The following is a 72,089-nucleotide window of genomic DNA, read 5'->3' as shown; positions in this document are numbered from 1 at the left end:
TGACATAGGCACCAACTTCTACAAGGAGACCCCGTTGTTGGCTTCATAATGACCGCAATCAAAGTTGTTTTTTTGGGTTTAGTTTAGTTATGACCCAAAGTACATTGTGCCATTTCATACTTTTATCAAAATGCAAATTATCAAAATTATCAAAAAACGTACGCCCCACTTGGTCATCAATGTATGTGTTTAATGATTTGCACAAAGAGACCCACATAGCACATATAATGTGAATTTAGTAAAATTCCATTGTCGTGATACGCCAACAAATATTATATAAAACTTCATCACTATTACTGGTTAGTCACCGATGATATGACCTAAAATGTGGACTTCAAGAATAGATATTAGAAAAATGAAAATATAGAAAAGGAGGAGATCGATCGGTAAATCTGCATGTTTGATTTGAACTTGGACCACTATAATAACTTAGATGTCTGTCTATGGACAAAATGTTTATTTTGTCATAGTATGTTTATAGTAAATACGCATTGGAAACAAGGACAATACATGTACACGCCTAATCATGTAATTGTTTGATAAAAAACATAGCCGTGAAAATAATATTACGCGAAAAAACTATATATCTTATAGAAATTTTCACCTATCAAGATTTCAAGATTTTTATTGATGCACTCAGACACATGAAGATGCGTAACATGAGGACATTTGTGACAAACAATAGAAATAAGCATGACAAGATGGATACATACAGTGTATAATACAAGTAACTACACATGTAGATATAGATATACATTGTACATTCTGCTTTAAATACAGATCTCTGACATAAATTGGAACGGGAAAAAACAACTTGAGGAAATGACCCTTTATGGACATATATATTCTAATAGATATTATTTGGGGTTTTTTTATATTTAGACACCTATGCACTGACATTAACCCCAAAGAGAACTATTAACCTAAAATTCGAAAATAAAGACAGAAATTTGTACGCCGATAAGGAATGATAAATCCATATTTTGTTGCTATCAGTCGACCTGTGATACAAGAACTCTAGACTGTCCGGCCCGTCTCCGAGGGAAGATAACATCCGCGGAATGAGCTTGTCCTAAAGGGCTCATCCTCTGTTGTCTTTACCAATAGATGGGTGGAAAGGGCGATATTTTGTCAGGTCTACGGAAGTATGATGTTTATACGGACGACGTTCTGTGTACACCTGTACAGGAATGATAAACTAGCCCTAACGTCGAGATAACAAAGACCTTACCAACTTTCTCTCTAATCCTTCTTGTCCACCCCGATACTTCCACTCGGCTTGTAACTTGTCTGTACCGCTCTGACGAGAACCAGTGCTGACCCTTTATTCCAGAGAGTGGATGCCTTTGTGTGACGCGGTGGTGTATTATATCAAAGTTTGGACGTTTATTGTTAATTTGAAACCCATTTGGATTTAATCTACTTTACTTTTCATTGACAACCCAGTTTGGATTTTGTGAGTATTATTTTGTGAATTTTTATTGTCGTAGCATTTGAAACTTTGGTATCAATTGAACACGATCAAACTAAGTATATTGCATTTTTGTGCTATGTATCTCACGTGGAAAACGCTTCAGAATTGGGCTTCAGCTATAAGACATGTTATTCTTGTCACGTGCATTGTTTATGGTGTATGTGGTATTTATGGAAATTGTAGAAAAAAAATCAACCAAAACACAAAAACAAAAAATCATCGATCGCGGAAATAACCAGCACGCGTACAGTTTAAATCGCGAAATCAAATCCCCGCAGAAATGGTCACGTTTACAGTAATATATACCAAATCCACAACATAACTTTATTTCCTAATTAAAAAGAAAAGTATGCTAAACTTATTTTTGTATTATAGTTATTACATATATATCTACATCCGGAACGAGTATTGCTAGACGGCAATTAAAAGATTGGGAACTAGAACAATCTGAAACAAACATTACATTATATATATTTCATAGCTGATATTTTTTTTTATTTACCTTCTGGAACCCCACCCTTTTGGTCGCTAGCGTTAAAGACGAGTCAAAGAAAGATGAAACAGCTGTATAATGTATTTTCATGTTCACTTTCCGGCATTTTAAAAGATGATTTTTAATGTGTAATCTTTCTTAATTTGATTTGTGGAATATTATCTACGGAAACCGCCATACCAAGAGAAAGTATTTCAGTTCCAATTTTCAATCTGATATTCGTTTTACTCATGGTCATATGTAAATGTAACCTTTACTGTTTTACAACAATTGCGAAAAAAGGTAAATTAAGTTATATTAATCACACTTGTTGGCCCGGATAGAAGCGCGCGAGGGGTCTTACTGTGGGAGGAAACCGGATTACCCAGGGAAAACCGACATGGTCAAGCAGGTGACCTCATGCCCTTTTCACGTCCGGCCGGGGACTCGAACCCCGCTCACCTAGGTGAAAGGCAAGTGTGTTACCACTTTGTCACTCGACCACCCCATAGCCACAGAGAACCTTCATTGAGTAAAATTGTGTTTTAGTATTTTGTTAACTATGTTGGCATTTGGATACAATATTCACAAGCAGAATTTTTAAATCTAACGCTTCAAGAATAAAGAATGTATTTACATTCATGACATGTACAATGTATTTGCATGTTAATGCAGCTGCTGTACCATTCACAACTTAAAGAGCCGAAGACGCTTACTCTCCCGAAACATATGGTTGATTCGTCAATTTTGAGTTAGAATTACGATTATATCTTTCTGATGAGTCGGGAGACTCAAAGTTAATAAAGAACTTGAACTTGAACATCTACAATGTACATGTCCACAGTCTCTCTTTGTTTTAAATGCAGCCGTACTCTTATAATTAGAATCAACCAACTTGGGTCTTTCGTCAAATACTGATCCCAGTAGATCTCCACCATTAGTAAATATAAAGAAACAAATTTAAATGAGACTGGTCATACGAATAACTTAAATTACTAATACTGTATAACAAAAATATCTGCTGTGTACTAAAAGCGTGGTTGCTATAGAACAAGGAATATAAATACAATATTGTTATTGTATTGTTGCATGGGTTAACCGTTAGATTTTGAACCCAGGAAATAATTTAAAAGATCTCAACCGCGAAAAAAGCATACACGAATAATTCATGTTATACAGTATTTGATCAAATATATGTGTTCACTACCATTTATATAGAAATTAAATTCTCGCGGTTAACGTGTGTCATGTTTTTTCAGTTACAAACGTATTAATAGTGATCTGTTTTATGAATTGAAGTGCAAATTTAAAGATGAATTGATTGATCTCATTTTGGATGAAGTATTTTATACTGAGGTGGTATCGTTTGGTTTGTTTGTTTGTTTGTTTGTTTGGGGGGGGGGGGGGGGGGGGGGGGGGTCTTGCTATTGCCATGAATACACCTTTCAAAATTTAGCAACTTAATTACAGGTAGTTGAGTTGTAAATTATAGATGTGGCGTCATCTTATAGCGTATGTATTTTGAAAACTCCATGACGTAACGTACTACGGGTAATGAGTGTAAAGACAGACGAAAGACCGACGGTAAGAGGATGAACATATACGTTGTAATACAAATCTAGATTTATAACTGTTTAGTTGTCGACTAAGGACCAAAAATGAGGACATCTAGAGAGGACGTAAGGACTATCAAAATTGATATAAAAAATAGGGTTGTTACAATAGGTCATATCTATATATACAGACGATGTTCATCAAGTGCAGGCATTTAATTTTTTTCTAGTTGTGTTAGATAAGTTACATTAATTTATATCCACATCTTTACAATTCAACCAGGAAGCAACGGATTCGTGAAATTCTTAGGTTTCCAGCTATTGAGACGAGAGGAAAGATAAATTCAGTTAAAAGTACATTTTGGTGCAATCCATTTACATTTGAAATATATATATAAAAAAAAATCTTGTAAGCACGTCAAATCAAAAGCCATACCTATCAAGCTTACTGGATTTGGAAAGGCAAGAGTAGCGACCAATGTGAGGACAAAATATCAGGGAACAAAACACTGTAAGTAAAACCTTGTCAAATACATGTAAATGTAAGTATTTCTTGAAGTTAAAACTGCCGATTGTAACTCGGAATAAGGATTTGAGGAAAAGACTCTAGATCTTACCCTGAAATTCCAATACCTTGCTACACTACACAACACTTCACTATCTCTTAATGATAGAGTAGACGTGAATTTCACGATTCATTACTTTCATTTTTTATTTGATAATATAATTACTGTTTTATTCAGAACGTTTACAATGTCTTATGACTCATATTTAACATTTCTCATGTATATTATGGTACATATTACTCGTTACTATGCTAAATATCAATACAAGGAACTCATTATGTTTGTCTGAACTTCACGTTCAATACTAGTGGCACACAACATATATCCTTGATTGTTTTGTACGGTGAAAAGTCAAACAAGAAATCCCAGAGGGATCCTGGCGCCAGAATTATATGTCCGTGTGCTCGTTTTTTTGTTTTTTTTTTGTTTGCTATGATCGGTGAAAGATACCTATTTGACATAAGATGTGATTTTAATTTGCTGTTTTGTTGTCAGATAGGTATGGATGCCTGCAAAACTAACAAACATTTATATTTAGTATTTTCTTTTGAATTATGGCATTCAAATCAGAATAGTAGTACCTCTATCACTTGCCTTTCACCTGAGCGACCGGGGTTCGATTCCCAAATCGGACGTGAAAAGGTATGAGGTTACCTGCCCGACCACGCGGGTTTTCCCGGGTACTCCGGTTTCCTCCCACAGTAAGACCCCTCCCCTCGCGCGCTTCAATCCGGGCCAACAAGCATGATTAATATAAGTTGATATCATTTGTTTCGCAATTGTTGTAGATTACATTACCTCTACCCCTTAATTCTTAATGGAAAAATACTCATGTTTTAACGCTGTATATAAACAAAGTTCTGCTATAAAACCTTAAAAAGTCATTAGCTGTGCTTTTAAGTACATGTAATTACCTCGGTTCACACTAAAAGGATATGACATAGATGTTTTTCCCTCTTTTTTTCTAGATTTATAGGGCTGGTTTAGAGCAAAGGACGCTTATTTTTCCAGAAAAAAAATGTTCTTGTATGATATTTTCTTCTGCTTAAATAAAATCATGAAAAAGTTTGCCCTAGTTTCCTCGATTTTGATTTGATTGTGCATGTATATATCCCCGGATATTGTTTTCACGCATGGCAAAATTTTCGAACGATACTTTTCAATATTGATGGAAATATCCATTGAAGAATATTCATGGTTGAACAAAGTAGAATGAAGTGTGAGTTACAGGACTGTGAATCCCACCCAGAGCGAGCTCGTTATGACGTCATAAACTAAGCCATTAGAGTGGCGACAGTTCAAAGTCAATACGAGTTCCGGCCAAAACATCAATCTGTTGGTAATGTACAACTGAACTTTACCTGAAGATGATACATGTAATCTACATGAAATAGCGATTTGTCAATGTAATGATTGGATTCTGGCATTTAAAGTAGTTATAAATGACAGAACCATATATACTGTACAAACAATAGACATATAACGACTACAAATTATATAGCAAGGCATTCTAATGACCTTAAAATTAAATCAAATGACTTCTTAAATTGATGGAAAATGGTAACTTTTCATGTGAGAAATACAGGTTTGTGTTGATAATAAATTTGCAAATGAATCGCATCGAGACTACATTTTTATAGTAATAGCAAAATGAACCTTTCGCGAAAAAAAAATTGCAGTATATGCCGTAACTGAATTTTTGTTTTACTTTGATTAATTTAATTAATGTCTTCACTTGCATTCAACAGAGAATATCTAAAGTTGGGTTTGTCATGTAGGGGTGACTGAAGCTCAATGTAAAGTACATATTTTGTAGATGGTTGGTTTGATGCGTCCAAGCACAGGGGCTAGTAACGATATAAATGGGGAAAAAATGAAAAATAAGAAAAAAACGTACGCAAAAATATAACATGTGTTATGTTATATGTATTGCGGGGAAAAAAAATGAAAAATAAGAAAAAAAACGTACGCAATACATATAACATGTGTTATGTTATATGTATTGCGTACGTTTGTTTTCTTATTTTTCATTTTTTCCCCATTTATATCGTTACTAGCCCCTGTGGTCCAAGGGTGCGAGTGGTATACCATGTACAATGTATGTACATCTCGATCTATTTGATAAAATAAAAAAAATCTAAACATACACATATAAGTATGTATACATGTATATATGTGTGTATCGTTCGTTTATAAGAATATCAGCTCAGCTGTTTTTATCACTAACAAACAAAGTAGTTTACACCACTTTGCCAAACACGTGGATTTTTATTACATAAGTGACCAGAATGTTTGTAGACGGTTGGGTGTTGTAACAATACTAAATTGTAAATGGATTTGTGTACTGTCTCTCCCCACTGAGTGTCAACAGCCTATATTTGTTTAAGAATCCTCGGCACACACATAATCGGAACTAGGATGAAAGTTGAAGTCACGTGACCTAAGATCATCCCGTTAGATGATAGAATGTTAGTGTGTATATGAGATGTTAGTAACCTAAAGCCCATGACTTTAAGATAAAAAAAAAAGGCAAAAATTTGGTTTTACGACCAAAAAATAAATTTGTCATATGTGACTCAGCTTTCCTCACCTTCCTTTCAGTTGACAAGACACGGGAAGATCACAAGTTAAATTCGTGATTAATTGATAGCGCTAATGGAATCGTATGTGCTTCTCTACACACAGATGACGTTCTACACATACATTTCTTGAAATTGAAATTTGATAAAGGTTAATTTTTGGCATGGCATGCATATGCATAATGTTGTTAGGAGTTATTTAGTTTCTTAACACTTTCTTTAGATTTAACAACAGGAAATCGCGATAAGTGTATTCCGTGTACGTTTAAAACCTCCTAAGGTAGCAGTACTAGCAGAGCGAGACATATTATTTTATTTTTTTTATGAGATATTTTGACAATGAATTTGAGTTCATATATATACTGCAAAATTGCCTCAGATCATCGATTTTCCCACATCTTTACACATTTGCACGAAGGGAAAATCCTTTTAACTGTGCCATCGTAATAATAACCAACTTATGTATATCTGTATGTGTTTTTATATTTGTATTTTTTTCCATTATTTTTCAGATTCATGGATAAATCTGGATTTGGAACCATTGGGCTCAAGTTCTGGATAGTACTAAATGTTTGTCTCTGTAAGCATGTCTTCTTCATTATGTAATTAGGTTCATTTATGCATATTTTAACGTCATATGACCAGTCCAAATGGGAAATATTGCCCAGCTATAAGGGCTTATGGAGAACATTATTTTCAGGAATCGCCATTATGAAAGATTATATAATACACATGACAGTTTTGAAATATTACCCCTTTTCTGCTTCTGTAGTGGTCAATGGTCAACAGTCTAATGACGAATGTGGCCTTAATCAAACCTCCCTACACAAGACGGGATGGTCGGGCATGGTACGTAGCCAAAATGGAACTAAATATTGCGTATGGAAGATACAGGTTCCAGCCGGAAACTTAGTCAAGATCAATTTCACGCTTCTACTGATAGATGGCTTTATTCCGAGCTCGGACTGTACCCGGCACGGCGTCAAGGTGATTCATATTTCACATCTGATTAGCATATTCTCTGCATATAAGCATTTTTATACCATAAGTTTTCAAATTCAAATATCCCGTTACTTCTAAGTTTAATTTCGAAAAATTATGGGGAAATATTAATGAAGTATCGCAAAATTTCGTATGGATCATTGTTTTATACTGTAAGTAATGTAATTCAAAATAATGATAAAAAAAAAAAAAAAACACCATGAAACCTTTTCTCTTGTAGTCGAGCTATCTTCAATATGCCAGACTAATGAATAGATGATTTGTTACATTCGAATTCATTATAATCATAAATTAATCCTTTCATAATTTGAATATAATCAATATATCTTCTGATTTAATTATGTAGCCGTATTGTTTAAATCAAAATACATGTCAAATACAATAAATATATTGTAGGTGACAGGTGGAAATGTGAGTAGGTTATTTTGCCTAACCTCGACTACGACTGACTGGATAGTACCGTCCAATGAGGTGGAGATATCGATTGTATCTACCGATAAACTACACCGAAGTAACATATTCGCCTTGATTTATGAAGGTAATTGGATGTTTATATCTTTTGTTACACATGTGATACATTATTCCTTTTAGATATTTATATATCCTCAAAAACTGACCTTTATCATCATTCTTTCATCTCATTTATATATCATATCATTTATCCGAAGATTAAATACTGAACTCTATAATTTTTTGTGGAGTAGCAAAGTAGACAAGGTGAAAAGGGGGGGGGGGGGGGGGGGGGGGGGGGGGGGGGTTATAAAAAAACTATGCCGAAGGCGGGTTAAATGGTAGATATACAGTCTTTTATTATGGGATTAAAATTAACTTGGATCAGGAGGTTGTACTCTAAAACAAGCAAGTGGCACTGTTTACTAAGAAATACCATTGATACAGGACTTTTGGCTAAATGTGGTCCAGAATACATAAAAGAATGTGAAAGGAAATGTAAAAATAGTTTTTGGAAAGATGTATTCAAAGCTTGGGGGTATCTCAAAGATCAAGAAAACCTTTTAACTAGTAAGAATACTTCCATACTGAAAACTCCTATTTGGTTTAATGATAATATAAAAGTAAATAGACAAAAGGTATTTTACAGGAACTGGTACAGTAAAGGCGCAATTTTAATTAACGACCTGATTAAATTTCCAGTTCCTCTTACTTTTTATACATTTCAAGAATTTAAAGAAAAATATGACATCAATACCAACTTTCTTATATTCCATGGTATAATAAATTCTGTGAAAAATTACATTGCAAATAAGGAATCAGATAACAAACTCCTATCTTATCCGATAATACCCACTAACCTTGAAATTTTCTATAAAGATACTAAAGGCTCAAAAGATTTCTATAATATACTTTCTTTAAATAACTGTGTTCCGACTGGGAAAAGAAAGTGGAATGACATATTTCAACTTGATGAACAAACTTGGAAAATTATTTATCTGACTCCTTTTATTGTCACTAAAAGTTCAAATACACTGGCTTCAATATAGAATAAACCGGCATATATTAACTACTAATTCATATTTATTCAAAATTGGATTATCTGAACATCCACAATGTTTCTTTTGCAAAACAGAACCAGAAACAATAGTACATTTATTATGGGTGTGTAAGGAAGTACAGACTTTTTTTTGAGGAGTTTGATTTTTTGTAAGATTCTTTATTTTATACCATTTACTTTCAATAAAGAAACTTTCATTTTTGGTATGAGAAACAACAAAAATGTATATTATAAAACTGATAATTTTATTTTACTTCTGATGAAACAGTATATTTACTCAGCAAGATGTTTACAACAAGCACTATCGGTACCTGTTCTAAAATCTATAATCAAAGACAACTACAGAATTCAGAAATATGCATGCACAAGTAAAGGAAATGAAAACCTAGTACAATTTAATGACAACTGGAAAAAATGGAATAAACTATTAGATATTACACCCAATCCTTGACAATGTTATAGAAACATTTATGTTATCATATTTATTTGCTAATTCCAATATTATTCTCCTTCTTAAGTCAATTAATCTTCATGACACTGAATAACTCCATATATTTTCCTGTGTGTTTTTATTATTGTATAAAAAAGTTAAAATGGCACAACTCTCTCCCCTTTGTGTGTGTGTGTTTTGTGTGTGTTAGTGCGTGTGTGTGAGGGTGTGTTTTTGTGAGGCTGTCATCTACATAAACCTTTATACCCTCCTGTGTAGATATATAAATTATGATGATGATGATGATGATGATTGTGACTATGTTAATGATGATGATGATGATGATGATGATGATGATGATGATGATGATGATTGTGATGTTGATGATGATGATGATGATGATGATGATTGTGATGATGGGGATGATTGTGATGATGAGGATGACTATGATGATGACGATGATGACTATTGATGATGATGATGATGATGATGATGATGATGATGATGATTATTTTGATGATGATCATGATTATTTTTAGGATGGCGATAAGTGTTGATGATTGGAATTTGTTTGAAGGCATGTTGAAAGAAGGTGATAGATATGAATGAATGAGTGTGTATGAAGAATGAAAGCTATGTTTAGTGTTGTCTATGTTTTGTGTATATTACATATCTATGAAAATTGGAAAAATAAAACAATTACAAAAAATTATTCTTTCATCTCGTGCCATTGCCTTACATGTACTTATTCGTCATGTCATACAGTAATCACTCTGTCTGTCTGTCTGTCTGTCTGTCTGACCGTCCGTTTACATGTTACTCCTGACCATAACTTTTATATATCAATTGATTGATTCACATTGAACTCAATTTTGAATCTTTTCACTTATGAACGTTTTCTTTTGCCATGATGAAGCAATTTAGTTCATAATTAAACAAGGTCAAAGGTCAAGGTCAAATTTTGTAGCTCTTCTTCGATGGGCATTTTGTTATGACACTTTTAAAATGTTTGCTAGAATTGAACAATGAGTTTACTGGCCAAAGGTCAAGTAAATCAGGTCAAGGTCACTGATTAAAAGGCGAAGGTCTAATTTTGTAGCTTTTAACTAATGAACATTTTGGAAGGAGTCTAATGATCAAAGGTGAAGGTCACATGATTAAAGGTGAAGGTCAATTTGTTTTATGAACATTTTGACATGACATGATGAAGCAGAGATGTCCAGACCCTCACTTGATTTAAGTTTAAGGTTATTTGGGTCCATAGTTCAAGGACAAACTGAATATCTGAATATCACCCTCGATTTTGATGGCAGATGTTTTTAAATACATGTATAACAAATCAAAACAAACAAATGAAGATTGCACCAGTGTTTACATTTCTATTTGCTTAAGCAAATGTGGAAGGAAACAAGGGTCGCATCATAGCTAATGTGAAATGTTTATTTTGCTTTCATTTGATTATTTGTGAGGTCAAAATGTCAAACGCCAACTTTCCCTTTATGGGCAGATGACGTTTTAATGATAATGAGGAATATATTGCCACAATACGGAACCCTCGTTCTATTGCCTGCCATTGTTTAAGTTGTTGTATGTTTACTTTATAACTAATTCATTGTTGTTGATATGTTATTTATACTTTACTTGCAAATCATTATATTTCATGGTAAATTGATATCTATGTCAGTAACACAATGTACCCACAAGATAGTGTATGTATAACGTATTTTTCTCCACCAATCTCTTCAATATATTTCGAGGATAATAGTAATCTCAACAGGTACACTTTATGTGCATTTATTTCAAAATAATCTTCACCAGGTTTTCAAACATCATTTTATACCATGTATGTCTACACTTTAGAATCATATGGAAGCTACTGTATACCGGTAGTTGCTAAATTTCGCTGGCTAATATTTCGCGGTTGTCAGAATCGGGCCTGGTTCGCGGATATAAGATTTCATAAAACCAACTCTTGTGAATATTTTGCAATAAACATTTCCTAGTATTTGTGCGTATATATAAATATTTATCAATATCGGCTGGGTCATTATTTTTTAAGCTGTATTTAATTATAGCAAACGTAGCGAAAACAAATTCCCCACGAGTATTACCAACTATGCACTACCGGTATGCAATGAGGTTTTAGCAAATTAATCATCTCTGACTAGGGAATTATTCATTCTGAATACCTTTTTGATGCTCTTAATGTTTGTTTAAAGCTATTTGCGGAGGAATGCAGGATCTCGAAACATTGTTTGCACCTGAACTGCCACCCGGCACAGAAGACTGTACATGGACTATCAGACACAACCGAGCAGGGCGTAAAACGGCCTTTCACACAGGAAATACAGAAGACTGGACTGTAAGTTTAACATGATGTTTCCAATGACAAAGCACCGCTAATACTTACTCAAACAATTAGATACTGCTGGGATTAATTTGTTATCTAGACAGGATTAGAGGCGCTGTTGTGTAAACTGTTTAAAACCCAATTTAAATAAAGGATGGCTTGTACAAAAATGTAAGGTTCTGAAAAAGATTGGTAAATCTTGTTAACATTGTAGAAATAATCACGTGACTTTAAAATATGGGGGGCAGTTACATAACTATTTAGGATACTGTAAAGCCGTCAGGGTACATACTATTCGGCACTAAATTGGACACATTTACTCTCATGGTATATGATTAAAACAAACTAATGAAGAGACTAAATAATCGCTCATTGAACCGGAAGTTATAAACCAAATATAATGGCGGAGTCGGAGTGTGATAGATATATTCAGGATACCAAATTATTCATTCCCTTTAAAACTAAAAAAATAAGCAGCGAAGAATCAACTTCTTCAGGGTAATAACAGCATAAATATCTGATATTTGGTTAATAACTATGTCTTTCCATGTTCATTTTCTCTATACCTAGACTTTTCGGAGGAACATGCAATTTTTCAAAAAGGTCGATTATTTCTAATTAAGGATAAAATGCTACAATTCTCCGTAATATTTAGTAGTAACAGGAAGGTTCCTATTTTATTTGAGAAGGAAACTTTACCTGTTAAGCAAAAATATTATGTCATGGAACATTTTTTTTATCAAGTATGGCAATATGAACATTTAAAAACATACCTTTGGCATGATTGAAATATTATCACCTTTCTTTTGGTGATATATTGTGATAAATATTAGACAACGGAACAATAAAATTATGACCTTTCCATCAAAATAAAAATAACACAATATTGAATTTTTTCTATATTTTGTCTGTCTTAAACGGAAGTTATCGCCTCTTTGTATTTCATCGCGTTGCTCGGTCGTTATGTATCAGTACTCACAAACAATGAATTTACAGCCTGCACACAACCTAAGATCTGACGTTTGATCGGAAAGTTTTTTGTTTTTTTTTCTTTTTTTTTCTGTTTTTTTTTTTAAGTTAGCATTTTAGAGTGTATCATATCCCATTAAGTCACAATCTCTAATGGGAGTTAGAGTGGTAACAATGAAATCCCTAAAAGTATCAAACACGTCTGAACTAATATCATATAAGGAAATCGAATATTTCCAAAATGAGATCAATTTCACACTTGTTTCAAATGTGACACATGTAAAAGATAAACATGTGCTTAATACAGATAAAATGCTTTCCATATTGAAAATTATGTGTGCTACTTTATGATTTAGATATAATATATCAACCGAAAAGACCTCTTTGAAAAATTGACATTAAAATATTGACATCTAAGTGAAATTTGACATCCGTACAACGGCAATGTCAATTACATGATATAAAAGTGTCAGTTGTTGGTAATTAATTGACGTTTATTGCTGTCACGTTGAAATAAGTTCATAACGATGCATTTCAATTTCAGTATGACATTGAAACCCTGAATGGGACTATTACTGCTGACGTCACTAATCCGTGGATATATCTCGACTCCAACACCATCAACATAACAGTTCACAGGAGAAAAGAATCGGATTACAATAACCATAGTTCGACCAGCAACAATACACAGCCTTTAGGACTAACGGTTCAATCTTTAGGTAATGTTTGTCAATGTTACATGTTACCTGCATATATTCTATTTGTATTTCGATCCCCATTGATACACATTCATTGTCAAGGGGAGTGTTTATGATGCACGATTTGATTTATCTGTGCATTTCTGAGTGCGTACTCACCCAACATTTTCCTCACCGAGTCACTCCATCAAAATATCTCCGTTGATTAATATTTTTCTCACATTCCCCCATTAGACCTTTCGCTCTCTAGGCAATCGTCTTATCCCTTTATTTGGAAATTACCACTTACCTGTGCTAGTGAGGTAACAATATTCTCTACTCCTATTACGCATTATATTTATTTGGGCTTAGAATCAATATTTGTGCATACCAAATTTTTTCGTGTTTTTCTTCATTTTTTACTCCTTTAAATTGCTTTTGACGTTTGTGTTAAACTGCGATTCGGGACATTGAAAATGTTTTGTCACCACAAGGCCTGAAACGTTTGCAACGTTCTTCAATATTTTCAGAAATTGCGATTCTTCTGCGAATACTCTTTTGACATAATATGAAAATAATTAGTTAAAACGTGTATTACTTTGTAAGTTTTAGAATAGTTAATACCTGAGTACATATTAAGTTATAGTGTACCAACAAGTGGTACATATTCACTGGCTATTAAGGTGGTAGGTTGTAGTCACCAAAACATTACTGTTAAAATCAGATATTGGATTTTGTGGAATCAATGTTAAAAGGTTGCTATAGAGTAAAATAATTTCATTTAAGCTTTGTCAATTAAAAGGTTTAATGGTAAACAGATATCTCGAACTTTATTGAATATATTTAAACAGGAGCAGATAACCCGTGTCCGGAAGTTTGTGGCAAATATGGGTACTGTGAGCCAAAGAACATTAGCAGCGAATACTACTGTCATTGTATGAAAGGATACAAGGGTCAGAATTGTACAGAAATAGCATATGGTATGTATATATCAATTCATAATGTATTTGCTAATTATACGGCTTAGATATTATGTATTGTTCTTTATAATGGAAATAAAATCACAACAATGTTATTGAAACACCTCTATAATGGGTATAACGTCTTGATTTTTCATTATTCCTAATCGAAACATAGGACATTTTTTATGATGACAACATACATGTATACATACATGACGTGCTTGTATAGTTTTGCTCTATTTTTTTTTTATAGATGGACCATATTGTGACGAGAGTGTTGACGATGTTCTCGGAGACAATATACTTGTTCATTGGACCATAACGGAAGCCAACCATACAGATACCAAACCATGTCCTCAGGGACGAATAGGTAATCGATACATGTATATAAATACAAATAATAAAATATAAATATACATATGTAAAAAAAAAATCATCAAAGGTATGCTTGGAAAAATATTTTTTTCTTGTTGGTTGTATTCTGTCTTAGTATAAAAACAAATGGACCTATTGTGTTTGTTTGGTTTATGTTGGTTCTACTATTCTACTCATTTCTCTCTGTCCTTGTTATGTATCCTAAAACGTTGATGCAAGAACAAACATTTACTTCAAGTATGTTAGTTTTGTTTCCACAAAGTCTATCACTTTGATTAACACTTTTTTTCCGACAATGTTGATAATTGATTTCCACAAATGGGTTTATAGTGTTGATTACTGAGAAACCGGATACAAAAAAGCTACTACTATGATTAGGCTATACCGCTTATGCTGCAATTCAGTAAATCATCGAAGTTATTTATATGAAAAAAACGCATACCATTGTTAATTCCCACAGGCGTCGTAAGTAGGCCATGCATACCTGATGGTCAGGGAGGGGCAATGTGGGGTCGACCTGATTTAACCGGATGTGTCAGTCAGCACATCAAGGATATAGAAAATATGGTATGTATGAACACAAATATTACACAACGGCCCAGCATTATCATAATCCAGATCAGGTTAAGAATAGTCTGGTTACTATATTTTATAAAGCATACCTAACACGTATATAAAAGAAAGTAAAATGCATTTTTGTGTTACGATATCGTTGTGATAAGAACAACTTATTCATATTTTAAAAGTAATGCTGTTTATATGCACCTGATAAAACAAAATAAGAAAACTATAATCATATTGCTGTTTTCATATGATGAGAATATTAAATCTGTTTCATATGCACATGGACTAATAAACTTAAAATCCCCGTGTCACGTCTAAAATGAAGGTTATACATAGTTCAGGAGTGATCATGGATGAGAGAGTGATCGACGTGAAGATTGAATGTCTAACATGTCAAACATATCACTTACATGTAATAGCCGACCTTCAGCTTTATAATACACCATTATCACAATTATTATATTTTAATGATAACATTGTGTTAATACTTTATTGTGTTGTTACGCTACGATATTACGTAGACTTTGATAAAGCATTCTCTTCGTTACTTTCCATTTAAGCTGTCCAGTGGTATATCAAATCTTTTTCGAATTATTCAGGCAAATCAACTGAAACAGAACAATGCAGTCGATAAAACTGCTATAATTAACATCACGGCCAGCATTGTAAATGCCACATCATCTCAAGGTGATGGTCCGGCGGCGGCTCTGTATCCTGGGGATCTCGTGGTATCCACAGACGTGTTCCGGACAATCGCTGATGTTTCCAAACAATCCAGAGATAATCACAATGACTTAGACGAAATCGCACAGGTGAGGTTAAAATTTAAAAGAAATAAGTAAAAACATTTGTCAAAATTTCATGCATGTTTTTCCTTGTTTAGTCAATATGAAAATATTGGAGTTAGATGTAATTTCCATTGCTAATTGTGTTTTGCTTTTAGCAAGTTATCATAAAAAAGAAGACTTGTCAATCTTGTCGATGTAATATGGAATATATTTCACTGATTCGTTCATTAGATACGTCACGAACATTCAGGGGATACCTATCAAACTATTTCATGTAGTATATATGAGCTTTGATACAAACAGGTGGTCAAGAATACAAATTTAATACCACCGTCTGTTTTGTTATATATATGTACATATATATATATATATATCTTCTGTCTGTTTTGTAACATATACATATATCTTCCGCAGGGCTATGGCGAGGCTGTGAGTGGATTGGTCGACGATAAAATCGCACACGTCTGGAAACTAATTGATTTGGTATAATGTTGTTCTATGCTATTATCACATTTAAAACATAGTTAGCATTATTTTCAACCGTTAATTGAGTTATAGAGAAATGTAGTATCATATAATGTATATCATAAATGTTCGAGTGTATGTTTTTTCGTGGTTTGGAGTTTTCAAATTATTTCGTGGGTACAAATATTTCTTGTTTACTCAATGCAACAATAATATGAATAACACTACATGAAATATTTTTTGTTGTATTTAAATTAGTGGTTCCATAGCAACAATGAAAACATTGAAGGTTCATACACAATGAACGTTTCATTTTATACAGTACTGTAAAATGATTCGAAGTTATCAGTATTATAGATATCTTATCTAATAGCTTAATTGGGTCTTTAGATTTACCATGACCTAGAACCTAGTGGTCGTTTGGGAAATAAAGAGTCATTAGTTACGTCATCATGTAAATCTATGTCAAAGTCGAGTTATGAAAATAAGATAAATTTGTAAGAACAACTAACGAGCATGATGAACCCATGGAACCTCTCACAAGGGACTTGAATGTTCATCTATAAACCAATATGAACTATTTTCTTCTGACTATGATATATTTTGAAGGATTTTGTCGAAGAGAGGATGGCGTCTATTTTGACGTCGATGGCAACTCTTGCTGGAAACATTGCAAACGTCAGGGTGTCGTCGGAACACAAAAGGAACAAACGCGAGATGTCCAATCAGAGTCAAAGTCTATCAATCAATTCCTCCACTGACAATATAGGTAAGGATAAAGGGAAATGACGAAACGAAATTCAATGGAACAACAAACTAATTCTGTCAGAACATTATATTGGTAATGAATATATGTAAATAGTATGTGTTCACTAGTATCCGGTTTTGTAGTTAGTAGACATTTCATGATGTTCGTCTAACATTTATGTTTGATTAATATGAGGACAATTTAATGGGGCATTCCTTCGTCTGAAGCTTAGGTCGTCAAAATTAAACTTACTGGAAAATATGTATTTGTTTTGCAAGTTCACGTAATAAAAGTTATAACCTTTACATTAATACGGCAGTTTTACTCCCAATATTAACCAAATTTCTTCGAGTATTAAGTCCTGAAAATTCTGAATTTGAACTATCACTTTATCTATCACCAATCACTCCAAAGACATACGCCTTTTTCCTGTACATTCGGCGTCAATTTCATCACATGTAGTCAAAAACACTCATGTAATCACCGTTCGGACATATATTTCATCAATAGGAATTGTGCATGTCTCTGATGTCTGAACGAAGGAATGCCCCTTTAACGGAAAACATAGTCCGTGCCCATGTATTATTATATTGTACACCAGGCGACTCCATTTATTCAAGATACATCGAGCTTTTTAAAACTAGTGCTTCATACAATAAAACATAATTTTATGAGAAACTTTAACTTTTTATCATTGTTCATTAATGTAGCCTTTGTTAAACAAACAAATTATTGACTTGTAGATTTCAGTATAACTTTCCATGAGAAGATCGCGATGTGTGACACTTTATCATCCTTCACCATGGGAGGTAACTCTGACAGTTCTATCACTATTCCGTCGACTGTGTTCAGGAACGCAGTAAAAGCATCTCAAGGTAACGAACAATTAAAGACAATATTTTTTACCGAACTTGATAGGATTAACCTGCATTAATTATTTTTCACCGGAAATTCATACTTCCTTGGGGTTTGCATGTATCAAAAGTAGGTCACTCTGACCTGCATTTGTACCTTTTTAAGATCGATATACCACGAGCTTTTCTAGAACGATTTTGATAAATTACATATAATATAATCACGAGTGATAGATCCTATTTATAACACAACTTCTTTATGAAATTTACTTAAATCCCTCAAATTAATACGACAATGCCATTTCGTCTGTTATTTTCTCTACAAAGACAATCATGCTGTCATATATTGTGACAGCATTAATTATCTATGACGTCACAACAGTCTTATAACACATGCATATTCCAATAAGTACATTATAGGCGTATTTCATGAAAAACAAGCCAGTTACATATTTCTTTGATAGTTTGTTCATGAAAAAATATAACTTTTAAACAGTTACTCTTGAAAGGAATTCCATGGATCGAATTCGTTTTTACATCTATATAGATTTGCGTGTGATTTTAAAAATACTTGAATTTTTGTATAAATTTCGTTTTGTAATAATTCACAGACAGATACATACAGGTTTATGCGGCACGATTTTCATCGATTACCGACATATTGACGTCATCACAGCAAGAGCAAGAAAAACAAACGTAAGAGACGTAGATTTTATATAAAATGTAAACTTTATTTGTTTTATGACAAATGCGAAACAAGTTACACCATCTTATATTTATCACTCTTGTTGGCCCGGATTGCCCCCACGTAGGTTCTTACTCTGGGAGGAGGAGTCTCGGGCTTGGTGACTTCTCACATTTTCACGTTCGATCGGGGAATCGATCCCCGGTCGCCTAAGCGGAAGGCAAATATGTAATCACTTGGTCACCCGGCCACCCATATGATTTTATATTAATGTCTACTTTTTAAGTTATTCAAGGAACATTCGTCTTTACTATTTACATCATTGTATAATTTATTATGTTAACTCCGTGCATGTCTTTTCCTCTATAGTGACAGGGAATGTCTTCACTATAGAATCATAGTTCAAATTTGACAGAAAATATTCAATTGGTACATGAGTCATTTTGAAACGAAAATGGTATCCACAGTGTTCGTTACACAATAGTATTACATACAAATAAAACAATTACAATTATACCAGTCGTTGACGTTAAGACTTGTCGACTATACCGAGAAAATCAAGACAACGCATTTGCGTATTAGGTATATATCACTTTGTTTTCAAATTTGAATTTTAGTCGATACAGTCCAAACAGACTTAATGATTCTGATAATTATAATATTGGTTTGTATCTAATTAACACAGACGCCAAGAAAGTAAGAATTTTCAAGGAAAGTTTATCAACTCCGATATAGTTTCTGGAAGTGTTCTGAATATTCCTGAGGATGTTTTTGACAATTTAGACGAGCCAATCAGGCTTGTCATCGAAATCAAGGTATGTCATTTGCATATAATTCCGAATATGTAAAATATGCATGTCTTTTAATTTAGTAGTTTAAAAACATATACGTAATGCAGACATAATTTATACTTATGTAATCATTTTAATCATACTAAATTCGAGGTTTCATCGTTTTACAAAATAAAATCTGCAAATATTATCATTTTAACAGTATTCTGGTAAATGTGAAACAGTCTTGTTAGCAAAAATAATTACATGCAATGTTCAGTTGATTTTATTTTACATGATTTATATGACTTGGTTGTACTATAATGGAGCATTAATGTTTGATTAAATGCCAATTTCATATTTCTCCAGATTCATTATAATGACAATGTATCGCCTTTTCTTCAGAACATTACCTTACTGGCATCCTACAAAGAAAAGTGCGTTTTCATGAATTTGACAGAAGAGTAAGTATTCAACTTTTTAATTTTTCTAGGCACAATAAATGATTTTGCTTAACAAAATCAGATATAATGTTATAATGTTCGAAATAATGATTCTAACACTTGATACGATCTCTCCTTTTGATTTTGAATTTTCAAAGTGCTTATTCACTTTCGAATTCCAATTTTTTTTTTTTTTTATATTTTTCTATTCCGGTTATTTTTTCAGAACTGATGAAAAATCTGTTTTGAGTAACGTTTGCTTTGTTGTGGGTTGTTATCTGAAAATATTTTGCAAGCAAGGCGTTTTTATGTCTTTTGCAGCAGCCATGAAATGCGATGGTCATCAAAAGGGTGTCGAGAGGACGTCACAAGTTCAAATAACACACATATTGTGTGTTTATGTAACCACTTCACTAACTTTGCAGTACTGATGGATGTCTTCGGAGTTGCTGTAAGTGCGTTAAGAGCTAATAAAGTGTTGTGGACCAGGATAAAGAAAATCATTTTATTAGACTACATATGCAGTAGATATTTTCTTAAATTGACTGGCCTTAGATCATTTAAATGCAGAAAAAAACTGGAAGGGTGTCTGCGAGTCTCTATTGCTAACAGATAAATAACATACCATTTGTATCACTCGGCCATCTTTAATAAAGAATTTCTATTTCTCCTCGTGTAATTTTCAGTAACTGCCCATATAACTCTAATATAACATCATATGAAAGTGGATGTATTCTAGGTAAAACATGTTCATCCTTGTTAATTGATATCACCATTACTTGTTATATGTTTTATCATTATAATTATCATTTTATAGGAGAAGATAGATGATGACGACAATGCTGTTCTTACCTATATATCGTACGGGGGAGGAGGCCTGTCTGTCCTTTGTTGTATCATTTCGGTCATAGTTTTCGAATATTACAGGTATGTAATTTGTTTTAAATATTTTCCATCCTCGTTAGCTTTCGAACCACGCCTATGTCTGCATGTCATTTCTTTTGGTTTTCTTTCCAGAATACGTAATGAAAGGATACGGACGCATGAACAACTGGCTATCACCTTCATATTCGTTCAAGTTTTGTTCATTGGTGGCATTGATCGAACGGAAAATCAGGTAATTGTTCCTTACAATAACAATTGTTTTCAATATTCTAAACAACAAAGAGTGAAACTGTCACTGTCTTTGAAAGTAGTCGCTATTACGTTTCGGTATTGTTTTTATACAATAAATGTTTTATGTCGGATTAACGAAATATATATTTGTTCATTTTGTTACAGTATGTGTGCATGTCGATTGCCATCGCACTACATTACTTTCTGACGGCCATGTTTTGCTGGATGTTGCTGGAAGGATTCCATCTATATGTTCTCTTAGTAAAGGTTTTCAAAAGAGGACGAAACTTCGGCAAATACCTCTTAGTTGGTTGGGGTACGTGTTAATAAAGAATTTCTGATCCCTTTAGACACCGTTTCGTTTTTTACATTAACTTGTCTGGCCGTCATTATTTTTTATTACTATTTTTCCATTCTTTTTATATTTACTTATCTGTTTTATCACTGATATGATAAACAAATAAAACATTATTAGAAAAAACGTAACTTGCTTATCGATATGTCATATCATTGATCAGAAATATATAAATATATGCAGATATATATTATTAAGAGAATGGTGATTTCTTTATGTGGCAGCGGGTATCTGCTTTTTGTCGAACAAAGACATTGCATTTTAGCATACAAATCAAGAAACCCTATTGCGATTAAGTGATCACTAGATAATACGTACATGTAGCATGACCTCTTTAAAACTGTACGAACACTTTCAATCCAAATATGTATATGTATGCAGAAGACCATTGAGTGTAAGATGACCGTGAATAGGTCAACTTCGCGGGCCAATGGTTATGATCCGCCCACTTCGTTTAGTGAAGAGGAGTAGGCTTATCATAACATCCGACTATCGAAGATGTAAATAGATAAATATTTGCAATTTCACCGCAAAATTTGACATGCTGTCTCATCAAAGGTCAGAATAAGGTTAATAGGTGTCTTCCGTGTATATCTGGAAGATATTCTTGAAGAAATTAAACGTTTGAGTAAGGTATATGTATGAACTGTATTTTAAGTTTTCAACCAGGTAAAAAGTGTACACAGCATGCAAATTGGTGCTCCTTTCGACAGCGCATCATTGGTGATGCAATAGAGTATTTCTTTGCATAAAATTGTATGTATATATATAATTGAAAAATAAAATAAAAAAAAAAAAAAAAAAAAAAACAACACGACAAATGTTTCGCAAACACATGATATATACATGTATATATAATTGATGGTTATTACATTCCTATTTGTAGGGGTCCCATTAGTTGTTGTTGGCATAACAGCAGGAATATTCCACGACAAGTATGGAAATGATAAAGTGTAAGTATAGAACAATAACTATTCAGAGCATGTCTAGTTTGGTATAGTTTGTAAATTGTATAAGAATTCATTATAAAAACACCTATTGTTATCGTAACACATTAGTGCTATTCGTGTAACTACAAGCAACGAGTAGTTTAAAAACACTTGAAACGTCTGAAACTGATATCGTATAGCACTTAAAATGTATCTATTTGTAGAGTACAAAGGAAATCTTATTCTCTGTGTGTTAGATTGACAATAAACTTAGCAGCGTGGCACGTAGTGTCTTGAAAGACGACTACTATCAGCGTGTGGTATGTCGAAATAGAAACCCCGTCTTTGATAGTTTGTCTCCGGGTTAGGATGATGTTCGGGCAAGATTTATGTATCGTTATTTATGTGAATAGGTAAATGATACATTTTACAACTAAATTGGATTCGTTTGTATTTTTTTATTGAAATGCAAATTGCGTTAATTTTAGAAACATGATACGACTCGGTCACAGTGTTTGTTAATCTTATGTAAATCTTTAAACCGTTCGCTACACTCACTAGTTGTCGAATTTTAAAACACCAAACATGAAATACACATATCTTCTTTCTTTGGTTAAAGAGCATTTACAAACAATTTCTGTGATTGAAGTTTACAGGGAAAATTATAAAATTTGAGTTGCACATGTAAACAATGAATTTACCCTAAAAAAAAATAAAAAATAATAATCATTTTTACAAAAATAAAGGTAAAAATATGTTCCCCTGACCGCGAAATGTTTAGTTAATAATTAACTCAAACAGTTTCGCCGTATTTCTCGATAAATGTAAACATGCAATATTGTACTGTACTGTATGATTGTATCCGCAGATAATTATCTTCGCCAATCACTTGCCTCTCTGGATACTAACATATAATTTTTCAATAAACATATTAAAAGACTCATACGACTAAAATGATTTCAATGAAATTTGATTCGACAGTGTTGTAATAATACATGTAATACATACAAGACAAGCTGCAGATTCTGATGAAATTAACTCTGATTTACCGAACTGATATCTGCTGACTGGAAGACATACGTTTCTCGACCTCTCTTGCAACTTCATCTATTTATTACATTTGTTTGGTTTTCTATTTTTATACAGATTTATTTCGCTACATAATTATCATGAGGTGAGATAATTGCAGAGTGTGCTTCGACGTAAAAAATATTTTCACGACGTGATATAATCTTAATTTGTATATGTATATTGCAGTTGTTGGCTGTCCCACGACATGCTCCTCGTTGTCTTTCTACCTGCTGTTGGCCTCGTCATCGTTGTAAGAGGGTTACCTTTTATGTCAATCAGTCATGAATAAAATGCTAATTTTAGATCTGAAGAAACATGACAAAGTTCTATCTGAAGAAACATGACACAGTTTATGCATTAATTGTGACGAGATACAAGGCGTGTAATAAACGCATTACGCTAATGACCCGGAAATATTAAATTTGCATTAAATTAATTTATTTGTCATTAAATGCAGGTTAAGGATATTGAAATTAGACTACTATCATATATATGTGTATCTGTTTCTATGGATATATTCGTTATATAAATGTTAATGAGAAGAAATAGGACACACGTGTTCATGATTTTTCTTGTACTTTAATGAAAACATATTTTATTGTAAAATACTAGTGGTTGATTTATTGGATGTTTTCCCATAAACATCTATCGCGATAAGAACCTCTTATATAGCTTTTTAAGATGGTCATAATTGCAGTCTATCTAACGTGAGTTTAACATAATAGTATTTACAGTCTGGGGGTGGGGGGGTTGTCGAGTTCATAGAAAATGAAATGCGAAAAATGATATACATGTAGCAAAAACGCACAGTCCAAACGTACATGTATGGCCAGTGACCACTCCTTTAAACTAAGAAAATAGACTGTTAATACATATGCTCTTTTATATAGGTTCATTTTGAAATGCAACAGAGATTAAAAAGCTGTCACTTACAACAAATTTCTTCAAAAATTTGTCTCTTGAGTCTTAAAAAAGGCTATTTGATGATTCACATATTTCGTCTGTCGTCCTTAGGGTTGCCTCAGTAACTCATATGTCCTCTTTGTATGGTCTTTTCGAATTTAAGGTTTGATTGTGATATACATGTGTTTGTGACTTTTTCATGTCATTACATCAATATTTCTATTACAGATAAATACGGTTGTGTTACTAATGGTTCTGAGGATAATGATGAGAACTATGCCAACGAGGGCTAATTCAGAGGATCGTTCGGCAATAAGGTAATCTTAGATAAACACAACTTCATGTATACTTATTTGTATCTATAAAACGAAATTGATTGAGAGATTTGTTGTCCATTTTCGTGCTTTCATGTTTGAAAAACGCCATTCCATTCCATGTCTTTGATAATCTCTTCCTGAAATCATATGTATAGGGGATTATCATATCGAATTTAACTAATTTTATATCAGGGCTGGATTAAAAGCAGCTGTTGTCCTTCTGCCACTACTTGGACTAACGTGGACCATAGGATTTCTCTCTGTAGAAAACAAGGAGGCTTTAGTATTCACTTATTTATTTACTTTGTTCAATTCCCTCCAGGTAAGAAACACTGCATATTTTATATTCATGTCAACTATTCATTACAATCAAAATTGCTTTGTTTAATCATTTACATTGTATTCAAATCTCCTCCAATGTATTGTATAATTTCCACATGTTGCCTTTTAACTATATTGTGGAGTTTTAATTCGGAAAGGAACAACAAACATATCTAAAAATCAAACATAAAAAAATCAACAAACAGTTATAAACCCAATACGATATGAAATACAATTACGAAGTGAAGTTTGAAAATGACAAATGCTTGACACTTTTGAAATATAAAATGTTTAATTTCCTTTTATCCTAGGGTGTGTTTTTCTTCATTTTTCATTGTCTACTCAGCGTTGATGTAAGTACTAAAGCATTATTTAATGCTTTTTATCTGTGCATTTGAATAATGACAATGCCTTACACTTCTAAAAAAATCATAGATCACGTTATGCCTGATAATATGGAATAATGGGTACTCCTACATAAAAGTTGTAATTAAACCAACCCTAGTGATGGTCAAAAGATATATACTTTTCCGTACCGGAACAAGAGGGAAAGAAATACGGCTGGGGTCATTTTTGATAAATTCATTATAAAACCAAAAGTCTTTAACTTTTATAATGAAGAAAGAATATTCTTTGTCGAATGAAGTATTGTTAATATACCATTTTTGTTTTGTTTATATCTTAAAACTGCTGTACACATTATTGATTTTTCAATCAGATAAGCACACTGTTGATTTTGTGCATCTACCAGATTGACTTTACTAGCTTGAAATGAATTATTGATACAAATTAATAGAACTTTTGATATAGGTAATTGTGTATACGGAACTAGAGTAATTATACTATGTCGTTCCGATTGCAGGTCCAGAAGGCCTATAAAAGGCAGAGTAGGAAGAAGAACTCTATCAGCTGGACAAACTTTACTGGAAAGACACGTAAAAGTTCTGACCAAGACACGTTCTATAGTAATAGTAAAGAATCGGTATGTAATTTTAATTGTGAGTTAACGCAAAGAAGAGCAACCCAATAGTATCTTTTACCAGATGTCTTATTTATACATAAATGCATTGTATGTACATTTATATCTTGATACATTATTGCAAACAGTTTCAGAATTTGAGGGCAAGTTTTACATGGAAACAGGAAACAGATGGAACTTCCTGTTATGTGTTACATTAAAAGAAATTTCATGTCGTAGTCTGCTGTCGATATTATTTCAATATATCCATAAGACTAAGACAAAACGAAACAAGGCTCTTAATCTTAATTAACCATTCGAATTATATTTAATATTGGCCTACTTCGGGCGTCAACTATTTACTATAATTAGGCTATTTCGTCTAATGTGATTACATAAGCATATAAACAACAACTAATCACTGCCGAGCTTTTAAATGGTGACGCATGCGCAAACGAAGTCTAGTTGCAGTCAGACCAAAGGAGCAAAGGTCGACTAGACATGCGCATCGTAACTTCTTGATTCTCTAAACATGTGCATTGCATGTAACCAAAGTGAGTTCGCTTCTACAATAGCTAGATCATACTCACTATAGTAGACGCTCCAAGTAGGCCAATGACGTTAATGTATGTACTCTCTGAGGATTACAAAAGTGGATACACTCCTTATTACCATAATACTGTCACGTATTTTCTGTTTTCATGCTTTAAACGAACATGGCAGGTTTTCACAACATATCTGAAGAATATTAAATTATTTTCCATTTCATATACATTGGTTGTTATGTTCAGACCATTTAGTTTTAAACTGATATTTCCCAAAGGTTTATATGAGATACGTGTATCGGTAACAGAAACCATGGCTTTCGGAGATCCAAAATCCACATAACTCTAGTAATGTTTTATTATGTAATGTTTTCTCAGGTCAATACTCTAGTCACAGATGCTTCGTCATTGGACAGAAGGACAAGAACTTTGGCAAATGGAGTAGACAGGATTTATAGGGATGCCAGGCAAAGCGACAGCCACAATTACTCCTCAAATATCTTGTATCATGACCAACTGTATAGGTCAAAAAGCGATGAGACAGCTAAGACGACCTCATTCAGGCATCAACACGAAAGCATAAGTTTCGATGATCAAACAGGCTTGCGATTTTATCGTGGACAATATTCTCTTAAAACACCACCAAGACGTAGCTCTGTCAGGTATCAGGATGAGGGCGAGCATACACCCAATGGACGGCAGTTGGAAGATTCTACCCCTTCCAATATCGAACCCACGTATAGCAAGCCTTTCAAACGAGTAGAGCATCAGCAACCGTTGAACTCGGAGATCAAACCACAGGACAACCACGTGATAAATCACGTGAAATTTCAAGGGAGCGAGATTACTGAGGAAGACGAAGTTTTCAAGCGAGATCCGATAAGAACTACTCCTAAACGAAAGGGTCCAATTGTAAACACCGTGTCCAGTGAAGACTTTTTAAAGGAACTCAAACAAAGAACAGCCAGTTTTAGGGATAACTGAATCAGTGGCATTTAACTGACATAAAGGAACATGCATCTTTAAACGTCAAGGTGATAAAACCAACGACACTTTGAAGCTACGTCGGTATGTCTGGTTATCAGACCGGATGTTGTAGCGTAGAACATTGTATGTCTCACGCACTCTCCTTTACATTAGTGGAATTCAGCTGCCTTCAGATGGGACATACTACACGTACTCGCTCTAATGTTGTGTACTCGTAATCTATTGAGTATTTATATTAGCTGACATTTGCAAATAACTATCATGTCTGATTGAATTAGAAAACTAAAAAAAAAAAACTTTCATTAGTTTAACGTTCCGGAGAATTCATTTTCAAGTCAAATAGAGATGGTGAATTTTATCAAACTGATGTTATTCCTGCTGTGTTGGCAAAAAGAAATACGACTATTGGTAGATTATGTTGCTCATATAACCCTAAACTACAACATGTACCTGCATATGACCATTAACTTAGTATTGATTGGTTATTTACTGCTTGTTTTTCTTTGTTTTGTTTTTTTTAATTTTTTGTATTTCCGTGTAAAATCATGTTTGAGTTGTATGAAACATTTAAATATATAAACTATCATTTGCAATCTCCATGACGATGAAAGAAACAACATTGACCGATACAGTAGGTCAGAAATATTATAGCATTGAAGTATGAATATTCATTGAGATATGTCCATTTCACAAATTATTTATTTCGTATTCAACACTGTTTACAGAAAAAGGTCATAAGTCACGAAAAAATAAAACGGAGCAGACCCCGCAACCCGTTTTACATTGAAACCTGATGCTATTCATCTGACATTAAGGCCAACCTTTGTCATATACACAGTATGTTTCAAAGTGTTCTCATTTTTTTTTTTTTTTTTTACAAAATTCAATTTGCTTAATCTCATATTTTGATCACCATTTCTGATTTCGACAATGACTCGCTGAAACTTATTTTAACTCTCCGCACCGGTAGTAACCCCGTATATAATGATGTTTAATTGCAGAAGTACTGAGGCCTCCACACAACAGCTGCATATTCATCCAAATCGCACTTAACCAGCACTTCTGTATTAGTACTATTTTCGTTGTTGATTTTATTTAGCTTCTCGAAGTTTATCTTAACCTGCTTGTCACGTTTTATTTCGTTTGAAAATAATTCGGTTCAGGATATACACATGTATTTAACGTTCTTTTGCAATCTAACATTGAAAACTGTACAATTTATGCATGTGTCATTAGTATTTCCCCATCCGGATATTCCTTTTGATCTGTTTCGAATTTAGTTGCCTCTTGTTATCATTTTCGACCCTCAGCATTACTGACTACTCCAATAATGACGAAAGAGCTGTCTGATGCAGGTTAATTAGTTTAAACATATTTTATTGTATTAAATATATACAATAGGATTGGGCACAAGTTTTCCAACTTATATCAAGCCCTTTCCATACAATATTATATAACACATACAAAATATACAAGATGACATTAACAATAAAATAATTATTTAGTGTGGAAGTGTGGATAAGGGAGGGTAAGGATGGGGTGTAAGAAGGTGCAAGTATGTGAAAGGAAAGTGACAATCTCCTTCATTTTAATTCTTTTATGAAATAATTTAGACATTTCCACTAGTAATTGAAACAGGTTAATTCATTGTGTCTGTTTTGTATCTAACTCTCTAGTATTGAAGGTGCTAATATCGTATGTGTCTATCATTTGCCTGTATAATCTTTATCATTCTGTATATCACTCCCTAGGATTCATTTTTTTAAAACATTTACACATTTTACTATTATGTAAATATTATGTAAGACAGCGGTTACATTGTGTTATATACCGTGTAAATGCAATCATATCATATGACATTTCAATGTCACTGTTATATATCGTGCCGAAAACTCATTAAATATATGATGAAATTGTACATTTGCATTTCTTATATATATATATACATATGCGATTTAGCATATACTTCGTTGTGATATATTCATTCCAATATGTCAAAGAAATCCTAATTTCAGCTCATTATTTAATTAACAAAAGCAAAATGTGAATACAATTTTCATGGAGATCTTTTGAAAATTATACAAAGGAAATACTTCCGGAATGGAATGACACGCATCATATATACATTTTGTAAGTATTACAAAGTAGGTCGACTTGTGAAAATGCCATGCTCTCTAAATGAAAATAGGGATTACAACAAATATTTCCCAGCCATATTATTGAAGAATGAAGACGTTAAATGTTAGATTACATGGAGATTGAGTAGTTCCAAATAAGGTACTGACAACCATCGTCTTAAAGGCTTACTATTCCGGAGGGTCTGTTTTGTCCTTCTGTTGCAGGCCGCGGTGGCCGAGAGGTTAAGTGTCCCGACACTTTATCACTAGCCCTCCACCTCTGGGTTGCGAGTTCGAAACTTACGTGGGGCAGTTGCCAGGGTACTGACTGTAGGCCGGTGGTTTTTTTTCCGGGTACTCCGGCTTTCCTCCACCTCCAAAACCTGGTACATCCGTAAATGACCCTGGCTGTCAATAGGACATTAAACCAAACCAAACCAAACCAAGCCTTCTGTTGCTGGATTACATACATGAAACCATGCTTACGGCATGACAAACATATTGTAACGCTAAAATTAGATTTGCTTTACTCTATTATTTATATGTTTTTACACTTTCATTTTGCCAAATACAAATTACCTACCTGAAATTTTAAATAGTCCTTTTTTACAACTTCCAAAGTACTCTATATAGATGCAGAAGTAGGAGAGGCGCTATTTTGAATTATGGAAACTTTTCTGTTATTACGTTTTACTTTTTTATCACATGGCGACGGTCGTTAGCAAAGAAATGAAATTTGTGTATAACACAAATGCATTATACATACAACTAAATGGTGGGTCAGTAACCTACAGCTTATATTTAGAATCAAGATAGTTTGTTCTTCAACCTTTAAATGTTGTTTCTAATTTCTGTTCATACCGAGGCACGTGTGTACATAAATATTAAATATTGTCAAAATAAATAAATAAAACATTTTTATTTATTTTGAATGTTATTAAAACTCACAAGGGGAAGAACATGCCTTCATCAAGGACATACCGGCTTAAATACACCCTCTCAACCAACAACTAATGTATGTACTTAATGTCACGAGTTTCCACAATACGTGTGGGAAAGAAAAAAGGGAGAAACATCTGTATAATCTTAAGAATTATAATGAAAGTTTACTTTTTACTACGTATCTAAGCGAATGTGGAGGCTTTAAAGAAGAAGGATAATTAATCCTGGCTGGAACATAAAGGAACTTTAATCTAGCGTGATGGCTGAGAGGTGTCGTATCGAGGGTACAACAATGTCCTTATCGGTTTCCTGTCGTTTTTCCACGTGGTTTCAAGTTATGTCAATAGGGCTTCAAACAAAACAGTATGGTGTCTACTTGGGTATAGATAAAACTGCTTTAGATTTGGTATCAAAGGGATTTTCTGTAACAGAAACATGTCGGACAATATCTATAATTTATAGTGTTTGTCTGACTGTCATACGAGTTTGTGTTTATCTCAAAATCACTACGTAAACATTACATGGCCACATCTAATAGACATGTTATGCACATGTGGTGCTTTCGAATATCATGGTTAACTGCAATATCGCTGCTATTCGTTGTAAGGTGGGTAAAATGTGTATATTTTTACAATTGTATAGCAATACCATATATAGTATTTACTTTATCTTGTTAGGATCATTCTCGGTTGGTTTATTCCATTGTTAAACCGTTTTTATAATGGATATTTTGTCACTGTAAATTAATATATTTGATATCGACAGAAATCACCACTTGATTGGTAATGCAGTTTGATGTATACATGTACAACATTATTTTAACGGTGTGTTATTTTACAGTTCGTAAAATGTTTTTTCAAAACGGATAATATTTTAACAGTTTCTCCGTGTTCAAATGCAATTGATAAGCAAAGAAAACGTAAATGATTTATATAGCTTACTGTATTCAGAATCATTTTAGCGGTGTGTTATTTTACCATTGATAAGTTGCGTAGCATCTCTTTGTGATATAAATAAGTACCCAAACGAACTCCACGAAGAAAAACATTAACATATATACAGGTACATGTAGCATACTGTATGCCACTTTACGTTGGCGGTGTGTTATTTTACCATGGATGAAAAGTTTTTAAGTTGACTGTTCTAGATGTTTATTACACCATTGAAAAGCATGACATTATATATGCAATTTCATTTTAGCGGTGTGCTATTTATAGATTTTCGGTCTACATCTAGTGAAAATGAGTTGATCGCTTTGTTAATAATTCTTCTTCACTGATATTCGCTGTACATGTAAATTCGCATTACTACCAGCAAATAACGAAAATAAATATTTGTGAATGATAAACGTTATGAAATAAACAAAAATCATATCTCCCCCAAAAAAAGAAGAATCTTGGTGGAGTAAAGAATTGTATTTGTTTACCTTTGTGCATCGTCTTAACAGTTTTTCTCCTGATAGAAATCTTCTTACTGAGTTTATTCATAATTTTACATAACTTTATCCTGTATAGATAGCTTGGTAATGTGACATCAACAAAGACAACAATGACTTAATTGTTTACGCTGCACATACATAATTAATGCATTTTTATATCGACTCATATAACACTTCTTCAGAACAATATGACATGTGATATACAATCTCTAATCTGATGTTGAAAATGCCATTAAAATATTCCGTTATTGAATTAATTTAATACTTGTTTTGTAGTCAATATAAAAATAATAGGCGTGTATCCTGTGAGAAATAAAGAATATGTCACACACAGAATGTGTATTGTCTCTTAAAAGACAGTGACAGCACTCATACATTAAGTGAAAGGTGACAGGGACAGGTTTGTTTACAGGTACCTGATTATGTGGAGATCTATGAGAGGTATTTGCTTTTGATACACTGCCTTTATTTATTCCGGCTAGCATTCCTGCGAGGAATATGATACTTAACAAAATCTTTATAAATGGTATTTTGTATTCATACGAAAATGTTTTTTACTATAACAATACCAGACAGTTTTGATTTTCTATACACGTTTTCACTTTAACACTGTTTCGATACATGTACATCAACAGACAGTAAACATTTGGCACGTTTTTTTTCCCGATACTGCCATAACGTACTACCAGGTATTATAGTATTAGGCATTAACATTTTGCTATCCTTTATTTCATATTACAATGTATTTATTTTCATGAACTGAATTGACACTTGTTAATGTACTACTGCACATTCAGTGGGGTTTGCTTTCTCACAACAGGCAAGGTCTTCTAACGAGGATGCCAGCAAATGTAATAACACTCAAAATTAACATTTTAATGACATTTCGCTGAAATTTCACTGGAATTTTACTGAAATTTTAATGACAATGAGATATAAAGTGCCTGATCACAGAAACGATATATCCCTGACACGGCGGTATAGGACACCATACCGTGTATCGTTATACTGACAATGAAATATAAAGTGTGTGGTCACAGAAACGCTAAAATAGTGATACAGTACAGGCCACCATGCCATGTATCGTTATACTGACAATGAAATATAAAAAGTGTGGTCACAGAAACGCTTTAATCGTGACACGGCGGGATAGGACTCCGTACTGTGTATCGTTATACTGACAATGAAATATAAAAAGTGTGGTCACAGAAACGCTAAAATCGTGACACAGTACAGGCCACCATGCCATGTTTCGTTATACTGACAATGAAATATAAAGAGTGTGGTCACAGAAACGCTATAATCGTGAGACAGTTCAGGTCACCGTACTGTGTATCGTTATACTGACAATGAAATATAAAAAAGTGTGATCACAGAAACGCTATAATCGTGACACTTTACAAGACACCATACCGTGTATCGTTATACTGACAATGAAATATAAAAAGTGTGGTCACAGAAACGCTTTAATCGTGACACGGCGGTATAGGACTCCGTACTGTATATCGTTATACTGACAATGAAATATAAAGAGTGTGGTCACAGAAACGCTATAATCGTGACACTTTACAAGACACCATACCGTGTATCGTTATACTGACAATGAAATATAAAAAAGTGGGATCACAGAAACGCCATAATTGTGACACAGTACGGGACACCATACCGTGTCACATTATACTGACAATGAAATATAGAGGAGTACTTCCCAATAGAATGACAGTGGAAATAGAGAATTGGGTAGAAAAGCACAAAAAAAAAAAAAAAAAATCCCGGAAGTATTGCATCCGATTAAGTTATTTTTGTTTTTGTTTGCTTGTTTTGGGGTTTTTTGTTTGTTTGTTTGTTTGTTTGTTTTTTTTTTTGTTTTTTTTTGTTTTTGTGCCCGTCTGGCTAGAGCCATGACCAAGTACTTTTGACTTAAGTAGCATTTACCTTTTTTAACAACTATGACAATTTATTTTATAGTTCAAAGTTCCTAGATCAAGGTCAGATTACAGTTGTTTATGTACAAAACATGTACATGTATCTAAAATTTGCAAACCGTCGTTCTAGTACGTGTTTACGTCTGAAGTGACTAGATTGTCTTCATGAGGTTTTATCAAACTATGACAAAATTTAGTATACATATCGCGGGGACGTTAGTTTTGTTACGTTTTCAATGTCAAATCCAAGGTTATGGTTAGTTATGAATCCGCATACATTTACAAGCATCCCTCGGGAAGGTTTATATTAATTCATGGCAAGTCTCAATCCACTTACTATTTAATAAAAACCATAAAACGATTTTGCTTCGCCGCTTTCAACTAATGTCGAGTACAATTTGACTACAAGTTTATAATTGTTGGATAAAGAATTGCTTCGTGTGAGTTAGTGTTTCAAGACACTAAGATCGACGCCCCTATTATCCCTAAAGCGACTTAATAACGGATTTAATCATGCTTTGCACGATGAATATGTAGAAAGAATATGAATATTCATTTTAATTAATTAAGTGTGATAAGCTCGTGAATAAATTCGTATTTCAGGGTGAATGGCCCAAAGCCTTTCATACTATTTACAGATTTTTTTTACCTAACGACGGGGCTAATATACGTAACTTGAATTCATGTTAGAGAGTGCAATCATTCATATACATTATAATTGTGATTCTGAATAAATAAGTTTTGATTTCGTTTAGCCCCATTTAATTGAAAACCCTATTGGTTCTTTTCATAAATGTCATGCATGTTTTTTTCCGATTTGAGACTGATATAATTTTTTTGATAAAAAATAAATTTTACAGATATTATGGGTATAAAAACTACAAAAAGCACGACCGCACGAACATGACATTGAAGTGTCTAGTGCTCTACATATCATGCTAATTGAATAAGACAGTTTTGTCAAAAAATCATCCTAAATTAGTTACTTAAAGGGTTTGCAATGTACTTGAGTTCCATGCTAGTCTAGTGCAATGCTATAATTAATATTAAGTACTATATTATAAAATCGAACTTCATTTACAAACATCTATACAGAAACTCCTCCTAATGTGTTTTAATCCTGAAAAGTATGTTGGTTTTAATTTGGCTACCACCCATGCTTTTGCTTTGTGTTGTTGAAATCGGACATGATTATTAATGCATATTTGACGTGAATTTACCTGTCGTTAAATGACAGAGGGCGTCACTCCAGGTAAGGGTCCTTTTTACTTGGGTAAACCTCCCCTGACACTGTTCGAGTAACTGACGGCTTATAATTGCCCCTACAATACAGTCTACGGAATAACAAATCGAGATGATCCATTTGCTTGTCAGCGAAAGTAGTGGATCGATGACGATTAGTAAATGGGGCTTACATAGACAAGAGATATAATTAAGCATCTCTCGCGATCACATGCAGGAATAATAAGTAGGTTGAGCCCCTGATAGTAGGTACGATATATACCTATTGTCAGTGCTTGTCGATTCTCAAGAGCTTCGGCGAGTATATACATATATATATAACTCATTGAAAGATGTGGATAGCCACTTGACGTAAAGGGAACAGTTTTCACAAGTGCAATTCATAAATATAAAAATGAACTTTTCGCGATATGTTTTATTTGAAGTGTTTAATACGGAGTTCGTAAACAGAATACGAATAGATATGACTTATCCGGAATCGGAGATGGTTCTTAAAGGTCCATTTATCTGCTGTTAAAGGTAGGTTTTCCTGTTGAATTTAAGTTACAAAATCTACAATAACGCATGATAATTGATACACTGTATCTACTGAGACCAGCTGCATAATCAGTATAAATAATGGAATTTTGTTTCATAGTACATGCTTGAGAGTAAAATGTTTAATAGTATATAGTTCATGTTTAATAGCAAATGTTTAATAGTAAATGTTTAATAGTACAAGTTTCATAGTACATGTTTAATAGTATTTTGTTCATGTTTAATAGTAAATGTTTAATAGTATATGTTTAATAGTAAATGTTTAATTGTAAATGTTTAAGAGTATATGTTTAATAGTAAATGTTTAATTGTAAATGTTTAATAGTATATGTTTAATAGTAAATGTTTAATAGTAAATGTTTAATAGAACGTGTTTAATAATATATGTTTAATAGTAAATGTTTAATAGTACAAGTTTCATAGTACATGTTTAATAGTATTTTGTTCATGTTTAATAGTAAATGTTTAATAGTATATGTTTAATAGTAAATGTTTAATTGTAAATGTTTAAGAGTATATGTTTAATTGTAAATGTTTAATAGTAAATGTTTAATAGAACGTGTTTAATAATATATGTTTAATAGTAAATGTTTAATAGTACAAGTTTCATAGTACATGTTTAATAGTATTTTGTTCATGTTTAATAGTAAATGTTTAATAGTATATGTTTAATAGTAAATGTTTAATTGTAAATGTTTAAGAGTATATGTTTAATTGTAAATGTTTAAGAGTATATGTTTAATAGTAAATGTTAATAGTAAATGTTTAATAGAACGTGTTTATTAGTACATGTTTATTAGCACATGTTTATTAGTACATGTTTAATAGAACATGTTTATTAATATATGTTTAATAGTAAATGTTTAATAGTAAATGTTTAATAGTACATTTTGTATATAGTTCATGTTTATTAGTACGTGTTTTATAATACATGTTTATTAGTACACGTTTAATAGTACATGTTATAATGTGTCTTTCTCTTGCTTTACCAAATACATTAAAATGTATTTCATTTTATTCTGAATAACAAAATATAGAACGTTGTATGACATGAACTTTTCAGTGATACTTTCTTTCTGGTTTCAAGCTTAAGAGTTTTGGGGAAAAACAAACTGTCTTTGGTACCACTCTGGCCCTGACACCAGACTTGGACATTCTAGATGGACTGCTAGATGTCAGAATACCCATGTCTGGTGTCAGGGCAATAAGAAATTTGTGTTATGGGACCCTATGTATTCAACAGAAGTCAAAGGTTTCAGATGTTGAACTTGTTTTAGTAGTTCCTCTTATCAACCACGAAAACCGCGAATATACAAAGAATATTTTATGATAATTAGTCTAGCGTAGTTGTAAGCAGACACATGTTTTACATTGTGGACGTTATCATTTCGTTTGAATCATTTTACAAAGCTAGCTCTTCGTGTGTATAACGTATCCGGCGCAATACTATATAGTATAGGATGACTTCGCCTAACAGAACAGACAGGCTTCGTCATCTGTGTTTTAATTAGGGTTCATGTTGCATGTTTTTATTCGGGCGAAGCCTGGGCACCTCTTATCTTACCGTATTAGCTTGTTATCAAACCTTGTCCTTGTCTTTTAAATTCGAGATGTGTTCTGTCCTTGTATATGTTGATATGATTGTATGTGGACGTTATGGTATTATTTCTTGTGTTTGGACGATTCGATGTTTTATCCTTGTTTGTTGACGCTGTGGCATATTTTCTTTGTTTGTTTTAGTATATTTTGTCACTGTTTGTGGACGTTTTAGTATATTTTATCAGTGTGTAGACGTTTTACTATATTTTGTCACTGTGTGTGGACGTTTAAGTATATTTTGTCATTGCAACATTGATTTGACATTGAGGTATCTTTTAGCTTTGCGTGGTGAAATTGTGGTATATTTTGTCACGTGTGTAGACACTGTGGTATATTTTGTCACTGTGTGTAGACACTATGGTATATTTTGTCACTGTGCTTTGACACTGTGGTATATGTTTACCTTTTGTGCTGACACTGTGGTATATTTTGTCCTTGTGTGTTGACGATGTTGTATATTTTGTTGTTTTGTGTGTTGACATTGTGATATATTTTGTCACTGTGTATGGACGTTTAAGTATATTTTGTCACTGTGTGTGGACGTTAAAGTATATTTTGTCACTTTGTGTGGACGTTTTAATATATTTTGTCACTGTGTGTGGACGTTTAAGTATATTTTGTAATTGTGTGTGGATGTTTTAGTATATGTTGTCACTGTGTGTGGACGTTGTGGTATGTTTTGTCCGTATGTGTTGACGCTGTGGTATATTTTGTCCTTGTGTGTTGACGCTGTGGTATATTTTGACCTTGTGTGTGGACGTTGTGGTATATTTTGACCTTGTGTGTGGCCGTTGTGGCATATTTTGACCTTGTGTGTTGACGCTATGGTATATATTGTCTTTGCATGTTGACATTGTAGCATATTTTGACAGTGTGTGTTGACGTTATATTTTTTTGTCCCGGTGTGTAGACGCTGTGGTATATTTTGTCCTTGTATGATGACGCTGTGGTATACTTTGTCCTTGTATGATGACGCTGTGGTATACTTTGTCCTTGTATGATGACGCTGTGGTATACTTTGTCCTTGTATGATGACGCTGTGGTATATTCCGTCCTGATGTGTTGATGCTGCGGTATATTCTGTCCTGATGTGTTGATGCTGTGCTTTTGATCTTGTGTGTCGACGATGTGGCAAACCTTATCGCAGTTTGTTGACGGTATATTACATACTGTATATTTTATCTTTGCACGCTGAAATTGTGGTATGGTTTGTCTTTTATATTGAAACTAATGCATATTTTGCTTTTGTTTCTTAACACCGAGATACGTGTTCTACATTGTAATTCAATTCACATGTTGAAGTAAAAGTGAAATCAAATACGTTTCAACTACTTAATGAAAAAATAACCATAAGTGATTCCCCCTCAAACAGATGATTTTTGTAAACACTTTTAAAGAGATGTTGTCGAGAAAATAAATACACGATTAAAAAATGAAGTTAATAATGTGTCATAAGAAGCTAATATATTTAAGTACCGTTAATACTAGTGTTGGTGTATTTAGTTTATCATTAAATAGTTTAACTACCTAAAATACTTCAAATTTCTGGTTCCTTGCCAGGTTTTAAAATGTTTATACTGGCAATAGCCTGTCTGGATCGCATTGTAGTCATTTTCAGCATTATACACACAATGGGAGGATAATTAAACAAAAATAACCTGACAGTGAAAGTAAATATCTTCAGTTTAATGGACCGAACTATGAGGTAGTAGTACTCGGCGATATTACTTAATGTTTGTGTGTTTACCGTGTTGTTTTGCCCAGCGGAAGTACAACCACTTTATTAGGTGTATACAATATCAGATTGCTATCATCACCTGTATGTTGAACAAGTTGGCCAAAGTATTATGAGTAAAACGCCGTTTTTAAAACATTTTACAGACACTGTCAGTGTTTTAAATAGTTGTGCATTTTAACTTTTTTGTTATTATTTATATTATTTATTTTCAATTTATGTATTTATTTTTATACATAATTTTGTCAAGGTAACATAAATAATGAAAGAATGACTCGTAAAATGACAGGATATTTCTATATTTTTTACTCGTGAAATATATGTTCTATCAAACGGGAAACCTTTTAATATCCTCTATTTCTTATACCTGTAAGATTCTGGACAGGTAAGGTTTTTGCAGGTCCATGTCAAAACGATTAGTTAATTTTACGTAAAAAAAGCTTTTACATTACTTGAGGTGTCGTATATGTATATTGTTACTAAAATAGTTTTATGATTTTTTTTAATATTAAAATTTTCAAATTATCTGAACAATGCAGTCTGTAATATGCATATACATGTATATATTTTATTAATCAAAGTTGAGTTTATTTAATATTTTTGATATTTACTTACTTTCGGTCAATTTACTTCACTTTAATGAACATTTTTGTATGCTTTATTAATTCATCGATATATATTTTCAAAAATTTCTCCTTTAAGTGATATATGTATTTTATTTAAAAAATCTGTATTTGATTTCGGTTTAATTTGCTACGTTTAATATATTTTGGATTGTTTTAGATATATCACTGTATCAAAAAAGCAGACGCATTGCGTTTTCAATGCGCGTCTTCACAATAAATGTTGCATTGCCTCTCCATAACATCGTATAGAACTCTGAACCCCAACACTTAATTGTATATATTCCTGCTAACTACCCCTTTGTGGTGTGGGCTGGCCCTTATATACAAATACATTGTACACATATATACAGTCATAAACGTAACACTTCATCCGATTAACGTGTTGATTATACGTTTGACTACCTGTCCGTTTAAATATTCATCTCCAAGTATTTTGTATTATGATAAATACTTTAAGTCTTACTCCCACAAACTCACCACTGCCTACATAACTTACAATATGACAATTCTGTATTAGCATTTTCTCGACAGTTGGTGACAGTTAATGCTAGCTAATAATGGAGTCCGGCGCGTTCGCTACACAATACACCGCCGGTATAAGAAAGTGTTTAGTTTTCCTTACGAATTAAGGTATGTGAAATAATTACAGGATTAAGGGGATCATATTTGCTATTCCGTGGAGGTTGTTTGTGAAAATGGACTAAAGTTTTAATAGTAATGCTATTGTTTAATTTGACCGCCCCAAATATACCTAAGCATGCACTGCGCTGACAAACCATACCGATATGGATATTTAAATTTACCTGCCACAGAGATTAGCTAAAGTGCTCCTTCGATAATGCCCATAATGAACATATTTGTGACCGTATTCGACCGTTCATACATGATGTACATTGTAAATTAATTCGGACACCCGATGGACGTTAATGCTGGCTTTACTTGACCAAATTCCCTGGAATTCTTTGTGATATTACTGTATTTTGTGTGCCTATTGTAAAAAACAACCCGGACAGGACGTCATATTCTAACTCTCGACACTAAACTTTTCAAATAAGGTAAGTTTACCCCAAAACATTTGGTGATATTTTAACCAAACACATGTAGCTCTAACACAGTGTTGACATCAATTGATAGGCATTGTTTAGAATAACTGTCGTATTTTTTTCAAGTTATGACAATCCGATGGCGTATAATTATACATGTATATGCAACCAAGATTAATTAGGATATAGTTATTGTAGATATAACATTGAATTACCTACAGCTCAAATCCCAAGACCACTGCCCATATATATATTTCTATATATGTATTGTATGACACAAGTCAGTTCCTACGTAATACATACAAGTATACAATGTATAGCAACTGTGGGTTGGGAATTTGGCGCCAAAATAAGTAATATTAGTGTTACTAAACATACAATAATCAACAGCAATTAAAAACGGTCATCCACAACTGTAAAAAAAAACAAAAAAAACTTGATTATTATTTCATGAATTTTAATCAGTTTTGAATTCTTAAAAGAATGTCACGTGACCTATATTTAACCAAAATATTGTTGACAAATAAATATCTGGCAACAAATAAAAAACAACTAATATTTAGTATTTAGTCGTTTTGTCGATGTATAAATATTTATGTATGTATGTCACATAGAATCAGTTATCAGAATTTAAGGAATACATACATACACTTAATAGCCAACTGATACATTGTTCGTCAGTGTCAATTATGCCTGGGGTGGGGAGGAGGAGGAGGGGGGGGGGGGGGGGGGGGGGGGGGGGGGGGTTGTATTTGAAATAGACGTTAGTTCATGATCAGCACCTTATGTGAATTGAAATTGAAACACGTTCTATATCAAAATCATCCCCTTTGTTTCCCCCTTTGTATATTATTCACACATTACTGTTAAAAACTTCCTCACATGAGGTGCTGGGGGTAAATACATGTATAAACCTTCTATAAGTAGCCATTGTAATTTTTGTCATTAGCGTTTGTTAAACACTACAACTAATATGTAAAGTACTTATCAGCCAATGGTACATCTAATTTACTTAGTAAGGGTCCGTGAATTTGTCAAACATTGTCAGAGACACACAGATGTCACTTAAGCCGAAATGACGGCGCGGAAAGCAAATAAAGATGTCCTTTTCTAATTCTGTGAAGTACTCATGTTACCTGCTTTATGAGATTTGTGTTAAGATGTTTGAAAAAGTTGTCAGGACCCGACCACCCCTTGCTAATTACATTTCTGATACATTAGAATTATGTCTTCTCTTTCAACGACACTCTTCTCCGGCAATATATTGTATTACACCAATAACAGTTGACTAGAAGATTCTGTAGGTGCATTTCCATACAAAAAAGCGTTATATTTTTAAAGTGTTTTTTAAATGTAGCGTTTGTCATGAATCTTCTGCCTTAACGCATGTGGTCCTGTGATATCGTGTGACGTTTTGCATATACAGATGAAATACATTTGGTGAAAGGAAGGTTTATTTATTTCAATCCCTGTTGATTACTTAATCGTGTTGTTGGATTCTTCGTATATAGAGAAAGCAAAAACAAGTGTTATCAGAAGACAACAAAAACTCGCCAAGTGGGTTGAAATTGTGTTTTTTAAGTAGGTCAAAGGTCACGGTCAAGGTCAGTAGGTCCGCAAATGTGGTACCAATGGAAATGTCTCTTCACTTGAAGGACCACACATGTCAAACATCTAAGCTGTATCCTCATTTGCATCGACACAACACTGTTTTATTAAAACGTTAACCTTGCTGTCCATGAAATATGGACTCCGATGCCAGGGGTATAGTAATTAGCAATAGCTTCCTTGGACTTCGTCCCGGCCAGCTAAAAATAGTCGATACCATTATCAATATAATACTGATTGAACTTTTAAATACCCCCCACTCCCCATCCCCTATAAATAAATAAATGAAAAATAAATAAATAAATAACTCCAATCCAAAACTGCATGATACGAATGAGAAAAAAATTAAGCTAATATACATTGTACTACAATTACCGGCAATTAAATTCCAGTCACTACCATCTCGTACCCGACAGCCTACCGAGACATTCCGTGATGATCCCACCCCCTGCATCGATTTTGCGTCCATTGGTTAATTCTCGTAACTGAAAACTGAAACCATAGTTTGTAGGGGTCTCTTCTCCTTATCTTTAGCAGACCTCAATATTTAAAGCAAATGTTGACAAGTTGTTTAAAGTACACATACGGAAGAAGCCACTATTTAAATTGTCAGTCAGTGGCACACATCTTAAAAGCGAACACTTCTCTGGGAAAACATGTATACATTTGTCTGAATTAGCAAAACTAACTTTTATTTTCAGACGTCGTTGAATATTCTTGATTTTTATATTTTTTTTTTTTTAATTTAAGGATACGACTGCGGTAGGCCTGGAAGTGTAGCAGCATACTATTATTCGGTTCAAATGGAGAAGAAGGAAATTTAATTCCGGAAAATCCGATGGTGATATTAACAGGTTGCAATGTTTGGACTACGGGTTCCGATATCAAAGACATCTGTCGGGAATGAATTCGACAGCGTGCAGGCGATTCTTTCAAATAGGTAAGTAGATACCACTAAAGCGTCTGATTTTAATTAAATTCGCTTTAATCTCCTGAATAAAATTATACTTCATTTCCTTCATCCGATTCACTCGACCATATAATGTATGGTTATATTTTGATATATCTAAAATGAAAAATTAGAGATGTCAATATATTACTACCTATTATGTGTTTTCCATATTAATAGTATATATAACAAATAATATGTACATCATCATGTCCAATGCCATGACTTCAATTGAATACGAAAACACAATATGACCTTTAACCTTAGCTATTCTGATACCTTACATTGAATTAATCACGTATCTGTGTATTAAAAACATTTATGGGTAACTGATATTTTTACCATAAATAACTACATAAAAAAATATCAGAATAGTATATTGCATCACAGGGAATCGGTACAACCCAGAGAGCCATATTTACAGTATACTATATCATACATATCATACATACAATTTCATGGACAATGTGGTTGAGCGTTTGTGCCAAATCCAAACCCATGTGCGCTTGATGATAAAAATAAAGCAGGCGTATTTGGAACATTCTATTTTAACAGACGTATTTCGATTTTCCGACCTTGAATTATCACTTTCTTGTTAGCGATATGCATGCATGCCCCAAATGCGCTTTTTATCTATTGGTTTATTTCAAATCTTCAATCGATATTTACAACCTTCTTCCGCATTTTGCCTTCTGTGTTACCTGGCGTTGACGACAGAAATAATACAACACAGGTTTTCAGGTGATACATGTGAAAAGAAAATGTTATGGTTGAAAATATTATGTTTCTTTAAGCGACAAAGAAATTATCTTTCATCATTTTATCGCCCATGATTCTTGTAGTTCCATTGTTACCACCACGTTTCTCTCTTTGATAACGTGACATTACGAAGAATGCCCTTGGCCAAGCAGGAAACGCATCGCTCTTACGAAACGCCTGGTCGCATTTCAATCATTCTACTGTTAGTAGTTTGCCATGTTTTATTTATTCTACGTTTGAATTGATTGTTTGCTTTTTGGTATTTCTTTTGTATTCTCCGATTTCAAAAAACAATAGATAAATAGATACTTAAAACGAAACTATGTGGAGATTAGCCCTGTATCGCAGATTTATGATTCATGAATTAAACATGAATTAGCATTAGAGGCAATAGTTCTGTGATAGCTGAACATCAGTGTAGATGAGTATTGTTTATATATATACCCGAACCTAATATACATGTAACCCAGCCCTTGACATTTACCCGATAAGACGTCAAAAACTTCAAGAAAGTGAATTAAGTATACTGAGAAATAATCAATAGGCGGTTATCATTACTTTAGGGCTTAGAGGTCATACACCGTATACATATAACGTAGGTAATCTATGTACTTAGCGAGATAGCATATCATGTCAAATAATGTCCGGGCCATCTTTTGAAGTTCTATTTACCATAAATACTCAACTCAAGATAATATTGTAAATAAGACCGGCGTTTACGAGAATCCAGCTCCAGATAAGGTTACGACAGACTGTTTCCTACAATCACGATCTGCTTATAAATCATTAGAGTACGTAGTTTTGACATGGATAGGATTGGCATTCCAGAATTCAAATCAGGAATTTACGAAATCACAAACCATAACTTGTACTGATACAGATGACATTTCTATGATTTGATTTTGTTTTAATTTGAAATCATGCGTATAAAATTAATTTCGATAAAATCACTGTAAATCGCGTACAGCAGTAAATTTGGCAACTTTCAAAACGGTTTACCTAAGGATGATGACGGCAGTTACCGCATCCATCCTGGCGTCTTACATATTCATAAACCATCTCAATGTATCACCTCAACATCCGTAATTGTATAGCTATGTTAGAGAGCATCATTTTAACGCTTGCAAATGATATGAAGCGAACAGTTTATCCAAAAATAGCAATGAAGGCAAATCTTTCTTAATCTAGTGACACAATGTCGGTTAAACGTTGATAATTCTCGTCTTTATTGTAGTATTGACTTTTATACTCGCGTTACTGTACATAACTTCCTTTTTTTCAACGACTAAATGTTTTAATTGGTGGGAAGTATATGGAATTAAGGAGACGGATTTACAATTGGCATTTGATCTGGATACATATATAAAATATGCATTTATCTATCGGGGCTGTCACAGAGTTGTATATTAATTGCATGTATGCACATTTGTTGAGGAGGGCGGGACCTCGTTCTATACACACATACATGTATATTTATAGGGCAGCTGGCCCTTTAAATAATGTTGACATATTTTGAATAACTTGTGCCCAGTTTTCTTGCACGTGTATAAAAGCTATACAAGATTACGCAGCTAACTTATGTCATTTTCAATTATTAATTAAAACAATCAAGGGAGAGAATCCTTACTCAAATACGTATTGATAGCATACAGCCTTAAGCGATTCTTATACACCATATATACAATAATACACATGAGAAATACTATGTATATCTAAAATGGGGCACATCTATAAAGAGTTGTCAAGTTCGGTTCAGTTTTGGTTTAAACATATTTTATTCTTTCATTTTTCATAAAGAAAAACAAAACCTATCTTTAAATATATTACATATACAGTGGCAAGGTACTCGAGATAAGCGTTTTATCTACATGACACGCTAAACTACTAGCAGAATATTTAAACAAATTCAATATTTTGACATATGATTCAATGAAATTGTTGAACCCTTAAAGACGCTTTTAATTACCAATATCCTGATATACATATTCAAAGTATGATTGATTTGATTTTGAATTAACAATTAAATGAAATTGGCACATATTCTTTTTAAACAACATATCATACAGCGAGGCAATTTTAAGACTCAAAGCGGTTTACGTGTAGAATACGCGTAAATATAGATTTTAAGTTAACAAGGCTTTGAAAATCATAATTGTGATATTTACAGAAGCTATCAGACAGTGTGCCTGTCAATGCCTGAAGTTTCCTGTGATGACAGTTTTATGTTGTCTTTACTAGAGGATTAGTTTAATGTATGTTGTGTGCTTTGCTACTACAGCGTGTATTTTCCACTCAGAGATTACCGGGGATTACAACACATTTTTCTAAGCGTGTGGTCTCAGTAAACTGCAATGTATTCAAAATGCTGAATGTTGTGACATTTTGTTATATTTCTATTGTTACACCTGTATCAATAATTTTCACCTGATTTCCGCTCAAAATAATGTGTTCCCTGAAACGGAACAAGAAATATGATTATAAATGATACTGGATACATCCTGTACACTGTACACAGAAATACAATTAATTGCCAACATATTGCCTCAGTGAAACAAATGAATTATACATTTTTTGTTTGTTTTTTGTTTTTGTTTTTAGTTTATTTTACGAAAAAATGTAAACATAACTCATATTTAAAAAAAAAATCAATTATTTCTATTTATACCGATTATTACCTTCTGACCTACTTAACATAGTGAAGATTTTGTCATATGGTGAGCATATAAGAAACGAAGGGATCGTGATTGTAGCCACTGATTTACATTGTATATACATGTATAAGTCTGTGATTTATCTATTCTATCCTATTATATTTCTTACCATTTTATTTCTCTTCTTATATTATTATTAATATCTGTTTATTCTACTAGAATTTTTTGTTAATTGTCCATACGTGTTATTCATAATGCCTACATGTTAAATTTATATCTATTAAGATGTAGCAAAGACAGCTGTTCAATTTGTACTCTTATTATAGGTTTACATGCATACACTATATAATTAGGCCCCTACATTCGTCTTCACGGTAATGTACTAACATGAACTTAATAAAAACTATACTGTAATGAACTTGGCTGTGGAGAAGAAAGCAAACAAAGTATTGTTTAATGAGAATTTTTGTTAATTTCCTGATACTTTTTTTTTGAAACTGATAGCGTATATATATATGTTTTTATCTTATAGTTTCCACTAAAAAGAACTTAATTAAAAAAAAACCCTCTCACTGTAACTCAATTCTCTCACTTTTTAACAGCATCCAACCTACAAACTGACCGTAATCGTCATTTTTGACGGAGGTTGTACGAAGAAGAAGATATGATGTTTCTTTTAAATTCCGTAACACGATCCGTTTTCCTTACTACAATCATCCGAAAGCGGAAGTGGTTGAAAGTGAAAGTTAAAAAATGGCGGGGACGAAGCTTTAGGTATCTTGTTATTGTAACAGAAAATTACTTCATTATTGATTTGTTTATACCCCTTTCATAATTTCTCCACTTTAAGTTTATTTGTTTTTACTTTGTAAAGTTGATATGTACTTGTTAAGTAATTTATATGCACTCGTGGAGTGTAACGTAATCAGAAGCCTTGGCTAGCGAAGATGTTGTGCAGTGTATATACAATGTAACTATATATGGTGGCATTCTTGTGATGTTGCATAACTTCATAAGTTACCGATTTGTTTCAGGAGCGTGCCATCATGTCGACACGTGTGGTACATGTACATATCAAGGATTTTAACTCTGAGTGTTAATTGCCTGAATGATAATTACCAGATACAAGTGCCAGTCCACGTTGGGAACATACATCGGAAAAAAACACTTTACACTTCTGGCTAGCATCCTTTGGCTGTGACACCATGTCTGGTTCTAGCCCGAGTTTCCTTTGGCCCTGACGAGGGGCCAGAGGAAACTCTGGCTAGTCTGGTACCAGACTACTCCTATAACATAAGAGGCCGCTGGTCGGCTCTTTTTCTATCGGATATATGATTTTGCCGACTGCGACGCCTGTCAAAAGTATCTCGCCGTGTAAAAGCTTTAACATTGTTGGAGTAGTACCAGACATGGTGTAGGGGCTAAAGGAAACTCGGGCTACAAAAGGGTAGCCAGCTAGTCAAATGCATTTCTGCTACAACAGTATAGAAACTAGCTGACATCACATGTAGATTTTTTTATTTTTATTTTCTCTGGAAATAATTTGTCATATATAAAATAACAGAATAATCTTATCCGTAGGCTTACACTACAGTGTTTAATCTAATGTAAATTATGGAGCCTTTAGATAATTAAACAGATAGTTGAACAGAGGGTCAAGAAGCAAATATGTTTAATGAAAGACAGACAATACAGCTATTGCTATTTGGAAAGTCTCTGTCCATACATTAAGTTACATTGTGGAATGAAGAATTTTGAATTATGTATCAAGTTGAATGTCATACTGCTCAGGGTTCTGTCATATTCATAATATAGTTTATCAGTTTGTTATCAAAACCAAAATGACAGTTGGTTGCATGGTTAAGGCAGAACATCTGATTAATTAGGGTCGAATGAGACAAATTTCATTTGGTGGCAATTAACATGTTTTTAACTTGTAAATATATAGGCATTACCTGTCGACCTACATGAAATACAATTTTAAACCTTTACAAAATATATTATGTTTGTGTATTAAGTAATTTTACATGATTTATAATTTGATCTGTCTGAATTTCAGTGTTTACAAAGATGTATCTTCATTTTGGACATCTCGGGCTGACAACAAAGGTCATGTTGTATACCTAGAGGTCAGTCCAGAAGCTGGACAACAGAAGAAATCCTCTACTGGACATGTTTGTATGTGTGGAGCTGCTCACAATGGATTTTCCACAGATGACACAGGCTACGGAACAGACAATGAAGTGGACACCTTGACTCGACCATCTAAGAAACATGATGACTCTTCATTTTCTACCTCAAATTTATTTTCAGAAAGTGTTCATTATAGAAACAGTGGCAGGAAAGTCAATCAAACACAAAGATAATTCGAAAGTAAACAACTTGACGTTTAGAAATGGCCAGACGTTTGAGCCAGATCCAGTGTGTACATGTGCAATAGAAGATAATAGTGACCTCATTGACTTCTTCAATATGGAAAATATACGAGAGATTAATTTGAAAGTAAATCTGCAGAATTCCAAAGTGACGTCTGTAGATAAGTCCAGGAAGATTGGCCATGTTGGTAGAGCTTTGTGTAAAAGTTTGCTTGGAATAGTTCCAGGATATTTTCAATCTGGTGTTAAGAAAACAAAAGAAAATGGTATGCGGATTTGTGTTCGAGGATTTGTCGGAGATGGACCAGCATCGAAACAATCTAATATTCATATAGGTAAATATAAAAAAGAATGTCAAGCATCTAGTCCATGAAGCCTGGTTTACCTTGACATCTGAAATGAGTAAGGGTAATAATTCCGGTGTTTTACCCTTTGGAGGCTGGGCTAAAAAACAACTGTTGCACAATTAAGCTTTAAAATTAATAAAGTTTTCCGGAAAAAAAAAAAATCCATTTCATATTTGTTTTTGTATTGTATAATTTAATTTTCAGTATCTCTTTAATCTGTACGGGTCAAAGGTTTTGTTATATAATCATTAAAACAAAATGTAAAAGTTGAGTATTGCATACTCACTGGCTTGGGAAATGGCATTTTTGTCTCATTTTGGGGAGAAAATTGGGGAAAAAAATTCAGGAGAAAACTGCAAATTTTGGAAATTTGGCTTAAATATGAAATTGGGAATGGGGCACAATAACGGCCCCAAGAAGCCCCCAGAAAAAGCCTAGATATTGTATACTATAACAAGTACAGTACATTATAATTATCCTATATGTTGTTGTAGGTGATTGTCTGCGTTTAGTGAACGGACGAGAGGTTACCTGGGACAATATTGATGATGTGTTCACCAGCATTATAGACAGCAAACAGGTACATATACCGCCTTAGCAAGCATCTTAAAAATCTTGATATACTGCAATATACTTCTTCTGTAATATCAAGACGAGAACTTCACAAATGATTCATGCAGGTAATTCAAACTAATTTTGACCTGTTTCATGTGATTCAACCATTTAAAGGTGGTTGCTATGGCAAGATTTCCTTTGTACATACTTCATCTATTTAAGTCAAACAGTAGACCCTTGAGAGTGTGTTTTTGACTCCCAAAAAAGAGATCTGATGCTTATGTTTAAAAGGACTTGTCTATTTGACATATGTTTTGACTTTCCAGATTTCTAAGGAACAGTAATTTGACGTCGGAAATTGCTGAAAATCAATGGTCAAATGGATGCCCTGCTATTTATTGTTCTTTACTTTTGGTTTATATGACAATAGAGAGTCAATTTCTTTTACAGACTTTGCATTTGCATACTTTTAAATAGGAATTTTTCTGTAATCTACATATGTTCAGTACAATTAACTATCGTCTACAAAACTAATGGAAAACACACTTTTTGTTTAAGCTATTAACATGCTAACAGCTATGCTCTCTTCATAAATCAGGTACGGATTGTTCTACAAGATGTGTCCCGGGCTGCCACTGTTCCAGTCCTGGTTAAGGAGAAGGTGTCCACAGACGAGGAATCTCTAGTCAGACTTGTTACAGGGCTCTGCTTTGATGACGCAGAGCAGTCTGAACAAGGGGAGATAACCCAATTCTCTATTGTCTACCTCGACACAGAGAAACTGAAATCTGAAGAAAATGTCCGTGATGTTAGTACTTTAATGCTACCATTTTTCTATTGAGAATGTTCTTTGTGAAGTTTCCTGAAATCTTTATTTTTTTCAAATTGATGGTTTTTGAAAAAAAAAATTTGTAGGACAATTGTACAGTGATTTTTTTTTGAGAACAAAATAAAAAACAGAAGAAATATGGCAGCTCCTTTAACCAGGTTTCTCTGAAATAAATTCTAACATCGCTAACACCAAAATTTCCTCTATTTTTCAGTATATTGGAGTATAATATTATTGTGAAGCTAATTTTACATAAATTATAGAAAATACAGTCATAAAAAAAAAATTCAAAAAAAAAAATTTGTGAGTAAAAATGACTGAATACTTTTATTTCCAACAGGAAGATATTGTCTACAGATTCCCAGCAGATAGCAATCACGATCTGCTCCCAAATCTACGAGGATGTTTTGTCACCATTCATCAACTTTTAATGGATATTTCGGAATCAACTGTCAAAAGGTAAAACTTCATGTTGTGCATTGTATATTGATAATTATAGATCCTACATATGTATGATTGAATTTCTGAAGCTGTATTTAAGAAATTCCAGAGTTCAGTTAAAATGATAAAGAAATACTCCAGTGAAATCTATATAAACTACAATTAAAAAAATAAATAAATGCCTAGCTTTAGATTTTAATATTATAATTCGATAGATGAATTGTTTTTTTTTATTGCTTCCATGAATTGCTAATCTAGAATAAGTAAAACACGCACTTAAAATAATTTGTTACCTCTTTTGTGTTCTTTTACACAAGGAATTTGGAAAACATGAAAATTTAGATTTCATTAAAAAAAAAAAAATTGTCACAAAAAAAATTAAAGTCGTGAGTACATTGGTCATAGTTAGTTGTGTAATCTGTATAGGAACATGTGAATCAGCAGATTTGATATTATTCTCATTTTCTGTTCAAAGATTTCTGAATTGATATTTGCATGTACATTGTATACAACACATTTTACAGAGTTTATGTATTTTCAGAACAACATTTCAACATGAAAGGGAGACAATCCATGTCAGTTACCACAAAGAAGAAACTGGGTTGTTGCTTGTTATGTATCCAGCCAAAAAGTATGTCCATAAACATGCCAGATTTCATACTGCAAAGTTTGGAATAGGCAATGCTAATATATGCTAAATTCCAATAATTTGTTTTTGACTCCCTAAAATGAAAGCAGCCAAATATTGTTTAGTCAGTTGGGCCAATGTAACCTCAGGTGCAGCTAGCTCCGAGTTGTGTGGTTCTGGGCTTTGCTTTTCTCAGGATACTGAAAGCACCGGCCATCTTTAACTGTTATGGTTGTTTTCTTAAAGGAAAGACACTATCCATATTTCTCTGCATGGGTAGGATGTGTCAGGCCTCCTGTGTACCTGTATGTTATTAAGTAAGGTAGCCAGAAGTCACAATCTTCTACAAAACTCCACCTGAAAATTACTCCAACAAACAACACACATTGAAATGAGCTTTAATGTGTTTGTCTCGTATTTTTTTCTCTCTAATATATTTCTGGGGAAAATTAAAAGATACATGACTTTAATTCTGAAATTTCTCGACATCAATGATTCAGCCTAGCTTACCCAGTATAATTGATATTGAGATGTGTTGCTGTACAACTAAATGATTATTGAACAAAACTTAAATATAAATATTTATTTTGAATAAATTAAAATGAAAAGAAAATTAACTCAATCTATTCTTTCACTATGTTAATTGTTTATGTAGATTATCTTTCAAATGTAACCATGAATTTTAATTACATGACTGATAGTTTTGATCTTTTTTTGTTTTGTAGAATTATTCCAGCATTACTGCCATCATTGGTAGAGGACATAGTACGGGTACTGCGTGTCCAGTATGGGTCAGTTGCTGAGGCCTTTTCCTCCAATGACCACATCCAGGAACTGGACAGTTTCTTTTCCCTCTTCCACCACTGTCTGGGAGTGTGTACGCTGAAGTCTCCATCAAACCTCACTGCGGGATATGGTGCTACAAAATGTCTCAGCTGTTTCAACAATGTGCAATATCTACCCCTCTACACTACCTTTAAGGTTGGTTTTTGTCTTCAATTTTTACCCCAAACTCAGAAAACTTCTATGACTTGCTGTAAAATACTCCAACAATGTTAGAGGATGACACAACGAAAAACTTACGACAATAATTGCGTTATAAGTTGGCATTGTAACAAATGATTAGTCGAAGACCTTTAGCTGACTGAAAGAATTTAATATTATTTTTCCTCCAGCAGAAGATTCGGCTTTGGGAATTTGAGATGCAAGATTTGAAATTTCAGATTGATTTCAGGTCCTGATGTCAGGCTTAGGAAAATGATCTAAACAAACACATGTTAACAAATTGTGCAAAAACAAAGAAGGAAATCTTGTTGGTCATTCTACTAAATAAAAGTACTTTCATTTTTGACAAGATTTAATGTGAATATTTCCTATAAAGCCATGTGTCCCTTGAAAAAAACATAGCTAGATAGTATGGCAATATATAGTGTTTGGATTTTGAGAATAATCAAACACATTTCAAACACAAACTTAATATATTGACAGAATTCAAAATTAGACAATAGTAAAAGTTAATTGTACAGTTCAATAGAACAGGCTTTAAATTGTTCGTTCGAAATGAGTTATTTCCCCTGAACTACGTGTATTTTGACTTGGAAATGAAGAGAAAGTGCTTTGGCAAAATTTGACCAAAAATGCTTTTTATTTGGAAAATTATCATTTGATGAAATTCTTGCATTTTTCAATTGATTTTGTATTCAAATATATTTTTTTCAGGACAAAATAGAAAAAATAGTCAATAGTTTTGAAGCTGCAGACTTTTTCGATATGGTGAGTAATATATTATAACAACATGTTTCTGTTGATGTGTTATAAAACTATTTTTACAAAATATTACACTTTTTATAATTCAAGTAATCACAAATTTAGCCCATGGACTTAAAAATTAACCAAAGAATGAATATATATTAATTAAATTTGAAATAGGTATCTAAACTGTTCTTGTCACTTGTTTTTTAGCTCACCTGGACCGAAGGTCCGGTGAGCTTATGCCATGGTGCAGCGTCCGTCGTCCGGTGTCCGTCGTCCGTCGTCCGTCCGTCAACATTTGCTTCAAATCGCTACTAGTCATCAAGTTCTTATTGGATTTTGACCAAATTTGGTCAGAAACATCCTTGGCAAAAGGGGATCAGATTTTGCATAAATGGTGACTCTGACCCCCAAGGGGCCTGAGGGGCGGGGCCCAATAGGGGAAATTGAGGCAATTCCTTTAAATCGCTACTAGTCATAAAGTTATGAATGGATTTGAACCCAATTTGGTCAGAAACATCCTTTGGGGAAGGGGAACAGATTTTGCATAAATGGTGACTCTGACCCCCAAGGGGCCAAAGGGGCGGGGCCTAATGGGGAAATAGAGGTAATTCCTTCAAATCGCTACTTGTCATAAAGTTATGAATGGATTTGAACCCAATTTGGTCAGAAACATCCTTTGGGGAAGGGGATCAGATTTTGCATAAATGGTGACTCTGACCCCCAAGGGGCCTGAGGGGCAGGGCCCAATAGGGGAAATTAAGGCAATTCCTGTAAATCGCTACTTGTCATAAAGATATGAATGGATTTGAACCCAATTTGGTCAGAAACATCCTTTGGGGAAGGGGAACAGATTTTGCATAAATGGTGACTCTGACCCCCAAGGGGCCTGAGGGGCAGGGCCCAATAGGGGAAATTAAGGCAATTCCTTTAAATCGCTACTAGTCATAAAGTTATGAATGGATTTGAACCCAATTTGGTCAGAAACATCCTTTGGGGAAGGGGAACAGATTTTGCATAAATGGTGACTCTGACCCCCAAGGGGCCAAAGGGGCGGGGCCTAATGGGGAAATAGAGGTAATTCCTTCAAATCGCTACTAGTCATAAAGTTATGAATGGATTTGAACCCAATTTGGTCAGAAACATTCTTTGGGGAAGGGGATCAGATTTTGCATAAATGGTGACTCTGACCCCCAAGGGGCCAAAGGGGCGGGGCCTAATGGGGAAATAGAGGTAATTCCTTCAAATCGCTACTAGTCATAAAGTTATGAATGGATTTGAACCCAATTTGGTCAGAAACATCCTTTGGGGAAGGGGAACAGATTTTGCATAAATGGTGACTCTGACCCCCAAGGGGCCAAAGGGGCGGGGCCTAATGGGGAAATAGAGGTAATATCTTCAAATCGCTACTAGTCATAAAGTTATGAATGGATTTGAACCCAATTTGGTCAGAAACATCCTTTGGGGAAGGGGATCAGATTTTGCATAAATGGTGACTCTGACCCCCAAGGGGCCTGAGGGGCAGGGCCCAATAGGGGAAATTAAGGCAATTCCTTTAAATCGCTACTTGTCATAAAGTTATGAATGGATTTGAACCCAATTTGGTCAGAAACATCCTTTGGGGAAGGGGAACAGATTTTGCATAAATGGTGACTCTGACCCCCAAGGGGCCTGAGGGGCAGGGCCCAATAGGGGAAATTAAGGCAATTCCTTTAAATCGCTACTAGTCATAAAGTTATGAATGGATTTGAACCCAATTTGGTCAGAAACATCCTTTGGGGAAGGGGAACAGATTTTGCATAAATGGTGACTCTGACCCCCAAGGGGCCAAAGGGGCGGGGCCTAATGGGGAAATAGAGGTAATTCCTTCAAATCGCTACTAGTCATAAAGTTATGAATGGATTTGAACCCAATTTGGTCAGAAACATTCTTTGGGGAAGGGGATCAGATTTTGCATAAATGGTGACTCTGACCCCCAAGGGGCCAAAGGGGCGGGGCCTAATGGGGAAATAGAGGTAATTCCTTCAAATCGCTACTAGTCATAAAGTTATGAATGGATTTGAACCCAATTTGGTCAGAAACATCCTTTGGGGAAGGGGAACAGATTTTGCATAAATGGTGACTCTGACCCCCAAGGGGCCAAAGGGGCGGGGCCTAATGGGGAAATAGAGGTAATATCTTCAAATCGCTACTAGTCATAAAGTTATGAATGGATTTGAACCCGATTTGGTCAGAAACATTCTTTGGGGAAGGGGAACAGATTTTGCATAAATGGTTACTCTGACCCCCAAGGGGCCAAAGGGGCGGGGCCTAATGGGGAAATAGAGGTAATTCCTTCAAATCGCTACTAGTCATAAAGTTATGAATGGATTTGAACCCAATTTGGTCAGAAACATCCTTTGGGGAAGGGGATCAGATTTTGCATAAATGGTGACTCTGACCCCCAAGGGGCCTGAGGGGCAGGGCCCAATAGGGGAAATTAAGGCAATTCCTTTAAATCGCTACTAGTCATAAAGTTATGAATGGATTTGAACCCAATTTGGTCAGAAACATCCTTTGGGGAAGGGGAACAGATTTTGCATAAATGGTGACTCTGACCCCCAAGGGGCCAAAGGGGCGGGGCCCCATATGGGAAATAGAGGTAATTCCTTCAAATCGCTACTGGTCATAAAGTTATGAATGGATTTGAACCCAATTTGGTCAGAAACATCCTTTGGAGAAGGGGATCAGATTTTGCATAAATGGTGACTCTGACCCCCAAGGGGCCAAAGGGGCGGGGCCTAATGGGGAAATAGAGGTAATTCCTTCAAATCGCTACTAGTCATAAAGTTATGAATGGATTTGAACCCAATTTGGTCAGAAACATTCTTGGGGGAAGGGGAACAGATTTTGCATAAATGGTGACTCTGACCCCCAAGGGGCCTGAGGGGCGGGGCCCAATAGGGGAAATTGAGGCAATTCCTTTAAATCGCTACTTGTCATAAAGTTATGAATGGATTTGAACCCAATTTGGTCAGAAACATCCTTTGGGGATGGGGAATAGATTTTGCATAAATGGTGACTCTGACCCCCAAGGGGCCAAAGGGGCGGGGCCTAATGGGGAAATAGAGGTAATTCCTTCAAATCGCTACTTGTCATTAAGTTATGAATGGATTTGAACCCAATTTAGTCAGAAGTATTCTTGGGGGAAGGGGAACAGATTTTGCATAAATGGTGACTTTGACCCCCAAGGGGCCAAAGGGGCGGGGCCCCATATGGGAAATAGAGGTAATTCCTTTAAATTACTACTAGTCATAAAGTTATAAATGCATGTTGTAAACTCAGAGAGTCTGGACTTCATTATTTCTTTAAAGCAGTTGGGATCCCCACGCTATAACCATAAATAGCATTGTTTGAGGTTAACAAACAAAAGGAATTGAACATGAACATTATTTTGACATTTGGTCAAATCCAACCAGGTGAGCGATACAGGCCCCATGGGCCTCTTGTTTTAACTTAATGGTTGTTGATACATTTATGAACATATGTGATACTTTATGCTCTGTTTTCCAGTCGGACAGTTTCTATGGATGTAGAAGATCCTATACTATCCTAGGATCCTGTTTGTTTTACAAGGTATGTGGAAACATTTTCTTAGGAAATAGTCCCTATATATGAAAGAATCAGAAAAATATCAAAAGAGCTGTTTTTGATGAAATATGGAAAGATAATTCCACAACACTCAAAATATTAATTATTAATAAAGTTTATATTAAGAAAAAATATTGCTATTATCATGTTTTTAGCCCACCATCATCAGATGGTGGGCTATTCAAATCGCCCTGCGTCCGTGGTCCGTCGTCCGTCCGTCCCTCCGTCCCTCCGTCCGTCCGTCCCTCCGTCCGTAAACAATTCTTGTTATCGCTATTTCTCAGAAAGTACTGAAGGGATCTTTCTCAAATTTCATATGTAGGTTCCCCTTGGTGCCTAGTTATGCATATTGCGTTTTGAGACCAATCTGAAAACAACATGGCCGACAGGCAGCCATCTTGGATTTTCACAATTGAAGTTTGTTATCGCTATTTCTGAGAAAGTACTGAAGGGATCTTTCTCAAATTTCATATGAAGGTTCCCCTTGGTGCCTAGTTATGCATATTGCGTTTTGAGACCAATCTGAAAACAACATGGCCGACAGGCAGCCATCTTGGATTTTGACAATTGAAGTTTGTTATCGCTATTTCTGAGAAAGGACTGAAGGGATCTTTCTCAAATTTCATATGAAGGTTTCCCTTGGTGCCTAGTTATGCATATTGCATTTTGAGACCAATTGGAAAACAACATGGCCGACAGGCAGCCATCTTGGATTTTGACAATTGAAGTTTGTTATCGCTATTTCTGAGAAAGTGCTGAAGGGATCTTTCTCAAATTTCATATGAAGGTTCCCCTTGGTGCCTAGTTATACATATTGCGATTTGAGACCAATCGGAAAACAACATGGCCGACAGGCAGCCATCTTGGATTTTGACAATTGAAGATTGTTATCGCTATTTCTGAGAAAGTACTGAAGGGATCTTTCTCAAATTTCATATGAAGGTTCCCCTTGGTGCATAGTTATGCATATTGCGTTTTGAGACCAATCGGAAAACAACATGGCCGACAGGCAGCCATCTTGGATTTTGACAATTGAAGTTTGTTATCGCTATTTCTGAGAAAGTGCTGAAGGGATCTTTCTCAAATTTCATATGAAGGTTCCCCTTGGTGCCTAGTTATGCATATTGCGTCTTGAGACCAATCCGAAAACAACATGGCCGACAGGCAGCCATCTTGGATTTTGACAATTGAAGTTTGTTATCGCTATTTCTGAGAAAGTACTGAAGGGATCTTTCTCAAATTTCATATGGAGGTTCCCCTTAGTGCCTCGTTATGCTTATTGCATTTTGAGATCAATTGGAAAACAATATGGCCGACAGACCGCCATCTTGGATTTTGACAATTGAAGTTTGTTATCTCTATTTCTCAAAGTACTGAATGGATCTTTCACAAATTTCATAAGTAGGTTCCCCTTGGTCCCTTGTATTGCATTTTTGGACCAGTCTGTCCTGAAAACAACCTGGCAAACAAACAGCCATTATCGTTAAATCTCAAATTTCTTATATAGCTAGGATTCCCTTGTTTGAAAAGTACTGGAGGGATGTCTCAATTTGCACAGATTAGTAAAATGAAGGGAAAAGTAGAGAAAAGATCAATCGACATGGAACCTATGAAGATCATTCAATGGTGGGCGCCAAGATCCCTCTGGGATCTCTTGTTAAAATAATTGATCACCATGCTGCATTGTAAAACGATTCATGTTTTATTCCAATAATAATCACTTTTTTGTTTTTTCAAAGTCAGAACTTTTCTAAAAGTGCTACAAATGCCGGTTATAAAAGGAATAATCAAAATTGTGAAAATATAGGGGTTTAATTTGAATCCCTGTTATACTCATTAAGTGTTGCCTTCTATGATTTTACTCTGTTTACTTTCCTTATTTACCAGGCCCAGTTGTTGTGCAATCACTTACCAAAGAATGACCTCTGTGACCTTCACCTCTACCTACGCTACCATAACTTATTGACATTGAGTGGCCGTGGCGGAATGGATCAACTCGTTGTCTGGCGGGAAGTTCACCCGACACGTCAGTGGTACGACCTTGGCGAAGAGCAGATGTTCGGTTACTCGGAACCAGTCACGGCTCGCTGGTTTTGGCTCATCGTTGGTTACGTAAGTACCATGCACTACTGTCAGAAATATGTCTGTCATGTCATGGTAAATCAGAAAACAGTTACCACTTTTGTTCTCATCCTTGAGGATGACAAGTACAATTTACAAGATCTTGATGTTCATAATCTGTTCTAAGATATATATCTGTTCGTATTCTGTAGCATTGTTTGCATGCTTTTAATGAAGTATGGGCTTTTCCAGTAAAACATCTACCCCACCCCAGGACTCCAGGTTTGGTTAAGGGGTATACGTACCACCCATGGAATTTATTTAATAAATTACATAGAAGTAATAGGAAGGCATTCCAACCATGGATAGAAGTGATTTATTGTGGAGTCCTGGGGTCAGGTGGATATTTTATTGGAATAGCCCTAAGGGTCTTACTTATGTCATTTTAATGTAGAACAAGTAAATGGAATGGATTTTAACAAAATTAATTTGTTTACAGAAACATAGCCTGCTGTGTGTGTTGTTGGAGGCAGGAGGATGTACAACAAAGTAAGTGATATGAAGATTATCTCCCCCTTATCATTTTTCGTAAGTCTAACACCCCTCTTATTTCTGTTTTCACCCCACATAAAATTGGAGTATAGGCGCTGGTAGATAAAAACCGTTTGCCCCATTCGGAAATGGTATACAGCAGTTAAGCCCCTCCACTTTTGTTTGTTGACAGAATCTTGTCTGGACAACTCTTATGACAGTTTTCTTCCAACATTCTAGGAAGTTGTTATATTGTTACTAGCACATAATATGTACACTAAAGTTGTGTAACTTTGCCTCCAGTTTTGATATACTATTTTTGCCCTTTTTATGTCCCTGCCATGGAATTGTGGGGGGGGGGGGGGGGGGGGAGCATATAGTGTTACCCATGTCCGTCCATTGCCGTCCCGTCCTGTCCCTTCCCGATGCAATGTGACTATAGTTAATCTCAGGAATTGCTGAGGTTTCCAGGTGTCAAGTGGAAGCGGGGCTAATTATGTTTTACAGACATTTTTATTTTTTTTTTTTTAACATTTATTGCATAATGTTATAATCACTGCATGTAATTATTATCTCTTTAAGTTTTGTGTCAATATAAAGTGGTTTTTTTTTCAAAATTAAATATTAACTCTAATCATTATCTCTTGTTATGATTCAGATTACCCGCCCTTTGTATGCCTGATCCGTTTTACATTGACCAGTGTCGGGCCACACTGATGCAGATTGTTGCTCTCGGTTTACCTGCCCACTGTGATACGAGGTCAGTTTGTTTGCTCTCATTTATTATTATTATACCCTGCAATCAACTTATACTGTTGTCAGCTTATCTGTCTATTTAAATTCTATCCTCTGAAACTTGTCGGGATACGTACAGTTTGTTACATCTGAGCTAGTGTTTTGATTTTAATGAAACTTTCTTATAAACTGCTCTATGATATGATGCATCTCTGCACATTTTCCAGTCTTCTCTCTTAGGAATCGATGCATGCCCTTTTGTTAAAAATTGGACTAATCTTGTATTCCTGATTTAAAATCAGTATGTAAATTAGGTTATAAGGATTGGACAATAATTTCCAAGATATATATATATATATACTATTCAGTGTTGCTGCAACACAAGATAGCCATGGGGACTCGTTTAGTTCACAGTTGCCTCTTGTAGTTCTTATGTGGTATCTTCTATTTTCAGTTACAGCAGTCCAGTTCAGACGCTGATGTGTCCAAGGGGGAATAAATCTCTGTCACCTTCCTCTCCCTCCAAGAACACCACAGGTAAAAATAATGTAGACAAGAGAAACATCTAGAACTTTAAATGTCAAGATTAAAGATTTTTATTTTGTCATGTCATAATGAAGTTGCAGAAGCCTGATAAACGTTTTTCTTTTTGATGTTTTGATATTGTTTCATTACATCTAGTCAACAGGAATATGTATGTAAATCTGTTTCAATTTCAATGTAAAGAGTCAAAATTGGAATGACAAAACGTGTAATTTTTTGACATTGTTGTTTTGAAAAATAATTAATTATCTTTTTATTAAATTGTAATGTTATATCAATCTTAGACTTCCGTATTTCATATATTTGCTTTGCTTGTGTCTGCCAGCTGACTTTTCCAGCTCCCTTAGGAGACAGACACACACCCTCACGAGGAAAGATTCCTTCCACTCCGATGGCTCATCAGCCAGTAACTCCAGTGGCGGAAGCATTGTCAAGGTAACAATGATCTGGACATTTTTAAGAAGCTGAAAACCTGGACGATTTATATTTTTAAATCTGTATAAAGTATGTGTGATGATAATTACATAGGCAAAGAACAGAATGAAATGAAACGTGCTGTTTTATATGTCAATATCTTCGTATGAAAAAAGGTCAGGGTTTTTACAATTTTTACATTATACCTGTGCTGATAAAAAATTGAGTTATCTGTTTTGCTGGATTTATTACAGAAAGGAACACCAACCAAGATGCGCCTTTTCCATGTCGACTACAGTCATAGCAACGAATTGGCACAGGATGATTTAAAGAACAAGAAAATAAAGTAAAAAATAGAAATAAAACATTGTGTAATTGATCCTGCCTAAAGTATACAAGCTTAATTTTTTCAAGACTCCATTGATAATATTCCTTCCATTTTATTATAAGCTATAGACTAATTCTTCTACATCCTTGGATGCATGGAGAGAATATGTCCTTTTCCATCTTACACATGTATGTAATTCTGAAGTTTGTCATAACTCTAGGGGCTTCATTCCTTGAGGGATTCACACAATGATAAAGGACCATAATATCTTGGACAAGATCGAGTCTCAGTGATTTTGGGTCAAGGTCACTGTTACTACTTTTAGCAGGGCTTGAACATTTGAATAAATTAATTTTAGTTATTATAACATTAATGACATAAACATGAATTAAGATTTAATAAACGTTTATAATTCTATGACAGATTGACTGTTGGCGCCGAGAACTGCCTCCTCCACTTTCTACACATCGACAAGATTGATGGGGTTTTTGTTAACCCCACATTAGGGACACACGAGCTTGAGAAGGACATCACACACAATTTTCACCTCTGCTGTACCCAGATCAAACACATGTTTGATAGGTACAGATATCGAAAGGTAAACATCTGCATGCCTAAATACTTTTAATTATCAGTTTTCAATCTTTCAAAATGGGAATATTAAGATACGAAAGTAATTTTAAGATTCAATACATGTTTCGCAAACTTCAACATTTTTTTTGAAAAGCTTGCTTTCAATCAACATTTTTTTTGAGAAACTTGCTTTCAATTTCTTGGATAAGAAACATTCTTTGTGACAAAGATGCACCTGCCTATAGCTTACATGTCTGTCTCCTTAATAAGAGTTATGGACCTTTATTTGTTCTTTAATGAGAGAGTGCCTTCAGTATTGAAGTGATGTCCCATATCTAAAAAGCTTTAACCCTTTGTGTTTCTTACCAAGGAGCCACAATAGTTCAGTTGGTTAGAGCGTCAGCCACGTAACCTTGGGTGAAGGTCTGGCGTGCATGGTTCTATCCCCTTGGTTTCTGTTTTGTGGGGACCTGAGAAATGTGCTGCTGTAGTTCTGTCATTGGGCAATACACATTTTATCTTAAACACTCTGGGTGTCATGCAACAGGCCTCTGGTACAAATGTATGTTGTTCAGTGAGGTAGTCGCCAACTTCTTCAAGGAGACCCCACCTCAAAATGACTCTGGTTGTTCACGGGGCAATTAACCCAGCAAACATACAAACAGAGTCAAAGTACACAGTAGGTATTAAGTCTTTTGTGATGAGGGAGTGGAGTTACAAATCTGTATATATCTGGGGTTGGGGGATTGTTGTAAACCTATGGAAATGTCCCAAGAACTTTTAGAGTTTAATACTGCCATGTTTTTCTTAACTGTGTCTTAAAATCATCAGGTTTTATACTCAGAATTTATGGACTTTGATGTTTGTACTTATTAATTTTTCAGAAAAACACGAAGACAGATGAGTGTGAGAATGACTATCGTATGCCGTCCCATCCCGATCCTAGCTTCTATCACCTCCGTGAGGAAGGGGTCTTGTTTCATGTGCCTCAGTCTGATGCAGATCAAAAAGTCCAAGAATCATACTGGGTGGTTGGGTAAGTAATTATAAAACAATAGGTTATTTGCCCAGTTATTTCTAGACAGACAAGAGGCATAAAGGGCCTACATTAACCCCACAATATGATAGCAGTCATTAAACATGGTAATGTAGAGTAAAGTTTTTCCAAGTTTGAAACTTTTCCCTCAGTAAAATAAGAGATAACGTTTTGTTTTTATATTCTAAAGATGATAATACTCAAGTGAATTTCCCTTCATCTAATGATGCTGCAATAATAAAATTGTCAAGATCTCCCTATTCATATAGAAGCAGAAAGATTTTGAAGTTCTAACACTCTTGACTTTTTACCTAACTTATTGTGTCCTTAAATATTATGAATTACTTGGATTGTTATGAATTGATGTTTTAACCCAATTTTTCATTTCAGTCGTCAAAGATCCAAGACAGAGCTTTATGTGTGCTTCAAGGATGGCACCCCTCAAAACTTGGTGGAGTTGGCCTTCCGAATGGGATTCGGCCTCAAAGTCTAAAACAGATGATGAAGATGACGATATACCAGCAGCAGTATAAACTAGTCAAACTTTTCTGTTATCCTAGACAGAGATATACATGTACCATGTCAGCGAAAAATATTGCACTGAAGTTTTTGTATCCCTCAATCACAGGCATTGGTAGCAAATTACGGACCTTAATCAACATAATAAGAAAACATTGACGTCTATTATGTGCAGGTTGGTAATTTGCTATCGTTCCCTGTGCTCTCAACTATTAATATGTGGAAATCTTATAGTTACATAGAGAATATCACATTTAGGTTTATAATGTAATATGAGATTTATGCAACAAGTACATTGATTTAATATAGGCCGAGCCTCTAGCTTAGTGGTTAAAGTTGGTTGTTCAATATTAGATTATCTGTTGACTTTAATGAATTCCATATTAGAGTGACATGAGTTTAAGATTCTGTTCATTGCATTGCTCAATATATATATAATGTCAAAGCATGTGAAACTTATCAAATCAGTTTCCCTATAGGACAGATAAGTTTTGAGAAAGCCGATATTTTTTTTGACTGTATATAGACAATCATGTGAAGGCATGTACATGCACACATTAATGATTTGACAATCATGTAACTATACGTGTGTTTTAAGATAATTATGACATGGTTATGTATTCAAAACAGACCAGTGATGTATGTAATTTCTTGGGAACAAGTACAGGTCTTTAATTATATAAATTAAACTCGTTATTACAATCTCTCTGATGTTCCCTTCTACAATGATACCACAGGCCTCGTTAATTTTGACTGCAATCTATCCCATGCACCTGAGGGGATGCAGCTAGGTATAAATTGGTCACATCGTCTGACATTTCAAAAATCTGTGTCGGCCTTTCAGATACTCGCCATCAATGGAATAGCTACCTGAGTATACTTTGTGGTGTTTTAATTGTCAAGTTGGCAAATTTATTTTACACTCATGTTACCCTTAGGAAGTGCAGTACAGAAAAATGATAGTTCAAATTTTGTGCAATTAAATTGTTGGCACTTGACTTCATCGATTAATTGTACCTAGGAACTCATCGAATTTAGAAAAGAGATGTCAAATTAAACAGTTTAGAAATTCATAGACATACAAGTTTGTTAAATAAGAGTACCAATAAAATCAAGGAAAATGAACTCCCCACTAAAAATTATTATTTTACAGTATATTGTTATAGATAATGCCTTTTGTTGTACAGTGTTTACTCAGAATCAATATTTTATTATCAGGTTACGTGATATTATTCTAGTCAAATATATATAAAGTGTATCTATGTATAAGTAATACTTTGTTCAAATCAAATTATTGATAATTTTGTTATATACATATATGTTTTGAATAAACCGATCAAGTTGAATGTTAAAAATCAAACATGTTTCTTGTTGTTTTTCTTGCAATTTGATACAAATTATCCGCTAATGACTTGAACGAAGCCATGGAATGATAATTGTAATCAGGTTGCTGTTCTTGTTTCTAAAAAGGCTTCCATTAGGAACGGTGATTATACCCGATACCTCTTCACGAAATCTGAAACAAAATTAAACAAGAGAACAAAAAACAGTTCAAAAAAGAAAATATTTTTTATTAGTTTTCTGTCTCAATTTCAGAATTTGTGGTTTAACATAAACATTGAGTTTGACAGATGTTTAAAGTTTAATTTTTACTTTTCTATAATGAATGTTTTAAAAATATTTCTAGATATCAGATTTCATTTTCACACAACATTGGATCACAGGGACTTGTTTCAGGATTTTAATTAAGTACCGGGGTAATTAATGTTTGACATCAGTTAAATAAGTAAGCCCAAAGCTGAAAATGCAATATTTATAGAAATTCTAAAAACTTGTAAACATCAGGAGTATTGATGTATTCTCACATACTTCACAGGGAGATCCAGTGGTTACCAGGGATACATTGATCACACACGGGTTAGGAAAAAGACAGCTGACACATACACAAAATAGTTTATTTTAATTGATCATTCGAAGACATGTTGATGAGATTTGGAGGATACTTAACACCTGAAGCCAATGTGCTGTGCATTTCCTTGAGGTCACTGTAACCTTAACCTCAAGGTCAAAGGTCAAATTTAAGTTTAAATTTTCAAATAATTTCTTGTCGGGCCATAACGTTTAAGCCATTGAGGACATTCTGATGGAATTAAGAGCATACTTGCTTCACTAATGTCAGTGCATTGCAGCTATGTCACAATGACCTTGACCTTTAGGTAAAAAAAATGCAGTTTTTAAACTTTTTCTTTTTTTTATCAATTAATTGTTGTCTTGGCGATATCTTGTAAACCATTAACCTTATTCACCCACTGAGGAAGTGCATTGCTCCATCATCGGACCATAGTGACCTTGACATCAAGGTCAAAGGCCAAATGAGTACAAATTTTGTCTGGGCCATGAGTTGCTGTATATCTTTCATCCCACTGACGAAGTGCAATGTGACCTTGACATAAAGGTCAACGGTCAATTGAGTGCAAAAAAAAAAAAATAATAATAATGTCTAGTAGGGCAGTAGACCACTGTAGGATAGCTTGGTCGTGGGTTGTGATTTTGCATATAACTGTTACTATGATATGCCTAAAACATGAATAGATAAGTAAATAAATGTATACCAATATACAAACTTCACATTTTTTGTTTAAAAAAAGAGAGAAAAAAAAATATTGGTCCGAAATTATGAATTTCCGGATTTTCGAAGGTGGGGTACACATGAAAAGCTAAAAGCTACATAGCTTTACTTGCAGCAAAAATGGTACGTAGCAGAGACGAGGTAAGATATTGCAGATAATCCTAATGATGAACATATGTCGAAACCAGATTAATTCTGACATTGGGGTGGAGATGTTTGAATAAAAAAAGGTTTCAGATAAAACATTGTAGGTAATGGTGTCATTTGGGCCAAAAATCATGATATTTTGCATTATTTTCTAAATTTTAGATTTGTTGATATGGTTCCCATGGTATTCACATGTTACAAATGTATTGCAATTGCAAATGGTGTGCATATTACAATGTACAAATATATATACATGCGTAAATACAAGTGTAAGTACAATTAAAATTGCAAAAGATCGAACACATACATACCCAAACACATCTTATTCTGATCCTCTTTCATAGAGTCATTGATTGCTTTAGCAGATTATACTATTGTATAGATATATGCAGGATTAACTGGCTATGTTTTCTTATTTAAAATATGTGCCTTATTTTTTTTTCAGATTGGGTCGCGTTTACTGTAAACTGTTACCTAAGGGAGTTGGGGAGGGGGTGGGGGTAGGGTTGGGTTTCTATCGTTCACAAACAAACAATCTCTAGTTTGTTTGTTAATTGTTTCGTTAACATGTTGATGTTCTCTTGCTTTAGGTGTAAAATTACTGTACATCTGGCGAAACTATCTCTGTACTTTGAGGAACCTACAACATAATTAAGACACCATATCTACGCGAACACACAGGGACCTGAGAACTTGTTACAGTCTACATGTATTTTGAATGTCTCTAGTGTGCATAGCATATTTTTCAGACATACAGTGTATTTTGAAGCTAGGTTCGGTAAAAATGACACTTTTATCGATATTTTCAACGACCATAAGAACACTTTTTCTACACCCAACAGAAATATGTTTTGTTTGTTTGGTTGTTTGTTTTTGTTTTTTTCATCGAGAAACGTATGTGGGGTTGATTTTCTGTCACAAAATGCTTTCCATCCATCTACACGTTAATACATGAACACCGGGGTTGTCATTTTCACCAAATCTTAATCAAGCCCCGCTAAACGTCTGTGCTATATACACACTATAAGGAAGTTCCAAATACACGTAGACTGTAACACATTGTGAGGCCCCTGTGTACCAACACTAACTCGTCATGGCATTTCTCAGTGAAATAACCTTATAAAGTGGCCCTGAAGTAGACTCGTATTATCCTCATGTGACCTTAGTGTATTGATGGTGAGTTCTACACTAGTTACAACTTACCACACATGACTTAAGCACTGATGAACAAATAGAGACATTTTCACTTGGTGACACTACCAGAAATCTTGCGCTGAAGGTGCTGGCGTGTGTGTAGGATAAAATGTACTTTCACTATCAAAAATAATAACCCCCTTTATCCTCGTTACCTATTAACGCCAGAAAAAACGATAGTTGTCTGACAATTTCATTTTAATGGCTTTTAGACAGGTAATTGATTCCAATATTCCCGAAAGAAAAGTGCAAATATGCGAGATTACAGATTTCTAATTGAAAACTTATAAATCTGACAAACATTTTAAATGATTTAATAAACTGATAATAAAACGGATTAGGTTTGAACTGTTAAATTTGGCAGAATAATGGAATATTTCATCCAAAAGTACGCCAAATCTGTACGTAAGGATTGTGTATACTGACACATCATCGTGTATTGTACGGTATAAACTAGCTATGTTGGCTTGTAATTGCATAAAATGTGTTTCCTAGAACGGGAGCCGAATTTACTTTAAGAAGATGATAACCACTTAAGATTAAAATGGAATTTTATGAAGCAATCTCACAGGATAAATTCTAATAAAAAACAAACAACCCCTACAGAAATGTAGGGTTTACATTTGTATACAGATTTTTTTTTTGATAAATCGTAAATAATTGGGATAATGACCAATAAGCGATGTTTGCTAAACTAAGCCCCCGAAAAAAAAACAATTTTCCCCGGAATTATTGATCTCCGAGTTAGTTTTTCACGTTGAAATTAGATTAATTCCTCCGAAACGGTTATCTAGGAATCTGCGGCTTCCATGCTTTTGTGCATATTAACCTATTCTGAAGTGCCCTTACGCTAACAGTCTGTCGAAACTTAAGTGCTAATCTTAAAACCAGATGAACTCATTTCTTTGGAAATTTCTGGAGCCAGAAAAGAACATTAGTATATAACTAGATTGTCAACAGTCGAACCAATCGTAAAGTTAATATATTTCAATATCATTTTGAAATCATCATGTTACACGAAATTGTTTCTTTTTTGGTCGAAGTTTTCTATGAGGTTTGCCGACTTCAATTTGCAGATGCCTTGCGGACCATCAAGAAGTTGAATTAGGGATTTTGACTTGAATATGACAGCGTTATGTCCAGTGAGATTTGATATTTACATCGTAGCGCACGTGCACGATGGGGTAGGAGTACATGCACTACACAGTAACTGCACGTACGAATTTAAGCACGCGTACACGTTGGAGGAGTACATTGCCGAAAGCAAGGCCTGAATTGCCTAATTTCTGAATAATGACTGTTCTGGATTAACTTTAAAACGGAAACAAGTTTGGGGAAAATTGAAAGATACTCAGAAATACCATTTACATTATATCATTTAATTAATATCGGTATTCTAGCTATAAATGACGTGCATGTTTACGATGTAGAATGGGAGATATTTCAGACAATATTGGATGTTAATTCCAAACTGTAGCCGGTGTGTACTTTTAATTCACGCAAGTATATTTTAATGAGTTTATTGTTAAAGACCTTTAATCATTAACGGTCTTCAAACAATACCACAGCCATATTTATTAATCTATGCAAAAAGCCAATGATACGTGCTGGACAATTACAGCGTCGTGCAACTTTCGTTATAAGTGCAGTTATTTAAAATGATCCTGTCATCGGTACACATGGCCATCACATTATTTAAGGCTTTTTACCAGGACAGTAATCTATTAAGGTCTGAAAATGGGACATTGTGCTATTACGGATTCCGAGCAACAAGCTGATATACCAAGTCATCTATAGAAGTGTCTACAGACAATGGAGACCCCCGGGGACCTGTCATAACCCGGGCACGGCAGCGTAACACACCACCCGGTAACATTTGCAGCGACAAATGACTAGTCGGTCGTTTCTGACAATAATTCAAAGCTGAACGTCAAGGAGAGGATTGTTAAGTACAATACTGTACTAATTTTAAGGAGATTGAATTGTCTCTGCAGGGGACATTTCCATAACCTCCCTCACTTTGGCGGACACTCAAGACGAAGACCAAATTTACCGAGCGAATTCACTAGTACATGTACTGTGTTGGTAGGTGGGTCTTTGCCGTGCAAAGGTCGACCGATAAAAACAGACGCATATACATGTATATCTTTTTCTCTGGATATACAAAATGCAAGGGTGATTCGTTAGAAAAGAACAGAAATTTTGAAGGGTTAAGCTGATAAAAGAATTTATTTCAAATTCTTCAGAACTCGCATGCATGACTTTTATTATTACTTGAGTTAAAAAAAATACCAAATGTTGTATGTTTGATATGCTATGAATTTCAGTGGTTATAATGGGTATGATTTTTTGTCCGTTTTTATTTAATTCACTATGTTTTTTTAAATGTTTTGTTCACTTATTTGTTTTGTATCTTAACAATAAAATGATGTAACCGCAGCTAGGTCGATCTTATTGGGTGATGGATTGGACAAAAACTTTACAGTTATTCAATCCATGTATAACCGCATGCAATCGACAATAACACTACCCAATCCTTTAAAGGCAGAATTGTGCATGCAAAACATTGGTACAGAGGTTGATTTTTTTCTCGACTTGAAATCATCTCATTGAAATGGACGCATGCAATGACATTGCTGAGCGTACGTCACGCAAATAAAACATGTACATGAAATCGTCTGCTTCTGAAAGTGGACAACAAATCGTGTATAGGCCAATATTTTAGTAACAATACTCGATAAGTAAGAAATGGCTGACGTCAGAGGTCGTGTGGTCAAGCCCAGTCATGCTGACCGTTGCAAATTATTGTGTGGTATCACAACCGTGTTGCCATACATACATGGATTTAGAATGAAATTTTAAAAGAAATGTTATAAGTGTATAAGCAACAATGTATATTTAAATATTTGCTATATCGTTTCTTATGCGTATCATTTTCAAACCAAATGAATGCGTGCTTTTGTCTGAGCATAAGCAAAATTAAAAGTTAACAAGACTTCAGCGCAGCGGCCCTTTCGAGAATGCTCTTCTACTTTGCCTAGCGATTCTTTGCAGTAAGTTAGACATTCAATCGAAAAACAATTCATTTAATGTGTCTGGAAACCTTTATTAATTTGATCATCGCTAATGAAACAAAACCCTCAAATAACATTACCCTTGTGCAATAGCCATCTTTGTTCTATCTGTTCCGTAACGAATCTCTATCCATTAAATGTTTGTGAGAGCGAGATCGTTGTCTTGAGTAACAAGCATTTTGTTGACTCTACTTTAAAACACATCAGGCGTATATATCATAGGAGTTTCGTTACCACCATTTGTCTTCGGCTGTTTTTTTTTCAAGGATTTCTTAATTCAATATAACAGAAATATGCTTTAGCAAATAATGGTCGTTATCTTCGTTTTTCTTGTGATTGTAATACCGTCAGCAAAAGCAGCACCAGTTGTTATGAATAGCGCTTCAGCAAAACCGTTCTACTTGCGTAATAACAAATGGGTTTTGCTGATATCTCGTTTTCCCGCAGATAATTTAGACATTAAAGGCTTATAAAGATGGACAGCCATTAGTTGATTAGGGATTATGGCCGCGTCCATACCCCAGTAATTGGGAACGCCGCCACGATGTTGACGAGCGACGCCGGAAAGTGCAGTCAACAGCCTTAAGACGATGTTATGGTGGCGGTATTTGTTATCCAGAGATCATGCATAAAAACTGATGAGCTCATAAAGCTCCAAGCCGAGAAAATTTTCATATGCGTTCAAATAACAATTCATGAAAATAACTTCATATTAGGAGAGGTATTGGTTAATATATTAATAAATTGATATTTGCATCATAAAATATGTCTACATTCTACAAATATTGAATTCCGTGTATATAGAGGTTACACAACGAGTGGTTGTTGGATATGGAATT

The 72,089-nt window shown here is 34.3% G+C and overlaps 2 protein-coding genes across 2 annotated transcripts; both read left to right on the top strand.

Annotated features, from left to right (window-relative positions):
* The first annotated feature begins 1,302 nt into the window (after nt 1-1,302).
* LOC117330164 (adhesion G protein-coupled receptor L1-like) lies at nt 1,303-29,656 on the top strand. Its single transcript, XM_033888385.1, has 28 exons — nt 1,303-1,456; nt 7,157-7,224; nt 7,417-7,631; nt 8,043-8,184; nt 11,806-11,948; nt 13,450-13,624; nt 14,434-14,562; nt 14,798-14,914; nt 15,380-15,486; nt 16,083-16,295; nt 16,686-16,754; nt 17,346-17,505; nt 18,228-18,359; nt 18,950-19,034; nt 19,709-19,838; nt 20,199-20,257; nt 20,558-20,687; nt 21,054-21,163; nt 21,254-21,353; nt 21,518-21,668; nt 22,594-22,660; nt 23,894-23,957; nt 24,839-24,927; nt 25,120-25,249; nt 25,560-25,601; nt 26,111-26,230; nt 27,130-29,093; nt 29,377-29,656. Exons 2-27 carry the CDS (start codon nt 7,161-7,163, stop codon nt 27,733-27,735), a joined length of 3,549 nt encoding a protein of 1,182 aa, XP_033744276.1. The 5' UTR covers nt 1,303-1,456; nt 7,157-7,160; the 3' UTR covers nt 27,736-29,093; nt 29,377-29,656.
* Nucleotides 29,657-40,228: 10,572 nt separating this feature from the next.
* LOC117330163 (protein inturned-like) lies at nt 40,229-65,566 on the top strand. Its single transcript, XM_033888383.1, is given in 21 exon segments — nt 40,229-40,954; nt 43,301-43,490; nt 48,969-49,184; nt 49,186-49,619; nt 50,126-50,211; nt 50,785-50,994; nt 51,356-51,474; nt 51,998-52,087; nt 52,810-53,065; nt 53,804-53,857; nt 57,389-57,451; nt 59,354-59,578; nt 60,027-60,076; nt 60,717-60,818; nt 61,248-61,330; nt 61,662-61,771; nt 62,005-62,096; nt 62,502-62,690; nt 63,022-63,037; nt 63,536-63,687; nt 64,078-65,566. Coding segments are annotated over 20 exon segments (2,730 nt in total). The 5' UTR covers nt 40,229-40,954; nt 43,301-43,410; the 3' UTR covers nt 64,181-65,566.
* The last annotated feature ends 6,523 nt before the right edge of the window (nt 65,567-72,089 follow it).

Source organism: Pecten maximus, chromosome 6 (assembly GCF_902652985.1).
Source record: "Pecten maximus chromosome 6, xPecMax1.1, whole genome shotgun sequence".
NCBI classification, from domain to species: Eukaryota; Metazoa; Mollusca; class Bivalvia; order Pectinida; family Pectinidae; genus Pecten; species Pecten maximus.
This window is presented reverse-complemented; position numbering and strand designations above follow the sequence as displayed.

Excerpts from the sequence above, each read along its gene's own strand:
- LOC117330164 (XM_033888385.1), top strand. The coding sequence starts at position 7,161 with ATGGATAAATCTGGATTTGGAACCATTGGGCTCAAGTTCTGGATAGTA. Across the intron at positions 7,225-7,416 it reads AGTACTAAATGTTTGTCTCT|TGGTCAATGGTCAACAGTCT; the intron begins GTAAGCATGTCT and ends CTGCTTCTGTAG. Across the intron at positions 25,602-26,110 it reads ATTGTCTACTCAGCGTTGAT|GTCCAGAAGGCCTATAAAAG; the intron begins GTAAGTACTAAA and ends TTCCGATTGCAG.